We start from the raw sequence: 72,089 nt of genomic DNA on the forward strand, positions 1-72,089 counted from the left end.
GAAAAGAAAAGAAAAGAAAAGCAAAGAAAAAAAAGTTTTCCCTTCTTATCTTATTTTTAACATCTCCTCATTCTCTTTAATTTACCTTCCTTCCAAACATTTTTAAATTGGAAAGATACAAATTCTATTATTTCACTCATCATTTTCTCTCCCCCCCCTTCTTTTCTTTCTTTTAATGAAACTAGGGAACACAATTTTTTCCATCCCTCATTTTCCTTCCCTTTCCTTCTTTAAATGAAACTCGGGAACACAAATGAGACGTTGAAGATGGCGTACATGTAAAAGTAGTAAATAGTTTCAAATTGAATCCCCTAATTTTGGCCTAGTGGTATGAGGTTTGGATTTCCAATGAAGATTTAAGTTCAATTTCTACTTGTGTCACTTTTGATGGATATTGACAATGAAGGATTTGAATTAGGCCTTGTGTAAAGATTGTCAGTTGAACCCGAGTCCCTGTCCAAGAAATCACCGTTTAAAAAAATAGTTTTAAGTTAATGTTCTTTTCAATCATTTTCCAGTTCCAGGTACTGTTTTGATTTCCACTAGCCCTGTTTGGTTAATTAATTCATGTATTAGGTTTTCTTTTTGTTCCGTCCCTTGGATTTGTTGAGCAGCTTTTAATTTCTATTATTATACGAATTATATATTGGACTTCTTTCTTGCCTTTATTGGAAGAAATTGTAACTATTAAGTTTTCATAACCTTCTGGGCTAGCCACTTGGTTATGCCAATGAATATAAGAAGAACTAGCTTCCGAAAGGTCTCCGGTTTGAATTTGAACCAAAACGGAGATGTATCCTGCTTGATAGAGGGTTTCGACTCTTGTGGAGAAGGTTCCTCTGATGACGCGGGAACTGGGGTTATACCCTTCGGCTGCAAGCTGATCTGCGACTACCCGTTAAACCGTAGACTGTTGCCGTTCTAAAAAGGAAAAACTATTAAGTTTACATGCACACCAACTGTTTGTTTTAAGACGCTTCCTCTCTATATTTTTATTTTTATTTGTATGCGTAATTTAACTAGGGGATTTTGTTTATTTTCATTCATTGTTCTCCTTTTGGCTGTGAGCCATGCATAGATTGTTTGAGTTAACTGATCTTGCTTGATCATTAGATGCTGCATAACGAAGCTGATCAAATAGATTACATTGCAGAAGACGGGGACATACTGGATCTTGATGAAGAAGAAGACGACGACAATGGTGGAGATCAAAATCTTGATGATCATATGGTCAGTGTGATTTCACTTTTCTTTTCTGCTATTAAGTTACCAATATATAGGCCGGGCGGGAACTTGTTTGGTTTAAGTTTAGTTCACAATCTAACTTTAGATCTAGTACTGTTGTAAGCTAGATATTCAAGTTCTTTTTATGTTTAATAGCTTACAAAGGTGACAGATATGCCTTCTGCTCAAGCAAGAACTGGTAAGATATTCAGGCTTGCCCTGGGAAAGTTCGATTATAACATGACGTACGTACAAGGATCGAACAGTACAGAAACTATGATAACATTCCTTTATCGGGTGATGCTCCCATTATGGTACAATCCTGTTGCTTGTACATATGAATTCATGACTTATCAGTTCTTAAAGGCAAAAATGGTGCAGTTTGGGTAATTTTTTGGTGGTTACAAAACCTGCAGATTTTGTTCATGTCTATAACACCAACTTGAACTATGAAAAGGAAACAAAAAAAAGCAAAAACTGGTTTGTTTGATGTTCATAAATTGATGTCTAAAAATTTGATGCCACTGTTGAAGCGTTTGATGGGGGTTGACCATAAAAAGTTACCGAAAATGGTGGTATCGACTTGAACACTAAGGTGGGCTTGAAACTTTGGAAAAAATAACTAAAAAAATTATGTTAATAATAAATAACTAAATTTAATAATACAATAATATTATATCTTTACATTTACATTACGCCATATTACAGTACACTATATCATATTACATCATATTACGTTATATTATGATATTACCTTCCTTTATATTTCCTCGTTCTCACACAAACTAGAAGAAGAGATTGGCTGAGTTACAGCTCAAAATTTGTTGCAGAAAACCACAAAGAAAAAGATCTTCTTCACTTCAGTGATTTTCGCTCTAAAAAGTAATATGCATCTTCGTATAAGTTACATTTTTTTATTTCACGTGTTGCCTCTTTTTGGGTTTTATGTTTTTGTTATGCTAATTGATCAATTAGGGTTTCTTGACTCTTTTAGTTGAGGAAGTACTTTGCATTATTATACGTTGATTGGTCTTAATTTTTCCTTTTTTGAAAGAAATTGTAGCTATTTAGTTTTCATGTACACTAGAATTTTGTTTTGCAATTTTATATGTTTTGATTGGTCTTCTAAATGGATGAATTTATAGCAATTTAACAAATTAAACTTGTGAATTTTTGTTTCTTGTAAATACCTTAATATACATATCTGTTCCTGTGGGTGATTTTTTCATAAGGAAGTTAATCGTATCCCCTTTTGGCTGTCTACAGTTTGCATAGATTAAATAGATTACATGGCAGAAGACGGGGACAGGTCAGATTTTGTAGACGATTTGAATGAAGAAGAAAACGAAAATCAAAATCTTGTAAGTCTAGTTTAATTTGTTTTTCTGCTATTAAATTACCGACGTTATATATACCTTTTTAACTTAAGATTATTCCATATTTTTATGTTAGATGTAGTGTTCTATGCTTAGTATATCCAGTTTCAAAATTTTATTATTTTTACAAAGGTGACGGATACGACCTCTGCTCAAGCAAGAAGGGGAAAAGATATTCAGGGCATTCCCTGGAATAGATTCAATGTAACAAGGGAACAACTTAGGCGTACCAAGCTCAAACACTACAGAAATGAAAATGATCACTATGCTGTCGATAAAGTACAGTCCTGTTGCTTGCATATATAAAAAAAGTTACTTTTTCCGCTTTCGATATCATGACAGCCTTTTATGTCTGCAGAGATACAAACATATGCCAAAGGGTGGTAAATACTATGACTTCTGTCATAATTCAAGAGCAGTGAGGCCTACAGTCTTTCATTTTGAGGTTTGTACCAATTCATTTTGTTCCTTCAATCACGCGGTATCTATTCATCAGCCGTAAAAAAGTGTGTGTTGTTTTTATAAACATTGCGTATTGTGTACAGTTAAGGAACCTGGTTTGGGCTACCACGAAGCATGATGTGTATTTCTTGTCTAACCACTCGATTATGCACTGGTCGCCATTATCAAAAAAGTTAACAGAAATCGTTAATTTCTTTGGGCGCATAGCACCTACCGAGGTACTATAATATTGATCATAGAATCCTAACCTTTCTGTTATTATTGTTTAAATATTATTGATACTTAATTTGGGTTGACAGAAGCATGACGGAAGTTTGTTGGAGGGACTTACACAAACTCTGATTAGTACATTCGCAGTCGATGACGGTATTCTGGTTGCAGGAGGTTTTCGCGGAGAGCTTGTTTGCAAGGTAATTTGATCATATATTGAACTGCTTACCTGATTAGATGGAAATATCTTGAACCGCCATGAAATATCTTTAGATGGAATAAATCAATGAAATCCAAAATATCTAAATAGCGGGGCTCTGTATTCAACATCCAAACAGTATTAAATTTTATGCCATACGCATAGTTGACATTTCTTTATTTTACGTCTCGTTATCTATCTTGTAATCTGCGTGTGTTATTAAATGATGCAGAGACTGGATAAACAAGGTATTAGCTTTTGCACAAGAACAACTTATGAAGACATTAATGCCATAACAAATGCTAGAGATATACAATAGCTTGAGGTAATTAGTAAATTACGATGCAAATATATACTACAATACATATTATTGTCTGTGAGTCTGTGACTCTGTAATTGTGCTATTTTTCATACAACTCTTGTCACATTGTAGCGGTGGAAAGCATTTTATGGCGTCAAACAATGCTTGTGATGTGATGGAATATGAGATGGATGGATTTCAGCTTGTGAATAATTTCCGTTTTCCCTGGAAAGTGAATGTGAGTTTCTTGAAATGGGTGGGTGGACGGGTTTGGTCACGTGCCAAAACATCCAACTTTTTAGTAAAAATCAAAATGGGCCAGGTTGGGTTTGCGCTACCTGCAAACACTTTTACGGAAGATTTTATACATAAATGACACTCTATTTGAGTATGCCTCGTATGACGTTTAACCCATTTGAGATGATGCATAACCCAAATTGAACCATTTGTGTGCCTATTTGTTGCAGCACACATCCATGAGCCCAGATTGTAAACTAATGGCTGTAGTCGGTGATCATCACGACGGATTGATTGTTGACTCTACAACTGGAATGGCAAGAACTTGTGGATATAAAATTTTTATTTATTTTGTTTTGTTTTTAATATTGACATTTTTTTGCGCATTGCAACTCTTTTCTTTGGCAGACGGTTGGCACAATGAAAGGTCACCGGCACTACTCATTTGCATCTGCATGGCACCCAGATGGCAGGACCTTTGCTACAGGCAACCAAGACAAGACCTGTAGAGTATGGGATGTAAGAAATATTGCAAAGCCGGTCTCCATTCTTAAAGCAAATATGGTTGCTGTTCGATCACTTCACTTTTCAACTGACGGGCAGTTTCTGGTTGTTGCAGAAGCTGCAGATTTTGTTAATGTTTATAACACCAGCTTGAACTATGCAAAGAGGCATGAAATTGATTTATTTGGGGAAATAGCTGGTGTTTCTCTCAGTCCAGACGATGAAACGCTTTTCATTGGAGTGTCGGAACAGAACTATCCCAGCCTGCTACAGTTCAACAAACGACACAAATACGGGTATCTAGATTCGTTTGTTTGATAAATTAAGTTGAGTTACTTGTTTATGTTTTGTCTGGAAAATACATAGGCTTCCATGTATAAAAATGTATGGTGAAAATCTTTGAAGATAATGTATTGTTAAATTACGTTCGGCTTATATATGTTATATATTGATGGCTACTTTCTAATTTATGTGTTTGGTTAATAATCTTTTTTATGTCCCGGACCCAGACCAACATGACCAAACAAAACACTGGCTGGAAGCTGTATTTAGTTTGGTTCTGCTATTGGTCCTTGTTTGGCTGGAACAAACAAGGACATAAACAAAAACTACCTTGTCAGCAACCATGGACTTGCAATCAGATTAAAGATAATTTGCAAATGCGAAAAACAGACATGACGGTCAGAAATTTTAAGAATAACCTTGACAATACTACTAGTTAAATACGTACATAAAGCCCATTGGGCTATGTTTTAATAGAAATATATCTCATGTCATGCTTCCCTATAAATAGGAAATGCTTCCCTATAAATAGGAAGCATGTGCATGAAACACACAAGCTTTTGTCAAAATAGCTTTTGGCTTTTTAACAAACCAATCTACCCCACCTTTTACTTACATCTACTCGAAAAAATTTATGTCGTTTAGAATCTCCCCACATGCGATTGTTTTCTCCTAGACCGGCGCCTCCCCTGATCTTCGCTCCACATTTTGTTTTTTTAATGAATTATTTACAATTTGTATAAACAGAAAATCATTATGGTCTTATCAATAAATTATAAAAACTCTAAAAGAAATTGATATTATATATTTTGTAATACTTTTTTTTAATTATAATTCTTTAAAAAAATTGTTAAGGATATAATATTACATGTAAAAGTAGTACATAGTTTTAAATTGAATCCCCTAATTGTGGCCTAGTGGTATGAGGTTTGAGTTTTCCAACGGAGATTTAAGTTCGATTTCCACTTATCAAAAATTGTTAGTTTAAACCCCGAGCCCACCCAGTGTTTGTCTCACCGTATGTTACGCTAGAGCGTTTTGCTATTGTGTTGGCACTATGACTGAACTGGCATTTGGCGATATGGTTTCCACAACTCCACGCAACAAAATTTATGCGGCGACCGATGGCCAACATACGTACATCTTCCGGTTCCAGTTCCAGGTACTCGTTTGATTTCCACTAGCCTTGTTTGGTTAATTAATTCATGTATTAGGTTTTCTTTTTGTTCCGTCCGTTGGATTTCTTGAGCAGCTTTAATTTCTATTATTATACGATTATATATAATATATATTGGACTTCTTTCTTGCCTTTATTGGAAGAAATTGTAACTATTAAGTTTACATAACCTTCTGGGCTATGCCAATGAATATAAGAACTAGCTTCCGAAAGGTCTCCGGTTGGAATTCGAGCCAAAACGGAGATTTATCCTGCCTGCGTTACGCTAGTGGGTTTCGACTTTTGTGACGGCGCAACTGGTGTTGTGGCATCTGGGGACGGATTTATCCTCTGAGGACGTGGGGAGGACCCGGGAACCGGGGTTATGCCCTTCGGGTGGTCGGCTGCAAGCTGACCTGCGACCACACAGCCATACCATAGACTGTTGCCGTTCTAACAAAAGAAAAAACTATTAAGTTTACATGCACACTAACTGTTCGTTTTAAGACGCTTCCTCTCTTTATTTTTATTATTATTTGTATGCGCAATTTAACTTGGGAATTTTGTTTATTTTCATTCATTGTTCTCCTTTTGGCTGTGAGCCATGCATAGATTGTTTGAGTTAACTCTTGCTTGATCATTAGATGCCGCATAATGAAGCTGATCAAATAGATTACATGGCAGAAGGAGACATACTGGATCTTGCAAGAACAAGAAGAAGAAGAAGAAGAAGACGACAATGGCGGAGATCAAAATCTTGATGATCATGATACGGTCAGTGTGATTTCACTTTTCTTTTCTGCTATTAAGTTACCAATAGGCCGGGCGGGAACTTGTTTGGTCTAAGTTTAGTTCACAATCTAACTTTAGATCTAGTACTGTTGTAAGCGAGTTGTTTTAACAATTTAGGTTCAAATATGAAGAAATTTTATCAGTTTAATTCAGAAAATAAATTTGATGCCACTGTTGAAGTGTTTGATGGGGGTTGACCATAAAAAGTTACCGAAAATGGTGGTTTCGACTTGAACACTAAGGTGGGTTTGAAACTTTGGAAAAAATAACTTAAAAAATAATGTTAATAATAATAAATAATTTAATATAATAATACAATAATATTATATCTTTATACATTTACATTACATCGTACACCATATCATATCATATCATATCATGTCATATCATATCATCATATAACGTTATGTTATGATATTACCTTTGTAATTACATTTATCTTATTACATTTGTGGTGTTTTCCTTTATATTTCCTCGTTCACACGCAAACTATAAGAAGAGAATAGGCTGAGTGACAGCTCTAAATTTGTTGCAGAAAACCACAAAGAACAAGATCTTCTTCACTTTAGTGATTTTTGCTCTAAAAAGTAATATGCATCTTCGCATAAGGTACATTTTTTAGTTCATATGTTGCCTCTTTTTGGGTTTGTAATGGATCGTAAATTTCAGCAATTTGGGTTGGGTTTTCAGGTTATGTTTTTGTTATGCTAATTGATCAATTAGGGTTTCTTGACTCTTTTAGTTGAGGAAGTACTTTGCATTATTATACGTTGATTGGTCTTAATTTTTCCTTTTTTGAAAGAAATTGTAGCTATTTAGTTTTCATGTACACTAGAATTTTGTTTTGCAATTTTATATGTTTTGATTGGTCTTCTAAATGGATGAATTTATAGCAATTTAACAAATTAAACTTGTGAATTTTTGTTTCTTGTAAATACCTTAATATACATATCTGTTCCTGTGGGTGATTTTTTCATAAGGAAGTTAATTATATCCCCTTTTGGCTGTCTACAGTTTGCATAGATTAAATAGATTACATGGCAGAAGACGGGGACAGGTCAGATTTTGTAGACGATTTGAATGAAGAAGAAAACGAAGATCAAAATCTTGTAAGTCTAGTTTAATTTGTTTTTCTGCTATTAAATTACCGACGTTATATATACCTTTTTAACTTAAGATTATTCCATATTTTTATGTTAGATGTAGTGTTCTATGCTTAGTATATCCAGTTTCAAAATTTTATTATTTTTACAAAGGTGACGGATACGACCTCTGCTCAAGCAAGAAGGGGAAAAGATATTCAGGGCATTCCCTGGAATAGATTCAATGTAACAAGGGAACAACTTAGGCGTACCAAGCTCAAACACTACAGAAATGAAAATGATCACTATGCTGTCGATAAAGTACAGTCCTGTTGCTTGCATATATAAAAAAAGTTACTTTTTCCGCTTTCGATATCATGACAGCCTTTTATGTCTGCAGAGATACAAACATATGCCAAAGGGTGGTAAATACTATGACTTCTGTCATAATTCAAGAGCAGTGAGGCCTACAGTCTTTCATTTTGAGGTTTGTACCAATTCATTTTGTTCCTTCAATCACGCGGTATCTATTCATCAGCCGTAAAAAAGTGTGTGTTGTTTTTATAAACATTGCGTATTGTGTACAGTTAAGGAACCTGGTTTGGGCTACCACGAAGCATGATGTGTATTTCTTGTCTAACCACTCGATTATGCACTGGTCGCCATTATCAAAAAAGTTAACAGAAATCGTTAATTTCTTTGGGCGCATAGCACCTACCGAGGTACTATAATATTGATCATAGAATCCTAACCTTTCTGTTATTATTGTTTAAATATTATTGATACTTAATTTGGGTCGACAGAAGCATGACGGAAGTTTGTTGGAGGGACTTACACAAACTCTGATTAGTACATTCGCAGTCGATGACGGTATTCTGGTTGCAGGAGGTTTTCGCGGAGAGTTTGTTTGCAAGGTAATTTGATCATATATTGAACTGCTTACCTGATTAGATGGAAATATCTTGAACCGCCATGAAATATCATTAGACGGAATAAATCAATTAAATCCAAAATATCCAAATACCAGGCTCTGTATTCAACATCTAAACAATATTAAATTTTATGCCATACGCATAGTTGACATCTCTTTTTATATGTCTCGTTTTCTATCTTGTAATCTGTGTGTGTTATTAAATGATGCAGAGATTGGATAAACAAGGTGTTAGCTTTTGCACAAGAACAAGTTATGAAGACATTAATGCCATAACAAATAGTATTGAGATATACAATCGCACGAGGTAATTAATAAATTACGATGTAAATATATACTACAATGCATATTGACTCTGTAATTGTGTTATTTTTCATACAACTCTTGTCACATTGTAGCGGTGGAAAGCATTTTATGGCGTCAAACAACGCTTGTGGTGTGATGGAATATGAGATGGATGGATTTCAGCTTGTGAACAATTTCCGTTTTCCCTTGAGAGTGAATGTGAGTTTCTTGAAATGGGTGGGTGGACGGGTTGGGTCACGTGCCAAAACGTGCAATTTTTTTAGTAGAAAATCAAAATGGGCCGGGTTGTGTTTGCGCTGCCTGCAAACACTTTTACGGAAGATTTTTTACATAAATGACACTCTATTTGAGTATGCTTCTCATGACGCTTAACCTATTTGAGATAATGCATAACCCAAATTGAACCACTTGTGTGCCTATTTGTTGCAGCACACATCCATGAGCTCAGACCGTAAACTAATAGCTGTAGTTGGTGATCATCGCGATGGATTGGTTGTTGACTCTACAACTGGAATGGCAAGAACTTATGGATATAAAAATTATTATTTTTTGTTTTTTGTTTTTATTTTAATGTTAACATTCTTTTGCACATTGCAACTCTTTTCTTTGGCAGACGTTGGCACAGTGAAAGGTCACCGACATTACTCATGCATCTGCATGGCATCCAGATGGCAGAATCTTTGCTACAGGCAGCCAAGACAAGACCTGTAGAGTATGGGATGTAAGAAATATTGCAAACCCGGTCTCTGTTCTTAAAGCAAATATGGCTGTGGTTCGATCACTTCGCTTTTCAACAGATGGGCAGTTTTTGGTTGTTGCAGAAGGTGCAGATTTTGTTAATGTTTATAACACCAGCTTGAACTATGCAAGGAGGCATGAAATTGATTTATTTGGGGAAATAGCTGGTGTTTCTCTCAGTCCAGACGATGAAACGCTTTTCATTGGAGTGTCAGACCAGAACTTTCCCAGCCTGCTGCAGTTCAACAAACGACACATGTACGGATATCTAGATTCGTTTGTTTGATAAATTAAGTTGAGTTTCTTGCTTATGTTTTGTTTGGAAAATACATCGGCTTCCATGTATAAAAATGTATGGTGAAAATCTTTGAAGACAATGTATTGTTAAATTATGTTTGGCTTATATATGTTATATATTGATGGCAACTTTCTAATTTATGCGTTTGGTTAATAATCTGTTTTATGTCCCGAACCCGGACCAACAGAACCAAACACTGGCTGGAGCCAGCTGTATTTAGTTTGGTTCTCCTATTTGTCCTTGTTTGGCTTGAACAAACAAGGACATAAACAAAAACTACCTCTTATACACAACACTGATTTATGTCAAAAACTACCTTTTATACATAAACATCGTGTTAATTAATTTGTTCTGCTATCGTTGGCGAGGTTTGTTTATGCTTCTACCTCTTATATACATTGCATCGTTATGTCAAATTGATCATTTTAGAAATCTTCAAAAGTGTGTGTACGTGTTTAACTAAAATTTTTGCGATCTAAAACAATATATAACAAAATTATGGGTTAAACGGCTAGCAGGAAAAGCTAACCATACTTGTGTTGAATCCTAGATCTTCATTTTCAGCCCCCAGTTGTCATTCTTAATTGGTCAAATGATTATTCTTGTAGTACACATTCTGATTCTGATCCCTATAGTGAAGAAAATGAGAGCGGTGCAAAGATAATGTAGGTACAAAAGGTTATCAAACTGTAAGCTTGTGTGTCCAAGTGGGTCCCACAAGAATTTGATAAAAAAAATAAAAAGTATTTGAACAAATATATATAAAAGTAGCAACACGAAACTCTTCATCATCAGGCTCTGAAGGTCCTGTTGTTGGCGGCGAGAATCCCTTCAATTTTTTGTAGGTATGTGTTTTATTGAATATTTTGTTTGGTTATTCTCAATAGGTTGTTTTGTTTCATTTTTAGTATCCAAGCTTAATCTAGGGTTCTTTGTTCGTAAATTCAGGTATTGGATTCAACTACCAGGTTCAAATTTGTTTGATTATAAATTTTGTTACCAGTTCATAAATTAGGTTAATGGAAATTTGATTATAAACCGGGTATTGTTGCATAATTGATAATCTGGGTATTCAAGCTTTATATTATTCATATTCATTACTCTCTTGATTTCATTATACTTTGGAACATGTTAAGTAATTCACTTTTAAATTGTGTTATAATAGAGATAGGCGTCTTTTCATCTTTCTCTCTCCATAAACACCGTTAAATTAAATGTTCATTAGGTCTCCGGCGCTTCTGCAGCAAGCCTGCAATCTCCGGAGTATTAAGATCATCGGCCGATATAGAGCACTAACAGCATTGTCCGTTATTATACTTGTTGTATCGTCCGGCGAATTAACTTGTTGTAGTGTCCTTTAAACGCATCCTCATCGTTTCTTTCTCAAAACCACCACAAATCCTCCAAATCGTTAGGTTTTCGATTCCAAGATTAATCTAGGGTTCATCGTTAGCAAATTCAGGTATTCAATTCCTAGATTCAATTTTGTTTGATTATAACTATAAGTATAGGTTAATGGAAATTTTTTACCGGTTCATCAGTTTTTTTTCGTTTTGATACGCAGTCGTAAGCGAACTGATGTGTTCCTGTCTTCTGATATGGAAATTAGATGTTTTTGGCGTGTTATAATGTGCTCTCTTCTTTAGAGGCCGAGAGGTTGAGTCTCGTCATGTAAATGGCCATGATTGACGAATTTGCAACTGACATTAGGGAATTCTCTGCTTTTGTTTAAGGTTCAGATTCCCCTGCTGCTATATTAGTGTCATGTGTAAGTGTTTGCTCATGTTATTTGTGTATGTGGTAACACCAATAACATTTCTGATTATTGTTAACAGAAAGGTGTAATCAGTATTTAGCATATGAAGTCAAAAGGGTTGTAGATTCGTTTTGTTGTATGGGGTAATATCGGAACCATTTAGCCACAATGCATATCAATTAAATGATTAATTCAGCTTCGAGTAAAAGATATGTATTTTTTGTAGTTTAAGGACGTGTGGCAAATTTCATGAATGCTTGTTACAATTTCTTTGTTCTTTTTTTTTCCTTGCAACCCTTCATTGGATCACATAATTCTATTGTTGCTGAGATTACTAAACTTTAGTATTTACATAATGAAGGGTGCATCGAATATGTGATGCGCTCGCACCGTGCATCGGATTTTTTGACAAAACGCATCGGATTTTTTTAATTCATCATATTGAAAATTGGGCCATTTCAAAGTGGCCTGGTTGGCTTCATAAATTTGCCCATGTTTTATGAATAATTAACGTGTTGGTGGTCACAATCTTGTACCTGTCTGCTGCTGATTTGTAACAATCAAGAATATTTAAGGTTTAGCAGTTCTAATTGTTTTCTTGAATGTATGACTTCATGTTTGCAGATTTTCAAGAATATGAGTGTCATTTTTACTCTATGGTGACTTTGTACCAGGTATGCATTTTTACTCTATGGTGACAGATGGTTTTTAGGTTATATAGACCATATTGTTTTTGTACTCTACTAATGATGACCTGAGTCCCAACATGTGACACTTGCTAATGTTATCTGTCATACATAGCTACTTTGAACTTTCTGTTGTTGCTTTGATAAACAATCAAAACAATCTAAATATACACATATCAAATTTCAATATCTGGGTCTTAGCTATCATTTTAGCAAACGCGCAAAAATTAAAAATCAAAACATTATAAATATACACATATCAGATTTCAATAAATGGGTCTCGGCTATCATTTTAGCAAACGCGCAGAAATTTTTGATTTTAATTAACGAGACAAAACTGCCATTTTGGTAAACGGGTCAAAAACTCTCTATTTAGCAAGCACGTCAAAATTACTGTTTCGTGACTTACAAGATCATATTTTGAAAATAATCATGCTGATAATTAATGGGAATTTTGTTTAATTTCATTAGCAATTGCTAATTTCTTTTATAATACCAAAACTACCCTCACTTGTTGCCTTAATGATTTTAACCCGTTTGACTTTTGGAAGATTTTTCACTCATACTGTAAATGAACTAAGTTGTAAATTTTTTATTTCACATTTACTTTTTTAGTAAACAAGTCGATGATACCCTTTTTAGTAAATGAGTCACAAATATATACTTCAATAAACGGGCCAATATTATCATTTGCAGTGAACGGGGTTACCATTTTGTAAACCGGTCAAGATTATCATTTTTGTAAACGGGTCCAACTTTTCATCTAACTATACGGGTCAACATTATATAACGTTACGGGGCGAATGAGTTAAAAGCAATAGATATGAAAATTACAAATGTAGCAATTTTAAACCATCTATCTACACTTCCAAATACCTACATAACATTTAAAAAGTTAACTGGCAAAAAGGCAATTCATGACGAATGAAACGAATGCGTTGTTTGAATTTATATTACAGTAGTTCATATAAAACTAATATTTATTAATGTTTTAAAAACTAATTAGTGTCTTAAAATATGGAAATCAAATTAAGATTATTTTATTATTATAGTAATGTATACCTATATTTACATGCATTCATTATATTGTTGAATTTGGCTAAGAGGTCAAAAATGTTTGACTTTTACCAAAAAAAGTCAAAGTTAGTCTTGAAGTCAAAGTTGATCAAAATGTCAACCATACTCAAAAGGTCAATGCCTCTAAAAAAACATGCTTTCTCAAAAGACCAAAACTAGCCGTATAATTTTTCTCATATTACCAAAGTTTGCCCATTGTGTTTGAATCTCGCATTTTTGGTGGTGTTCAGTCTGTAACACTTTACCAACACTTTTGCTACATGTGGAACAAAAAATACACTTTACCAACACTTTTGCTACATGTGGAACAAAAAATAATAACTGACATGACCTGAACTTGAAGTGAAAAAAGACAGGTTTTCGTTCGGCTAACATGGCCAGTTTACAAAACGTCAAAACAGGTCAGGTTCAAGGTTGACTAGTTTTCAGTCTCCTATTACGTTAATCAAATTCTTTTATAAGATGGGACGTATCAAGGGCTGAAAATCTGTCTCAAAGATCTTTTCCACAACCCACTTCAGAACTGATATTTAGTCTTCGACGTGATTTTAAGTCCCCGATTATCAATATTCAACCATTTTAAGAAAATATATTATATATTGATTTGCAGTCTCTCGTACATCTTCGCCAATTCAACTATAATAAACTTTGAATGTATTTATCAAATTCTGTATTTTTGTCTAAATTTACGTTTACATTTTGAATTTTTACAAAAATCTATTAATAAACAATCTACGTAAATCCATTTCAAAATTCTAATATTAATTTTTTTATTAAGTTTCGTTAAGACATGCCATTTACAAAGAATTGTTTTACAACTACTAGCTTGGTATATTGACAAAAGTATATGGCATTTAATTGTTTTACAACTCTTGTTGGGCTAGATTGTAAGCTATGCTTGTTTAATTAACTAGCCCGAGCTAAAGACAACTCGCAGGCTAATATTATTTATATAACTTATATTTAAAAGAATAAGAATATACTTGTTTATACGATAATTATTATTATACTTAAAATTATGACAAAAAATAAACAACATGTACTTTATATATTGAAACTATAAGCTTATTATATAAAGTAATTATAACTGTAAATAAAATAAATAATAAAAAGTAAATGCTTTGAATCTGACTTTCAAATACAAAGTTTGAACCAATCTTATTTGGAGCTCGTGCTCTTTTAAGTTAAACAATGTTGAGCTCGAGCTCAAGCTCAAACTCTTTTAAGCTAAACAATATCATGCTTGATTCTGATTACAAGTATTTAAGTAGTAGTCTTCTTTGATCCGTCCATTAATATATCCTTAACCACTTTTCATCCATGCATGAGTTTTATTTTACTTTGGTATAGATTTATGTATTCGCCTACGGAACCAATAGCAATGAGTAACATGATTTGATAGTTAGGCAATTTATACGAGTTTTAATTTGAGTTGTAAAATAAGTATTAGTTTCATTTTTATTTTTACAAAGGTTTATTATTATTATTATTATTATTATTATTATTATTTGTTTAAAAGTTTGATAAATTTTATTTTTATTCCCCCTAACCAAAATCCCCAATTTAACCTAATTTCTAGGGGATTTCCTCCCTCTATCTGTTTTCAATTTCACCCTCCTTCTCTTTAATTTAAACTAATTCACACACACCAAAACCCGCCTGTTTCTAAAAGACCCTAATTCAGAACTATTCCTCGTCTACTCTCGATCCATCTGCTTCCACCACTATATGCAGACCCTGTACCATCGCCTGATGTTTTTGTTGCATTCGCGGCAGACCATGACTGTGTTATATAAGGTACTAATTGAACTCTGCTAGTTTCAAAATTAATTTAGTCAATATGCATAATTGTTGATCTTATTTCATTTTTATTCAAGAACTATCCCAAGGCTATATTAGTGTGATGGCAAAGATGAATATGGCGGTGATCCAAACTGGTTTATATATATATATATATATATATTATTTTTAAGGCTATTGAGAGACTCAACTGTTGATTTTGGACATTTATAAGTTTATAATCTGGCTTATGATTCAGGACTAATGTTTTTATGTTGTGTTGTTCGAAACTGAAAGGTTTGAAGATGCACGCCAACTGCTCGACAAAAGGCCTCAACCAAATTTTGAGCTGCGGATTGCTGGACTTCTTCAAATGATATGGTATTCCATTTTATAATATATTATGGGTGGTTTTGACCTTAATCTATGTTTAGTGAATTGAGCTAACTTGTTTCATGATATGCATGTTCTAAATAGGTACTTAATCCAACAGATTGCAAGATCTTTTTTAGGGGCTTTCAAGTTTCAACTGAATGTGGATTTTGAATGGGCATTATCTGCACTTGCGAAAATTGGACTAAATGGTTTGGATGGGTGAAACTGATAATGAGGACGCGATCTTATTCTTACAGATTGTAATTGATTCATCTGATATTGTTTTAAAATTCAGAATTGATCAATAGAGTATTGTTATTTTTTTAAAGTTGTTTTTATTGAAGTCTTATGACATGGTTGGTGGAATACATGTACATGTTTGGGTTTGAATACAGATGATATCGGAAACAACTTTTCCGTCTCTAAAAGTACTACAATAGAATTGAGACATAAAATTAGAACTATTTTTAATTTCAAAGACTGAGATGATGTATCATCAAAGACTAAAAGTTGGCTTTTAAAATATTTTATTTGTGGCAAAAAAAGTCATAAAATTGCGAGCCTAATGAAACGTTTAGGAAAAAAAATGGACTCGTTTTAAAGACTGATTTTCTGTCTCTAATGAAATGTATTCAAGACTTAAATATCACGGTATAAGAGACTGATTTTCAGTAACGAAATAAAAGTATAGGGGACTGAAATGACATGGTACTAGGGACAAATTGAGGACTGAACTTTTATGTATCGGAGACTAACTATTAGTCTTTGTTGGTGCCGTTCAACGGGGACTGGTTTTCAGTTCCTCAAATCAGTATTAAGGACTAAGCATCTGTTACTGGCCAGGGACTTCCCGGATAACTATTAGGTACTGATAGAAGAGTATCAGAGACTATTTTTTGATACTAATTTTTTTTGTAGTGCATTCTAAAAACAGGTTAAGCTCGACTTGACATGTATAAATACGGTTGACCTGATGACCGTGAATGATGGTCATGAAATACGTAGCAAGTCCATTTGTCCATATGTGTTCGTGAGCGTTTGTTCATTTAACTTCGTTCATGCTCATTTGTCTATTTACTTATGTTCGTTGAAGCCCTTTTATATACGTGTTTACATTTTTTAGGACCGTTAAAGTAAATGAACAAAAAGTTTTGTTTATGTTCATTCGTCTATTAAATAAAAGAACATGACAAACTTCAAACCGAAATATTTACATAACTCGTGGTTTTTTTTACAGGCATAATGACATTAACTGACAGAAACCAAAGGCAACTAATTTACAATTCATACAGAATCCAACCCGTTTGTCTTGTGTTACACAAGAAAAGATAACATAACAAGATCATGAGAGTATTAGACTGGTCACTATGGTGCTTTATAGTCCGAGGAAGACCCGAGCATGTTTTATGAAGGTAGAAGTTACATGAAACACGCGTATAAAAAACCGAGCCAGAAACACTACGACTGCAAGCTAAATATGTTGCGTTACTGAGTGAGGGTTTGCTCGTTTACAAATCAAACCGAGCCGATCATCTAATAATCGAACCGAGCCAAAATAAAGAAACTATTTTACAAGCTTTCTTCGAGCAGCATCGAGCAAGTTTGTAAGCATTACTTTTCCCTTTAAATTTTTTAATAACAATCATTATTGAAGTTGAATATATTGTACATGAAAATATATTAGTGGTTTTTAGAAAAAAGGATTAACAATGCTGTTTTTCAATTTTCAAACTACCATGCGTTTGCTTATGTTCATTTGTGTTCGTTGAGGAAGTTAACAAATGAACACGAATGAATTGGAACAACTTTATTATCTTAATGAACAAACACACACATGAAATTCCGTTCGGTTAGTGTTTGTGAACAAGTTCAAAGCTAAACAAACAAACACAAACAAGGCTCGGTACATTTACAACCCTAATCTTTTATAATTTTCAAATTCGACATATATTAAATAATAATTCCAATTTTATATCAAGTAACCATATATAAACAATTTGCATTGTTTATATATTATCTTAACTGTAATATGTGACAATGGCTTAATAACTTACAAATTTATATTGATGGATATGCAGACTGTTGTTCTTAAGGTTGCCATGTCATGTGACGGCTGTGTTGGGGTCGTGAACAAGGTTCTTGGCAAAATGGAAGGTTGGTTAATTATTGGTTTGCTCATTTTTGAAAATTAATCAAGATTCCTAACTTAAAATAGTTGATATAAGTTTATTAATCTATATATTCCATAGGGGTGGAAACTTTTGACATTGATCTGGAGCAACAAAAGGTGATTGTGAAGGGTAATGTGCAACCGGATGCAGTTTGCAGACGGTTTACTCGCCTTTTCTATCCAAGTGACAAGTTCAGGTTCAAGTTGAGCTTTGGCTGCTTGTTATTTTTTGTTATTAGTTATGTGACTTGTATGTACATTTTGTGTTTGTTTATGGATTTTGTTAATATTGTAAACTTCATTTCAGGTCATTTAGGTATTGTGACCGTTTGACTTTTTTGAAAGTCAAACCTGCATTTTAACATGAGTTAACGAGTCAACAAATTTGACTAAATTTTCCACCAGTCCACTTAGGATAAAACTGTAAAATTGTAGGGTAACGAGTAAGAAGCAATTGAAGGACCCAAAGATGCGAATACTCTTATCTTAGATTTTGTCTGGTTATTAAACAATTTTAGGATAATTATTACACGGAACACATGAATTGTCAAAGATTTGCCAATTTGATTTTGAAAAATGTTTATGTTTCAAGGCCACGTAACGGTTGGGAAAAGTTATTTATATCTTTTATTTCCAATCGAAACTGGGAAGGCCACTTCAAAGTATAACAAAGTATATGTGAGAAGCGGGTCTTTAAATGGACGAACCCCATAAGAGAAAATGCTGCAAACATCATTGTTATACTCAATATGTTATTTGACAAGCTATCATTTAGTAAAAGTGTAAAATACTAAACCCAAAACTAACATGGACATGTTTAACACCCGCATCAATACCGAATCCAAATTTTACTATAGCAAATGTCGGTACCAGAACGGGCTGTTATTGATCGAATCACAGTTGTGTTCCCGCCGCAACGAGCGGGCACTCTTACTAGTATATATATGTTTTAACAAAACTCAAAATGTTCTTTTCTAAACATGAAAAGAGAGTTGAGAAGAGAGTTGAATATTTCATGTTTGACTTGGGATTAACCTGGCCAAGCAATTTATGGGAAAATGATCAAATTGTCCATTGTGGCCAATCTGAGTTCAAAACTATCCAAGAAATCTCATTGTAGCCAAACGTCAGGTGTACAAAAGATTACAATAATGTTTTCCAACGGCCGCCCGGTTTTCCGACATACAGACAGAAATGTTCCTGGCGGACGCCTTGTTTTTTCATATCTCAGCGGCTGTCTAGTTTATTTACAAAATCTCGGTGCCGCCTTGATTTTTTTAAATGTCCCAGGCGCCTTGTTATAATGAAAAGAGCTACCTGGAAAAGATTCGAAATAGTCGAGCTAACAAGAGTTTATTTACAAAACTCTTTTGTAGTGATTACGGTGGCGTTGTGATGACTAGTATGGGGTGGCAACCGACAATGGCCATAGGAGCTAACAAGATTTAAGAGTTACATCAGCGTGTCACTGTGGTGGATACTTGTTACACGATTGATTATAAAGCATTTCACTCGCGTACTTGCAATGGTTTTAGGTGATCCTGGCCTTGTTCAAAAATTTATACCATATCCGTTTACCCTCATCAAATCGCATATAATTTTTGTTTAGAAACTTTCTTGTATTTGGTCTACAACATTCTCAAAATTTGGAGAGCTCCATTGCCTCGCTCTGACTAGATCATGATACTGGCTTAAGAGTTTGGCTTGGGGTTCCCAGGAAACCATACTGCCGGCTGCCACTTGACAGTCGTTGTGCCGCCACAAGAGCAGAACTTTCTGGTATAACACACGGTGAGCCGAAAGCCTGGATGGGCTTGAGATTCGAACCGACAACTTTGCACAAAATATACTACAAAATATAAACAATATATTATATAATATATGAGTTTGTAAAAGTTAGATTTTTAAAGGTATATTGTTTTTTTTTAAGTCCAAGTATCGTATTTTGGTCACTACCGGTCCTAACTAATGAATTGGCTACTAACGGTAACTTTTAACGTATTTGTTACTAATGGTCCGCAACTAACAGAATCCTAGTATCGTTAGTTTCAGGTCGTCGGATAAAGGTTTTTGGCCGGAATAGTCAAATTTGTTGAAGGAAAACTAATGGAATTGGTACCAGGTTTTGAACACGAACACAAACACAAAACCGAATACAAACCCATACATGTTTGTTATTATTGAAAAACTTCACCAAACTCAATTACTCATATTACAATCTCCTAACCCCAAAGCACAGATATTTATAATCTAACCTAGCACGTTTAGACTACAACTAGGATTGCTAAATAATAGGACATGATAACTATACTAACAATTAAATCTGAGCACATTTAATTGTTTATAATTATCCACTCCTTAAATCATGCAACTTAGCCTTGCACGCCAAATAACGTTCATGAACCGAAATTCCCAACAATTACCCCCGGAATTTCGAACTCGAAACCGACAAGTCTTCAACTCCAAGTAATTTCCGCATCTCCTTGAATTTGATTCTCCCAAGAGCTTTCATCAAGATATCGGCACATTGCTTAACACCACTAACATGCTAGACACTTACTTCTTCACGATCAACACATTCCCGAATGTAGTGATACTGAGATTTAATGTGTTTGGTCCTTCCATGGAAAACCGGATTCTTCACTAGAGCTATCGTTGATGTATTATCAATACGTAACACCACTGCTGGAATTTTCTTATCGAATAACTCACTTATCAATTCCCTTAGCCAAACTGCTTGACACACAGCTGCGCAAGCCGCCATGTACTCTGCTTCACACGATGAGAGTGCAACTGTATCTTGTTTCTGAGAACACAAGTAATTGGTGAAGACCCAAGATAAAATACATGCCCCGTAGTGCTTCTGCCATCGTCTTGGTCAATGTTATGGCTACTATCACTATAACCAACTAACACGTTTTTCCCATGAGTGTAAGAAATACCAAAACCGAGAGTACCTTGAATATAACGAATAATTTGCTTTATAAGAGTTGCATGAGATTGCTTCAGGTTTTGCATGTGCCGGCTTACGACTCCGACCGAATACGCCAAGTCAGGACGAGTTTGTAAAAGGTACTGGAGACACCCGGCAATCTTTCGATATCTCGTAGCATCAAAATCTTCTTCATCTTCAAATTTAGAAACTTTTATACTCTGATCCAATGGAATTTGAGTAGAATTGCAAATCTTCATTCCCGCTTTAACTAAAATTTTCTTCGCATACGCTTCTTGCTTGATTTTTATCCCATCCTTGCTTTGTGAAACTTCAATTCCGAGATAATAAGTTAGCTTTCCCAAATCCAATATCTCAAAGTTTAAAGTCATCTCGCGCTTAAACTCCATTATTAAGTTTAAACTGGAACCCATTACGATTAAGTCGTCAACGTACACACCGACTATTAAGAGACCGGCCCAATTTTCTTTCGATATACCGCTTGTTCTTGTATGCACCGGTGAAACTTCATATTTAACAAAATACCGTTCAACTTTGTATTCCACGCCCTAGGAGCTTGCCTTAAGCCATACAACGCTTTGGATAATTTGTATACTTTGTGCTCTTCACCCTTTTTAACAAAACCATGTGGTTGAGTAACAAATACTTCTTCATGTAACTCGCCATGTAGGAACGCAGATTTGACATCGAGGTGATGCAATTCCCAACCTTCATTCATTGCAAGAGATAATAATAAACGAACCGTTTTGAGTCTAGCCACAGGTGCAAAAACCTCGTCAAAATCGACTCCGGGTTGCTGAACATAACCCTTTGCCACGAGTCTCGCCTTGTGTTTATTAAGCGAGCCATCCGCGTTTCTTTTAACCTTGAAAACCCACTTTAAACCAATCGCCTTTGCACCACGTGGTAACTTGGTCAACGTCCACGTATTATTTTTATTTATTAAGTCAATTTCAATACGCATTGCTTTCACCCACTCCGGTTTTGATTTTGCATCATCAAAACAAACCGGTTCATCATCAGCAAGCAATAAAATACCTCCATCAATCATACTCGAATTCAAGACATAATCACTAAAACGTACCAGGGTAACCGTGGCTCGAGAAGATCTCCGAACAGCCGGCTCAGGTGTAACCGTGTTGCTTGTACCAGCCGGGCTTCTTGGAGCATTTTCGACTATCGGTTCGTCATCATCTTCTTCACCCTCGTCACCACTTGAACTCGTAGAGTTTGATACATGGCTCGACCCGATGTTTTCGGTATTAACGATTCTTCTCCGGTGTCAATTTCATCACCAAAGTTAACCCAAAACATACCTGGTGATCGATCCCGCTCGTCGATTATTTCGATACTTTTACCCCAATTCCAACCTTGTTTTTCATCAAACTCCGTATCACCCGCTCGACTCACAACAATTTTTCTAGTCGATGGATTATATAAACGATTCGCCGCCGAACCTTTCTCGCTTCCGAGATAAACTAAACAAGTCGAACGTTCGTCTAATTTCTTAATATTTCCACCAAGTATTTTTGAATATGCAACACATCCAAAAACTTTAAGAAATCTAAGATCCGGTTTCTTTCGCTTTAACATCTCATACGGTGTTTTGTCTATTAACGCTCGAGTTGAAATTTTATTAATCACGTCGTTCGAATGCCTCACCGCTTCTCCCCACATATAATTCGGAACTTGTCTCGCTTTTAATATACTCCGAGTCATATCCAATATCGTGCGGTTCCGCCTCTCCACAACACCATTTTGTTGTGGTGTATATGGAGCGGTTAAATGCCGAATAAAACCCTCGTTTTCAGAGAACCGATTGAAATCACGAGACGTAAATTCTCCCCCTCGATCGGTTCGAAACGTCTTAATTTTCTCACTATTTTCCGCTTCCACCATGACTTTAAATCGCTTGAAGGTATCAAACGCTTCACTTTTTTCCTTCAACAGAGAAGTCCACATGAAACGAGAAAAATCATCGATCAAGACGAACACGTACCTATTTCCGGCTATGTACTAGGAGTAATGGGCCCGCATAAATCTCCATGGATTAGTTCCAAGACTCGGGTTGCTCTGAAAGTCGCCGACTTGGGAAACGGTTTCCTCGTTTGCTTCCCGACTAAGCACGAGTCACAAATTTGATTTTCTTAATCAACTTTGGCATTCCAACAACCATATTCTTTTTCACCATTTGTTTCATAGACTCAAAATTTAGGTGTCTTAGTCTCGCGTGCCAAAGCCAATTCTCGTTATCAATTTGGGCTTGTAAACACATGGGTTTCCCCGTCTTTAATTTAATCATATAAAGACGATTCTTGGATCGAGTAACCCCATCAACAATTCTCCTTGATCATCATACATCAACAAATAATCGTCTTTCATACGAATATCACAACCACTTTCCGTTGCTTGCCCAAGACTAATAATATTAATTTGTAAACTAGGAATATAATAAATGTCGGTCAATAATTGTTGCTCCCCCGTTTTACCGACTAGCAATATCGACCCTTTCCCGCAAATATCAACATAAGACCCATCTCTAAATTTAACATTGCCACTAACACGCTTATTTAATTCATAGAAAAAAGATACATTACCCGTCATATGGTTGCTCGCCCCATTATCTAAATACCACAACTCTTGTTCGTCCGAACCACTCTCGTAATCTTTTGGTATAACCTTCTGTTCATTCAAGTACACTTCTTCTTGAACACACTGCACCATATAGAGGGACAGGTCTTTTTCTTTTGCGTCGGCCAAATTTGCTTGTTTATCTTTCCTCCTTTCCGGACACCTGAAGACGAAGTGACCAAATTCATCACAACAAAAGCATTGCACTTATGAGTAATCCTTTTTAACCTTTCGTATATCCCCTTCATTGGACCCTCCTTGTGAACCATGGTTCTGATTGCCACGTCCACTACCACGTCCTCGGTGTGAACCTTTCCCGCGACCCCTACTCGATTCGCGTGAAACCTGCCTCGAATTTGAAGAGGATTCATAATGATTAAACAAAAGTTTACCTTCTTCTGAACGCAACACGTATCCTTTGATACGCTCCTCATAAGTCTTTAACCTCCCGACAACATCCTCAAAACCGACTGTTTTAAGGTCTAATACTTGCTCGAGGGATGCTACAACTTGGATAAACCGGCTCGGCAGGCTTGTGAAGAATTTCTGAACTAGCTTCCTTTCTTCATATGGTTGTCCAAGTGTGGTTGCTTTAGAAGAGATCGCGGTAATTCTCGAGGCATACTCGTCAATTGTTTCGGTTTCCTTCATCATCAAACCGTCAAATTCACGTATTAGCGTATGAAGTCTAGCATCCTTCACACGTTCCGCGCCCATATTTCTTGACTTTATGGCATCTCACATCTCTTTTGCCAATTTAAAATTACTGATTTGAAGTATGTGTTCCTCAGGAATCGACTGAAACAGAAGCGCCTTTGCGATGTTATTTTTCTTCGCGTCATTAGAGCCCGATCAATTACATCCCAAACTGCATGAATCCCAAAAATAACCTCCATATGCATACTCCAACTCGTGTAGTTCGTTTTTGTCAAACGCAGACACTGAAACGATCCGAAGGTCGTCTCTTTTCCCGTTTGGTTCGTGTCACTCATCTTGTTTCTACGGCTATAAGATTTTGAAAAATCCTTTGGTGTAACTGGTTCAATTTTTCCAGCTACACGATTAAACCCGGTTCCGAATCTAAACCGAACACATTTTCCGGTTTTAAAGAAACACAACTAATTTTTTTTCTTTTTTATTATTATTATTATTATTATAACTTTGCAAGATCCAATTAATTATTAATTGGAAGCAATTCCCAAAACCAAATAGTAACTTCTGTTGACTTTTCGGGAGACTCTGGCCACCACCACACTTCTGCTTCCAATTAATGGAATTGGTGAGAGATTAACACAAGCTTACAACTGATGCGATGCACGGTTCTGCTGCTTCGATTGCCGATTATAATTGTTTGTCAAATCTGAATCGATCGCTGCCTAACCTCTGTTCTGATTGCGAAACCCTAAGCCGCGGTTCCTCAATCCACCGGTTGTAGCTGCAGGTTTCCGATTGAACTCTCCGAATCAGAACTCAGGTTATCACTGTTCTGATTAGTTGAACAAATCTTCGACAATTGCAGGTTTCTGATCACCGGACAAAGTTCCCTCACGTCGCAGGTTTTGATTCCGGTGGCAGGTGCACGTCGATCTTTGATTGCAGGCTCCGATGAACGCAGGTCCCCTCCTTTAATCGAAGCTCTGATACCAATTAATGGAATTGGTACCAGGTTTTGAACACGAACACAAACACAAAACCGAATACAAACCCATACATGTTTGTTATTATTGAAAAACTTCACAAAACTCAATTACTCAGATTACAATCTCCTAATCCCTAAAGTACGGGTATTTATAATCTAACATAGCACGTTTAGACTACAACTAGGATTGCTAAATAATAGGACATGATAACTATACTAACAACTAAATCTGAGCACATTTAATTGTTTATAAGTATCCACTCCTTAAATCAAGCTACTTAGCCTTGCACACCAAATAACGTTCATGAACCGAAATTCCCAACAAAAACACCACCTGAACACCGCAACCACCACCGATTGACTCACCGCCAACCAACTACCACCACTTGAGCACTATCAACCGATTCCGACGATGGTTTAAGGGTTTCCGGTGACCTCAATAGTTGGGGCTTTTACTAGAAAAATGTTCATAAATGTCCGATACAAAGTTACCAAGATGTTTGGGACAGACATGTTGAGTTTTTGGGGAAAAATTGAGTTTTCCAGCCAAAAACGTTTTTCCGGCGACCTGAAACTAACGACGTTCGGATTCTGTTTGTCACGAACCGTTAGGAACGAATACGTTAACAGTTAGGACTGTCAGTAGCTAATTCGTTAGTTGGAACCGATAGTGACCAATTGACGATAGTTGAGATTAATAAAAATGAATATACAATTTTTAAATTATCAAAAAGTAAAACTGAAAGGTCTTAGAATAAGATATGAGACAATGAAATGTTTGAATGTTGTGCGCTACTCTTCCCAAAAAAGCTAAATCATGATGAAGTCTCGAAACTGAAAGGTCGTTCCTATGCCATTATCAACACATGTACACCTTCCCAGGCACTGTTTTGATTTCCTCTTAATTGTTTGTTTGGTTGATTCATAAATTAGGATTTCTTCAACAGCCTTTAATTTCTATTATACGATTGTATATTGGTCTTCTTTCTTCCCTTTATTGGAAGAAGTTAATTGTAGCTATTAAGTTTACGTGCATGCCCGACTGTCTGTTTTAACGTTAAGACACTCCCTTTTGTTTCTTTATTTATTTGCTTTAGAGTTGAGTTTCTGAAATACTTTCATTCATTGTTCTCCTTTTGTCTATATATAAGCCACTTGCATAGATTGCTTGAGTTAACTCATGCTTGATCAATGAATGCCGCATAACGAAGTTGATCAAATAGATTACACGGCAGAATAAGGGGACATACTATATGTGGATGAAGAAGAAGATAGCGGTGGAGATCAAAATCTTAATGATCATGATATGGTCAGTATAAATCATTTAACTTTCTTTTCTGCTATTAAGTTACCAATAGGGAACTTATTTAGTTTAAGTTTATTCCATAATCTGATGTTAGATCTATTGTTATAAGCTAGATATTCAAGTTTTGATGTTCAATAGCTTACAAAGGTTTTTTTATTTCATTTTATTTGGGGGACAAATAACTCTCATTAATAAGTAGTGTTTACATCGAAACAGAAGGCGGCAACAAGCTAATCTGCACCTTTTCTGAATTGCAATACCAAGTCTTTTAAAAAACTACATTGATAGATCTTGGAGTCATAACATTACTATGTATGACCCGTTGGACTCGGCTAAGTAGCTCTGCAGCTTCAGATACGAGAAAACAAAGGTATGTCCTGTGCTCATGAAAGAGCGCCCTGGGAATTTTACGATAACATCGGAATGTTATAGACGTACAAGGGTCGAAGGAAACTATGAAAACATTCCCTTATTAGGTGATGCTCCCTATATGGTACGGTCCTGTTGCTTGTATATATAAAAATGATTTCCTTATCAGTTCTTATTCTTAAAGTGCAATTTGTTTTCATCAGGCGAGCAGTTTTTTGTGGTTGCAAAACCTGCGGATTTTGTTCATGCCTGTAGCACGAACTTGATCAATTTGGGTTTCTTGAGAGGGCGTTAAGTTGAGGAAGTACTTTGCATTATTATACGTTAATTGGTCTTAATTGTTTCTATTCAAATTGATCATTTAGGGTTTTCTCCTTTTTGTTTCATTATATATCCGTATGTGCTTTTGTTTTATATTGTTTCTAGGTTGTAAATGGATGAGTTTATAACACTTTACGAAGTTAAACCGGTGAATTTTTTTTCTTGTAATATCGGTCCCTTTGGGTTAGTTTTTCATTAGGAACTTAATCGCATCCTTTTTGCAAGTCTACAACTTGCATAGATTAAATAGATTACATGGCGGAAGACGAGGACATATCAATTTTCGCAGACAATTTGGATGAAGAAGAAAATGATGGAGGAGATCAAAATCTTGAAGATGTGAATATGGTCAGTCTAATTTCACTTGCTTTTATGCTTTTAAGTTACCAATATCGTACTTTTTAATTTAAAATTATTCCGTAATTTGACGTTAGATGTAGCGTTATATGCCTGTTATATCAAGTTTTTAATGTTTAATATCTTACAAAGGTGACGGATACGTCCTCTGCTCAAGCAAAAAGTGGGAAAGATATTCAGGGCATTCCCTGGAAAAGATTCAATGTAATAAGGGAACAACATAGGCGAATAGGGCTCAAACATTATAGAAACTTTGAAAACATTCGCTATGCTGTTGATAAAGTACAGTCCTGTTGCTTGTATGTATATTAAAAATTACTCTTTCCACTTTTGAAATCATGACAACATTTTATGTCTGCAGAGATATACAAACAAAGGCCAAAGGTTGGTAGCTACTATGAGTTCTTTCACAACTGAAGAGCAGCGAGGCCTACAGTCTTTCATTTTCAAGTTTGTACCAAGACTTTTGTTCCTTAATCACGTGGTTTCTATTAATCAGCCGTAATAAAAATGCGTGTTGTTTTTTTAAACATTATGTAGTTGTGTACAGTTAAGGAACCTGGTGTCACATGTTGACTAAGCAACATCAATGCACATCATCTGACAGTTTGAAGAATTAGTCTTGCTGCATGTTTTTTTTGTTTTATTAAATAAAGTTGTTGGTTCCTATTTTTATGTTTTGGTTAATCGTGTGTAGTGGGTCAAATAGTGGCAGTTGTTTTTTCCTATTATTTCTCTTTTCTAGTTGTTAGCTCATGTATTTATAGTACTAGAAGTTATGAAGTTATGATCCAGAAATTAAAAGTTCAGCTAAAAAGCCTTTGGTGAAAAGTGTGTGCTCTTGATTTCTTTTGATTCACTTGATATAAAGTTAACAAGTGGTATCAGAGCCACTCTCAAGATGTCGGAATTGCAGCTGGTAGGAGGAGTTAAGAAGTTAAACCATCAAAACTACAAGTCATGGTCTACCTATTTAAGTTCTTATTTACAGGGCCAAGATTTGGGGGATGTGGTTCAGGGAAACGACACCTTGCAACCTGCAAGAGAGACACAAGATGGAGCCTTGAGAAAGTGGAGAATAAAGGCTGGTAAAGCCTTGTTCATTCTGAAGACGACGGTGGAAGATGATTTGCTTGATCACATCAAGGATTCATCCAGTCCCAAGGAAGCTTGGGATACCTTGGAGTTGTTACTGTCAAAGAAGAATGATGCTCGACTACAACACTTAGAGAATGAGCTTTTGTCAATTAACCAGAAAGATATGTCCATTTCACAGTATTTTCACAAAGTGAAATCACTATGCCGTGAAATAGGAGATCTGGACTCTGAAGCAAAGATTGGTGATGCAAGGATGAAAAGAATAATCATCCATGGTCTCAAAACCGAGTACCATAGTTTCGTTGCAGGAGTTCAAGGCTGGCCTACTCAGCCGTCAATAGTGGAGTTCGAAAATCTTCTTGCAAGCCAAGAGTCTCTGGTCCAGCAAATTTGCTGGAGTTCAAGTGAAGAAAGAAGAAGGAGCCTTGTATGTTGAGAAGTCAAAACACAAGAACAAAACGAAGTATTCTTCTGGCCGTAATCACGACAAAGTCAAACGCTCAGTTAAACCATCTAAGTGTAGCTTTTTCGCATGGAACCTATTTCGCTTCGCATGTTTAAGCGAAGCGAAACAGGAAGCATTTCGCTTCGCATGTACAAGCGAAGCGAAACAGAATTCATTTCGCTTCGCATGTACAAGCGAAGCGAAACAGAATTCATTTCGCTTCGCATGTACAAGCGAAGCGAAACCTTTCTCAAGCGAAAAAATTTCCTTATTCCTTTTTCCCTTTCCTTAGTGTCGCTCATATCCGAATTAGGGTTCTGGAGAGTTTGAACATGAAACTCTTAGATTTACACGGTCAATTTTGAACTTTAGCACATGTGAATGAACTTAGATCTACAAACTTTACAATAAACCTAAAAACTAATTAATAATGATGATAATCGAGTTCTAAAGTCTTTAAAATCAGATATTGAACAAAATAAGAACACTAATTATGAAGATCTGTTCATAGATCAAGCCGACGGTTCATAAGAGCCGTCGCCTTGATCTTGAGAAACCCAGGAACGAGAAGATGAAGGATTTATGATGTAGTAGGGTTATACCGGAGGAGGATATTCTGGATTCAACGGCATGTTTGTGATAAGGAGGGTCGGATTCGTTGAAAATTTAAGAAGGTTTAGGGTTTGAAGGTTTGAAGATTGAGAGAGAAGAGAGAGAGTGAATAGTAATTTGTGTTTGGTGAATAGTGAAAGATATTTTGATTTCCCATATATATTGGGTCAGCCTATCTCGCGATAAGGTCAAAATATCGTGAGTATTCACCGAAAATACACTGTCGGTCCTCGGTCTTTAAAAACATTTGCATTTTCAAACCCGAAAAACATTTACCCACTGAATCTAAGCATTTGTTTATTTTTCTTAATTTTCTTTTGTCGGTCCGTAGCTTGTTCAACATTTGCAGAAATGATCTCTTACACAAAACAAAATAAGATAAAGTAAAATTTGGTTTAACTAAAATAAAAATAAAATATATAAAATATTAGACTATAGAGATAATAGTATTTTAGAAAAAAAACAAACAAACAAAATAAACTAAAATAGAGTAAAATTTATTTACAGTTAAGGTTAAACTAGAAGTAATTTACATGAGTTCTTTTCTTTGATATATTTACAAAGAACAATCTCGACATGGAATCATATTAGTTTGCAAAGTCCTAGATTGCGTTTCCATTTTGATATTATTGTGACACAACTTCATCATCGATTGTAAATATTGTCCACCTTTTGAACTTGACAAGTGTTTTGTTGTTAACGTGATACATTTAAGATTCGATTTGGCACGATACTTATGTGGTCCCCACTTAATCAGACATGTTACTAATTCCATCATATCTCGGGCTTAGTTTGTGTTAACATATCACCTCAACTTGACTTAAACCTTTCTTAGTTGATCACAGTAAACTTATTAACAAACTTGACTTATTGTATACTGTACACATGACACTATGTGCTTTGCACACTTGACTCGATCTAGAAAGATTAAAATAAAGCAGAAGTTCAGACCATAACAATCAGGTCGGATAATACCATATTATCGCGCAGAGAAAGTCCAAGGCTTGAACAAAAGAAAGAAAATAAAACAAAGCAGAAGACTCAGGGCCTTAACAATCAGATCTTGTATGACTACAAACATAGAAAGTCCAAGGCTTGAGTCAAAAATAAACAAAGAAATAAAGCAGAAGTTAAAATTCCTAGAACTGACTCCTTTTCTAACTCTTTTTCTTTCTTTTTCTTTTGCATTTCTTTTTCTTGCCTTTCTATGAGGCTTTTCTTGACTCAATGAAAATTAAAAATCTTTTTCTTGCCTTTCTATGAGGCTTTTCTTGACTCAATGAAAATTAAAAATTGACATAGATTTTCATAAGACTACTTTGATCAGGTAAAGAGAGACTTGGGTATGACATGTATAATTGCATTTCATCCTTCATAGATATGACTTTAACGGAATCATGCAACCGCTTCTTAAATGTATAGCCACTAGCATCTGCAAGAGTTTAGGTTTATATCACTTAACAAGTACTTGTTTGTCAAGTCTATCTACACATCGATGAGTGACTTTGTAGCCTTTTGATCCAATCTTTTAACGTGCTAAAATCATTACATACCAATGTACTATCACTTTCCATAAAAACGGATCAAATTCTTGATTGAAAATTTTAAATATCCGACTCCCCCTAAACAGGAGCTCCCTCTAAACGGGATAATCCTTTTTGAATTTTTATAAGTTTTACTTAAATAGGAGTAAAGATGAAATTAACATTATATACAAAATTAAAATCTTTTTGTTAAGTCAAGTGACTCAATTTTTGGTTTTCTTAAAGTAAATTTGAAAATCTTTTTGGTGAGTTAAAGTTAACTCATTTTCTCCCTCTAAAATTTTGACATATTTTAAAAAGATATTTACAATTTTAAGATAAAAGATAAAATTTACTGAAAAGAAATCATGCCCAACGACTCAACGAGAAATAAAAATCGGGCACGACTGAAAGCTTTTGTAAAGAGATCTGCAAAGTTAAAATCAGTATGGACCCGTTTTATGTCGACAAGCTTACGATCATAACAGTCACGAATAAAATGTATCCGGATGTCAATGTGCTTAGTCTTTGAGTGCTGGACCGGGTTTTTGACAATAGCAATGGCCGCCTCATTATCACATTTGATCGTTGATCCATAGAAATTCAAACCGTAATCCAGCAGCTGATGCTGGATCCATATCACTTGAGAGCAGCAGCTAGATGCGACGATGTACTCGGCTTCGGCTGTGGATGTAAACACAGTGACTTGTTTCTTGCACTACCATGCGATCAACCGATCTCCCAGGAATTGACAACCACCAGATGTGGATTTTCTATCCAAGTTGCACCCCCCATAATCACTGTCGATGTAAGCATGAAGTTCCAAGATTGAGTCTTTTGGATACCAAAGACCCAAATTTGGTCTCCCCTTTAAGTATCTGAAGATATGCTTGACAGCAATCATGTGGGACTCTCTTGGGTCAGACTGATATCTGGCACATTGACAAACAGGGAACATGATGTCCGGTCTGCTTGCAGTGAGATACATCAGGGAGCCAATCATTGACCTATAAAGGTGTTGATCGACTGGTTTTCCTGATGGATCAGGAGCGAGAACAGGACGTGTAGCGATTGGTGTCATGAAAGCTGTTGAGTCCTTGAATCCAAATTTCTGAACAAGAAAAACAAAAAAAGGAAAGAAAAAAAAAAGAAAAAAAAAGAAAAAAAAGAAAAAGTGTTAACTTAGGGTGGAGAAAAACGTCTACCTAGGTCTGAATCAAATTGTAGGCCTAACAAGCTAATGGATTGGATGACTTCAAGACACCGATCTCTAAAGATGATACGACTAAGGATCGCTCGGGCTCACTGGATCACCTCTCGGTCTCACTCAACAAGCCTAAACTACTCAAAATCGCCTAAAACGACCAAACCGGGAAACAATTGCTAACGTGTTCTAATGCTAGATCACTTCTCGGTCTCACCAACACTCGACCCTAATGGCAATGAATACTACACAACCAAGGATAGAGGAACGATTCAACTTAAACTAAAATAGATCAACTAGTCACTCAGAACACCTAAACCTAACAAGAAACGAACTCGCTCTCGCGCAATCCTTATTCTAGCATGTAAAGGCATTGAGATGACCCTAACTTCCTATCACCTCTCGGTCTCAAAGAAGGTGCCTAACTGCTGTACTTTAATCAAATAATCATGCAACAATACCCTACGGTTGTTCCTACCGCAAACAAACCCTAAACACCAAGTCTAGAATCAAACAATGCACCGATCAATCAATACAAAACTAATCAATCAACACACGGGGTTTATGCAATGAATCACCAAAATTTCCAGCCCTTAAACACAACCTATTTCATGTCTAAATCAAACTTTACAATAGCAGTTAAGGTCTATCAATCAAACAATCCATAAAACCTATCAAACACTAACAATAATCATCTTTCCTAGGTAGAACTAACAAGATTAGCCGAGAATCATAATTGGACAGCCATGAACATTTAATAAACACATCATTAAACTCATCTCAAACATCTTAACAAACATCCAATGATCAACAATAATCAATAACAAATCAATCTTTCAAGTAATTGCAAAACTACTAATCAATTCAACAAGTATATTAAAGTGTATGATCAATGAAAAATAGGTAAGGATATGGATGATTCCGGGGCTGCTCCTTGCTGTAAAAATCGATGGTGAATGCTCCTGAGGCTTGCACTTGCTTCCTTCTTCCTTCCCTAGCCGCCAAGAACACCAAACCCTAGCTTGCAAAAACTTTTTTCTTTTTTTTCTTCTGCCCAGAATTCCGATCGCAGGTAAGCTTAGCTGCTAGGGTTTTTTTTTTATTTTTTATATATTATATTATAATGTAAGATTTGGGCCTCCATGATGCATACGGGCCGGGCCTTGAGCTTTGTCTTGAACTTGTATGCGTAAAAGGCTCGTAGAATGCTCGAAAAGCTCGGTTTCTTCTTCCTTGTAACCCATAACCTACAATATGAACAAACTTATGTAAAGCCTAAATAAAACAAGTTAAAACACATAAAATATAATATATTACGTAGATAAAAGGTGCGGAAAATACGAGTGTTTTACAACACATCAAATATCACCACACTTAAGACTTTTTCGTCCCTGAAAAAGAGTTCTACACAGGATCATATCCGAGTTCAACCGACAACTCTTGGTTTTATTTATTTATTAATATATTTTTTTCTCTTTTTTAAATTATTAGAACAAGTGACCCGTTACCCAAATATTTCTTCCAACTTTCACCTAATAAGCTAGATCAGGTCGATTGTCGGTATTGTTGTCCACTTTAAACCCATGCCCCTAATACTTACCGAGGCAAATAAGGCGTGACAATTTCATTAATTTGTATGACTAAGTGGAACCCACACCTAAAAGCCCTGCTGCCACTTCACCAATTCCATTATGGTTTTACCGGGCCGAGCCACCCCAACTTGACTTAAACCTATTGCCATATGATTAAAACATTTTGACTCATATACAAACTATAAACTCTAGCTCTCTTTCAAGTGCACGTAATTACAAATGCATCTCTTTTATATATATATATATATATATATATATATATATATATATATATATACACACACACCATGTTGGACGAAACTACAGAAATGCATCAAGGCTCAGATCTGCGCCACTGCGCAACAGAGGGCCGAGCAAAACTGTCTTCTGCTAGCATCAACGTTCAGGTATGCGCCACCGCGCAACAAAGTACGGAGCTTCACAGGAATAAACACATATACAAAAGATTATACAAATAATATACAGACGATCATGTGACTCGAGGCTTGAGTATGACCCGGCTTTTCATTCCAGTCCTGTCACGAGCTTAGTTAAACAAACAAAACCCCTAAGATGTTTCCCACTAAAGTCAGGCCATTTAAAAGGTTCAATTAGGTCAACAACCAAACCGCCCTTTCATTCTTAAAGGCTGAGCCTACCGACACACGATTACTGAGTCTAACCGTTTGGTTACCATACATTACGTGCGGGTCTAATAAACCCCATCCCCACACTTAGAACGAAATCGTCCTCGATGAGTACAAGGAAAAGAAATAAAATAAAAATAAAACAGAAAATAAAAAGATAATATATAAGAGTAAAAACAAAGAACGAGTTACTCCCCTGGTTTGTGTGCAAAATCTTCAACAGCTGAGTAGTGTCCAAATGACCGTATAGCATTTCATTCACGGCCGCAACCTCGGGAGAACCTGTTCTAACACGCCACCATAGCTACCATGCGCATAATATAACCTGCAAAAACTCAAAATCGCTCGCATGTAGCGGCATACAACACGGAAAACAAAAACATAAAGAAATAAACATATTTTTGTGTTTTTGGTTTTTATACTTTTTTTTAAAACATCCTAAAATAGACAAAACAGATAGCACACACAAATACAGAAATACAAACTCTACAACTCGGGCAGGATCCCGAGTGATGCATCCACATGTCTACGTCTCGGAGAGTGGGTCAAGGTAGAATACCTCGACTGTCTGATCAGTCATCGGCTCGCTAGTGTAGTGCATCAGTCTATCACCGTTCACCATAAACGTCCCGCCTTTGTCCTTTATCTCAACAGTGCCATCCGGGAAAACCTCAGTAATAATAAACGGACCTGACCAACGGGACCTCAACTTTCCCGGGAATAACCTCAATCGGGAATTATGCCATAAGACCATATCCCCACACTTAAGCTGCTCAATACACTCTAACTTACGATCCTGCAGTTCCTTCACCTGCTGCTTATAACAATCTGAATGGGCGTAAGTATGGTCCTGTAACTCCTCCAACTCAAGCAACTGATGAACACGATGATCTCCGGTAGATAACATAGAATCAAAGGAAGATGACTCAATGTCAGCATCAGGGGGGTGTTCAGTTAAGGCAACCATCTCAACCTCCAGGTTTTCCCTATCTAGGATATGTGTGGCTGAGGCGGGGCCTCCACCGGGGTTACTGGAAAACTCCCCCACATGAGTCATGATCGTATCAATGAAGCATAGGGAGTCATCAGTCGATTTGGGATGCTTAGGTGACTATCGAACGTCAAACGTGACGTTCTCATCCCCGACTCGAAGGATCAGTTTGCCATCACGAACGTCGATCAACGCATGTGCGGTGGCAAGAAAAGGTCTGCCCAAAATGAGTGGAACATTATCATCCTCATTCATGTCAAGAATAGTCCACCGGGAAAATGAACTTACCAATGCGAATGAGCATGTTCTCACCAATCCCACGCGGATACTTCACGAAACGATTAGCAAGCTGGATACTCATCCTGGTAGGCCTCGGTTCGCCTAAACCCAGCTTGCGATACACAGAATACGGCATGAGATTAATACTGGCACCAAGATTAGCCAGCGCATGAACCAACGTATCATCACTCAAGGTGCAGGGAATTGTGAAACTCCCTAGATCGGTTCTCTTCTCTGGTAACTTCCTCTGTAAGATAGCAGAAAAATTAGCACTCAAAGGGGTGGAAGCTACCTCAGCGTACTTCTCCTTATTCGAAAGAATATCCTTAAGGAACTTCGCGTGTTTAGGCATCTGAGTGAGTGCCTCAAGGAATGGGATATTAAGGTAAAGCTGCTTCAAAAGATCAAGGAATTTGGAGTTCTGCTCCTCGTCTCTATCTCTACGAACTCTCCCGGGGTATGGCAATCAGGGTTTGTAAACTCTCAGTGGCTCGCTCGGTGACTGCTGTCTCTCGGCCTATGCTGAACTCCCTGGGCTGCTCCTCTGATGCACCTGGGCCGGCGGAGACTCCATCTAAATCTCCTCATCCACCTGCTCCTCTCCATCGACTGCAGGCTCCTCGACAACTCCTCTTTTAGATCTCTGATGAATCACGGGCTCATCTCGTGCCCCTGCACCGCTCCTCGTTGTCACAGCCTTCACGAATCCTCTCGGGTTTTGCTCGGTATTACTCGGTAGCGTACCCTGCGGCCTCTCATTTAATCTACTGGCTATCTCTCCCATCTGCCGCTCGAGATCCTGAATCGACGCTGCCTAATTCCTCATGAATTGCTCGTGCTCGCGGAACTTCTCTTGCGTCTTTTTGTGTCAGGAATCCCCTCGTGCCATGAGCTGTGACAACATCTGTGTCTGTTGCGCCATCATCTCCTCCAAAGTAGGCTTCTTCTCCCCACTGCTCGCTCCTTCGCCCGCATCCTGAAATAAACTCTAGCGCTGCTGAAAACCGGACTGGCTGCCGCTCCTCTAATTGGAGTTCTGATTGCCTCTCCATCCGAATTATAAGAATTGAAAGAATTTGGGTTTCGGTTTGGATTTCCTATGAAGTCTACGGCCTCCTCCTGCGAACTGACTGGGTACTGAACGGTATCATGCCCACCTCTGCAGATCTCACACAACTTGCTCTTCGTCTGCATATCCTTCACCATCTTTGCTAACGCCTCGACCTGTGCCGTCAGTGCGGTGGTCGTGTCCACCGAATGCATGCCTCGTGAGATGGAATCGACGGTCTTACCTCCTCTGGCGGGTGGTCTCTGGTATCCACTCATAGCTAGCCCATTGAATAAAGCGATACACTCATCAGGGTCCTTAGTCGTCAACAGATTTCCTCCCGCCGCCGTGTCGAGCATACTTTGCGTCGCGTACGTCACTCCATTATAAAATTTCTCGACGACCGCCCAATCTTGCAAGCCGTGGTTCGGGCACAACGCTAATAGATTCTTGAATCGCTCCCAGGTCTCGTAAAAACTCTCGGTGTCCTCCATCTGAAAAGAATGTATCTGGTTACGCAAACGAGCGGCCTTAGCTGGAGGATCGTATTTTTCAAGAAATTGGGTCTGCATGGCAGCCCAAGTAGCTATAGAGCCCTGTGGGAGGGACTCGAGCCACAGACTCGCTTGATCAGCGAGTGAAAACGGAAAGATGCGGAGCTTAACGGCGTCTTCGGAAACGCCCGCAAGATGGAAAGTGTCGCAGATACGCACGATGTGGGTGAGATGAGAGTGCGGGTTCTCATGAAGCAACCCGTGAAACTGAGCAGAATAAGCAATGGTATTTAGAATGTTCGACGGGATCTGCCAGTTCGTAGCAACTCCAATGGCGGGTGGTGTGATGCTGGATCTCGCGCCAGCATTAGCCGGTCGGGCCCGGTCCGCAACAGTCCTCCTCGGTGGAATGTCGCCCATGATCCTATCCCTATTGTCGGGTTTAACGGATGAAGAAGTGGAGGAGGGTGAAACGGGACGATGTCTCTCACGAAACTCTCTCTCTGGCTCGGGAAATGCTTCAGTGTCGGGTGGTCCACGAGAGCGAGTCTGTCGCATAAAAACTATATTAGAAATAAGATTATCTAAACTATTATAACAAATAAGTCAAATAAAATAAACAATAATTACAAGTAGCACAAAAGGTAACTCCTAACTCGGATTGCTCTCAAAACGCCTAAAATCGTGTCCCCGGCAACGGCACCAAAAACTTGATGTGTGTCTAATAACCCTATAATAATGACCCTCACAACTAAGCTTTAATATTAAAACGAAAATCCTAAGACCACACACAACCGGCAAGTGTAACGATCGCAAGTAGTATAGACCTAGGAAGTCCAAGTATCGAACACGTGGACACGTAAGACGCTAACGATTACTGACCCTAGACAAGACCTACCTTAGAATAATAATTAATTGATTTTTTGATTTTTAATTACTTAACTGAACTAACCAGACTAACTAACAAAAGTTACCTAAAATAGAAAACTTAACGGGGAACTAACTGTGTTAACTTAGGGTGGAGAAAAACGTCTACCTAGGTCTGAATCAAATTGTAGGCCTAACAAGCTAATGGATTGGATGACTTCAAGACACCGGTCTCTAAAGATGATACGACTAAGGATCGCTCGGGCTCACTGGATCACCTCTCGGTCTCACTCAACAATCCTAAACTACTCAAAATCGCCTAAAACGACCTTACCGGGAAACAATTGCTAACGTGTTCTAATGCTAGATCACCTCTCGGTCTCACCAACACTCGACCCTAATGGCAAGGAATACTACACAAACAAGGATAGAGGAACAATTCAACTTAAACTAAAATAGATCAACTAGTCACTCAGAACACCTAAACCTGACAAGAAACGAACTCGCTCTCACGCAATCCTTATTCTAGCATGTAAAGGCAATGAGATGACCCTAACTTCCTATCACCTCTCGGTCTCAAAGAAGGTGCCTAACTACTGTACTTTAATCAAATAATCATGCAACAAAACCCTACGGTTGAATGAGAATCAAATTATCCTTCACTTTCTTGACAAAGAGAGTTTGATCAACAATGCCTCTCTTGTATCCATTCTTCACTAAATGATCAGCCAGTGTGGCATACCAAGCACGAGGAGCTTGGTGAAGACCATAAAGTGCTTTGTCAAGTCGGTAAACGTGGTTAGGAAAATTTGGGTCTTCAAAACCTGGAGGTTGGCTCACATAAATTTCTTCTTTTACTTTCCCGTACAAGAAAGCAGTCTTCACATCCATCTGATATACTTTGAAATTCATGTATGAGGCGTAGGCCAAAAAGATACGAATTGCTTCCAATCTGGCCACCAGTGCATAAACTTCATCGTAATCAAGTCCTTCTCGTTGCTAAAAACCTTGCACAACTAACCGGGCTTTATTTCTAATAATCACTCCCTTGTCATCTTTCTTATTCCGGAACACCCATTTTGTTCGGTGTTCCGATCGGCTTCTTGTGATCTGGTTTCTTCACTAGCCTCCAAACGTTCAGCTTCTTGAACTGAAACATCTCTTCTTGCATTACTTCAACCCAAGAGTTCTCTTTCAACGCAACTTTGTTGTCCTTGGGCTCTACCTGTGAAATAAAACAAGCAAAATGACATCTGTTAATATTACCAGAGGTGCTGCGTGTTTGAATGCCAGCGGACGGATCTCCAATGATGTTCTCAGTCGGATGTCGGCGATGGATTGGTAAATGTGAAATTTGTTTGACATTCTCGACTGGTGTTGCCTCAAGCTCAATGGTCAAGCTCTCTATGGGATGAAAGACTGTGGTCACATCAACAGTAGCATTTGGTTGGGGATCATATGCACCTTTTTCTTGATCAACCAAATGTTCCTGAGCGATGGGGCCTTCCCATAGGTTGTCGTAGAAAGGTACGACGATTTCAGGAACCGATGATGAGTCAGTGCTGTGAGAAGTTCCAATTTGAACGGTGTCATTCTGCACATTCTCTTGAATAGTTTCCTCAGCAGATCCATGAATGTCTTCTTCAGAGGGAAGTGTAGGAACTGATTCAACTATACTTGGATCATCAGCTGGGGAAGTTTCCATTTGGTGGGTTTGTTGATCCACCGCCTGATTGGTCTGGTTGTTTTCCACCTTGTCAGCTGACATAAATGAGTCGGTGCATGAATCATCTGTGTCTTCGAGAGCGGGTATTTCAGTAGAGTCTGCAGATGGTTGCATATTGACTACTGGGACTGGTTGATTAGCCACGGGTGGAGCATTAAATGCAGGTGCAGGTGCAGCAATCTAAATATTTGTCAGACCTTTCACAGCGGCGTGCATCAAGATTGACTGATCAACATTTGTCGTAGTTGGTGCAGAAACAACAGGGGATATCACTGGCCCAGAAGGTGGTACATACATTCCTCGAAACTGCCTGAACAAGCCTTCATAATCAAACATCCAATCAGGACCATTGTGTGTATCAGTGGGGTTTAGTTCTTGCCAATCAATGTTGTAGGACTCCAAAGTCACTCGGGATTTCTTGTTGAACACACGATAAGCACTTTTTTCAGCAGAATAACCAACAAAGTAGCACTCATCCGCCTTTTCAGCAAACTTTGAAGTTGTAGCAACATTTGACTGAAGTACTGTGCAAGGACATCCGAATGTCTTGAAGAAGTTAACCCTTGGCTTGTTTCCATAAAAGACTTCATAAGGTGTCTTATTCAGTCTTTTGTTCAGCAACACACGATTCTGAGTGTAGCAAGCAGTATTAATAGCTTCCCCCTTGAATAATAAAGGAAGTTTGGAGTATGACAGCATGGTTCTTGCGGCTTCAACCAGTGTACGATTTCTTCGTTCAGCCACCCCGTTTTGTTCAGGAGTGTAGGGTGCACTAAATTGACGAAGAATCCCCTTGTTGTTACAGAATTCATTGATTACTTTGTTGCAGAATTCTGTTTCATTGTCACTTCTAATGCACTTGACTCTTTTGTTCGTCTGATTCTCAACCAACACAACAAATCTGATAAGAAACTGAGATGTCTCATCCTTGTGTCCTAGAAGAAAAGTCCAACTGAAACGCGAGTAATCATCAGTAATAACCAGACAATAGGCTTTTCGACCTATTGCCATTGGTTGGACGGGACCAAAAAGATCCATATGTAACAGTTGAAGAGTGGAGTTTATGGAATTGACAGTCTTAGGGCAGTGAGGGAGTTTATGCTGTTTGCATATAGAGCAAGATAAACATTTTTCAGCACAATGAAAAGATTTTACAGGCAAGCTCCTCACATGGTCACCTTTAACTAACTTATTCAAGTTCTTAAAGTTGACATGCCCTAGATGACGATGCCATAAGGATGAGTCGTTCTCCGAGGCCTTGGACATTAAACAAGAAACAGTCTGCATGGAATAATTGCTTCTCATGTCTAGAATGTAAGCGTCATTGTGCCTCGGAGTACGCAACATAATCCACTCTTCAGGGACTTTGAAGCCTGGTTTAAGAATAAGACATTCATTTTCAGTGAAAAGAGTTGAAAATTTCTTATCACAGATTTGAGAGACACTGAGTAAGTTGTGGTTGAGTTGTTCCACAAGATTGACTTCGTCGAAGGTCAATGTGCCATTTGAGACCTTGCCTTGTTTCGTGATTTCTCCTCCTATGTCACTAGCAAAGGAAACATGTCCACCATCGAATGGTTTAATGTCAAACAATAGGGACTCATCTCCTGTCATATGTCGGGTAAAGCCACTGTCCAAGTACCAAATACTGTTGACAGGCCTTCCAGGCTGACCCTACATACATGAGCAGCTAGTTAGTAGAAGGGCCCCGAGACTAACTTGTCTTGGGAAAAGCAAACAGAAATCACCCAATTTTATTTTATGATTCTTAAAAATGTAATCTTTTGGAGAATCTGAATCTGAAGTGCAATCACTCAAGGAACTTGAGTTAAGAATTCCTCGGTTCTAAAAAGGTTTTCTTGATTGCCTTCGTTTTGGTTTGGGTTTAACTATCAAATCTTCTTTGTTTGCTTTGGTGAACGGGTTAGAAGGGTTTTTAGGGTTTTCAGCTTCTGACCCCTTGGCTAACCGCTTCCTTTCTCTTTGGGTTAGCCAGAAGGGTTTCTTGGGTTTGTTGGTTCTTTTAATTCTTGAATCCGTCTTACTGGCTGAGGTACAAGTTTGATAAGACATTATCTTGGGTTGAACATTAAGCTTAGTAAATGTCTGACCAAACTTGCTTTTAACGTCTCTTTGTTGCTTACGCCAGTTCTTACAATGTCTCGTGTAAGTCCCGAATCTGGATCACTACAATTATGATATCAACAATCTAGGTGTTGGTGCGGAATTCCAACACTAGATGATTCAAGAACACAAGTAAACACAAACACGTAGAACACACGAATGGCTTCAAAACACACGTATTATTATACGTCGGGTGCTTAAGCACTATTAATACAAAACTCGTCTAGAACAACCCCTAGACGGCCAAGACACCAGTGAATGAACAAACCCCTAACCCTATACAATGCATTTTATATATATAGGGAACTAACCACTCAAGCCCAATACTAACCAAAAGCCCATCGAGATCCATTTGGATCTCGGTTTACATAAGCAACCCAAGTTAAACAAACAGACTAAGTACAAACCACATAAATGGGCTCAACAATCTCCCCCTTGGTTTGTAGCTTGGTTCTCAATCATTCTCCATATAATCAATGTCAGCGTCTTTCAAAGCACTTGCCCAAAATTTGCACCTGATAATAGAGGCCACCATGCTTGTATATTCTTTTGCGGCCGATTCAAAAATCGGGTCGACAATTATCTAAAATGTACTGAGTGTCTTGATGTCTTTCTCTCCAAACTTCAGCAGATCTCGTGGGTCAACAAATCTATACTGCCCTTTGCCCTTCTGCAGACGTACAACCACGGTAGCAGTTTCACTGTCATACATCCAGAATCTCATATTATCCAGAGTACCATCTGGAATAGCTTTAGGCACATGAATATGAGTGACTTTCTTTGTAGCAGGCCACATGACATTGACCATTGTCTTTCCTGTTTTTGGATCCACGACCCCCTTCGCTTTCTTCAAGAACGATTCTGCATTGGCATCTTTGGAAAGCCTTGATCAACTTGATTTCTCAGAAAGTTCCAGAAATCCCTACCACGTTTATCATTTGTTGGATTGTGGAAGGGGAGTTTATCAAATCACTAAGATCCACCTTAGTCCAAGAACCAAAGTCTTTCATATTATTATAGTACTCAGTGGTACCGGACTTCCATTTAACCCACCACATGTTCTTTTCAGCATCAAAACCCCATGACACAATTCCAGAACGATCTCCATATTTATCCGAAAAACCTTTTTGAAAGGTGACAACGAACGTGTCTGGGTGATCGGATGATTCAACATTTTGATTGGAGTTTTTCATTACCAGTAGCTTCCTCTAAACTCTGTCTGACTTTTCTTTGGTGACTGGAGGTGCAGACATGTACTGCTTCAGCGTCTCTGATTCATCTATGTTTTCAAATGAACGAACAGTAGAGCTACCACCTTGATCAACGTTTGGCATCTCTGAAGTCACATCACTACTGCTCTTGAATTCATCTCCAAACTTCTAAACGAGTTTTTGTTGGAGGTCTAGATAAACAGTAGTTAACTCTCCCATAAGCTCTTTGATCTTGGAGTCTTTATCAGAGTTGTTGGCTTCCAGTTCTTGAATACGCACATCTTTCATGACAGAATCTTGTTCAAGTTCAAAGACTCTACATTGAAGAGCCTGCACATCAACGGGAGCATCATCAATCACCACTCCCTTGCCTTTATCTTGCAAATATCTTTCTTGCATGGCCAGAATCTGAGCAACCTTTTCGGAAACACTTGAGCTTAACTGACCCAGATTGGACGGACCTAAAGATCCAGAAGCAACATCAGTGAATGGTATAGTAGCCTCATCAGTGGATGGCATATCTGACTTAAAATCAAATTCACGAGCAATGTCATCAAGCATCTGATCTTGAGTCAATGGCTCTGCAGTGGATGAACATGGTTCAACTTGAGTGTCTGGAGCTTGTGACTCAGGTTGTGATTGTTGCTGTAGGCTAGTGGTTGTGATTGTTGCTGGTGTTGTGGTTGATGTTTCAATTTCACGAACCAGCATGCCCAATCTCGGATCTTTCTTTCTGCGCTTTCGTGGAATGAGATCAGCGGCTGGTTCCTCAGGGATATCAACTTCTTCAGTTACAACAATTGCCTGAGGAGGCTTCAGAGCGGTTGACTGTAATAATTCTTTAAAGGCTTCAAAATCTCTTAATTGCTCATCAGTCAGAGCAGTATCCTTATCACGGTGTTCTGTCTCTTCTTCTTCATCTGAACTGATCTCGAATGCAGCAGACTGCCTTTGAACAGGTGTCACATGTTCATTGACAATTTGAGCTGTAACTGGTACAGCTTCAGTCTCAGCAAATTTACCAAACTTTTCCAGAGCTTTGAGGCCCTGATAGACAATCTTGGAGCCTTTCCTGGACTGCTTCATTAACCCAAAGGTGTTGGGTCCCATTGACTTCATATCTAATGTATCAAAAGATTTGAAAAGGTCGGTGTAGTGAGAGTCAAAAATCATTTGCAGAAATCTGGGATACATGAGGAACATCTCTTTCTTCTTCCCTTTCAGATTGCTCATCATTTCATTAAAAACAAACTTGGAATAGTTGTAATTCCAATCCATGATCAGAGCAACAATAGCAGACATCTGAGTATGACTGATCTCGTCAAATCCCCCCTTTCTTCCTGACACGCATGTGAAGAACGTGTGTATCAAAAACCTCCAGTATGGGTGAAATAGTTTCTTGATTGCTGGAGGATAAGCACCCTCATAACCCATCCTGGTAATAATCTCAGAGACAGCAGTAGCAGAGAGTATTCTGTCGGGTGATCAAGTTGATCACCAAACAAAAGCACATCCCTTATAGTAGTCTCTATGATGACGACCGGCTTATTCTGCACTTTGGAGTCTATCGACACAATTCCATTTGCTCCTCGTGGATTGATTGAGGCATTATTCCAAAAATCAGTGATCATCTTTCTGCAAATGACAGGGTTTTCTCGTAATGCGTGAGAAATCCTGCAAGTGTTGAGGCCGACAATCATAGACTTGAATTCCTTGTGGGCCAGTGGTGGATCAAACAAATGTCCAACTATGTTATGTGTGTCCACAAACTTTAACGGAGCCTGATCAGCCATTACTGCACCAAATGAATCAAGTTAGTAAATACAAACTTGACTATAGTTATATTTTAAAGCAAATTAGTCTTTTTTAAGACATGAGGGGTCAATGATGACAACATCACATTTGGTGGACCAAAAAGAAAATAAATAATAGTATCACAATTGATCTCGGTCCACAAACAGTTTTCTGTCAACAAGACAAGTGTTTTATGTCCAAATTAACCGAGAACATGAGTTCTCGGTTAATTCCAACGTTTTCGGTCAACGAAAGTCAACCCGAGAACATGAGTTCTCGGTCAAGGCCTGGAGATCTCGGTCAACGAAAGTCAACCGAGAACTCCTTGACAGCTGGGGACAGAGAACCCTTTGGGTTTTTTCTTGGAATGTGTGTCGTCTTCTCCAAGTCACCGAAATCTTCATTATTCCTGCAACAAAACTCCTTAAACTTCCAACAATTTACCATAAAACAACTCAATACCTGTAACACGATCAAAAGAACACCAAATACAATGGAGTGTGATTAGCTTATGTTTGTGAGATTTTCGGCTGAATGGTTTGAGATATGAAAGTGTTTTTTAAAATGAATGAGAACAAAATCTGGGATAAATATCATTTATACCCAAAAGAGATGGGCCGAGAACCCACAAACAAGCCCAACCCTTTGTTTCAGCCCAAATACTTTTAATCTCATACCTGACAATCCAGTCTAAAGCCCAAAGAAATATAAACACATTGAAAACGACCCAGTTAAATCACATGTTTCGAGGAGAGTGATTGCGAGATAAAACAAAAAACATAAAGAAAACAAGAATAGTAAAAAAATAAAAATACAAGAATAATCTTTTTGAGATTTTTGCAGATTGGGATCAAATTTCAGTTTGTAAAATCGCTGTCTTTTACGAAAAGATCCGAACATGAAATCATATTGTTTAAGATACTGTCACAAGGATTCATGTTCAGCGTTATTATGACATAAAGAGACAGGTTGATAGCAGGTAAAACAAACTTAGCATGACTTTCATTGCATCAGTGATATGAATTAGGTTCAGTTCGGCATAAAGCTTAGATGGACATCACTCATGGATTTGTGACGCCTCCTATCTCTTCTCAAAACGTATTTGGCTTTCTCCAGATCACCCCAATTTGACTTCAACCCCCTAGTATTTGATCAAAAGGTTTTTATTTGAAAATTAAACAAAAATTTGTGCTTTAAGGTTGAACGTTGGACTTACAAGCCATTCGGACTTACAGGCCTTTCATTCGAGACATGACAGGACTTACTTTTATGCCCCCATCTCTGTAGTTCTAGTTTGATCCTTTAAGCTTTTTGAAAAACGAATTTTTAAATACCACAATAATAATTTTTTTTTAAACAATAACTTAGAAACATAACATTTTTGGTGATCAAGACACTAACGGGCTCGTGTATGTCTGGGTAATTGCTTTTCTGTCTATCATTCAGAGAGATGTATGTGGAGACATGCACATTTCTTCAAAATGACTCTCCACAGTAAGTTTAGCAAATTTAGTTTATATCACTTCAACTTTTACGCATCATGGAAAGCTACCATACAAATCAATGACTTTTCTAGAGCCTTTTAAGCTTAATAACTTCACCCGTTAGGCACACAGAAACAATATATCTATCATTGTCCAAAGGTTGAATCAATTTTCGTTTGAAAATATTTGAAGCTTCCCAAAAGCTGTTAACTGAATAGTAATATCATTTCCCAGAAGACAGTTTGAACTCGATCACCCCGGTCACTCTTAGGTTTCAAATAAATGGCTACCCCGTATGTCCACAAGTGATTAACAGGACCAAACACATATGAAAATACATGTCCTTCCAACTTAGAGTTACCGACATAATTTTAAGTGAAAGAATTCAAAACACAACATATCACAATCGCCCTAGATGCTTTCAGTCTTTAGACAAATGGCTATCCTCTGTGACTCTACAAGTAAATCACCGGACCAAACATATACAAGTATATGTTCTTCAAACTTAAGCAACCGACATAATTTTAAGCGAAAATGAAACTTACACACACAATATTTTTTTTATTTAATTATTCATGCACACACACTATTTTTGGCTTTTTGATCATCTCCTCTAAAATTGTACAAATTAAGAAGATATGTACGAGTTTACACTCAAAAGGACTCAATCCTCGAAACGAAGCATTTTAAGAAAACTCACAAGCACATTAAATTTGGCTGTTCCGACCGGTTTTGTAAATAAGTCCGCCACATTATTATCAGTGTGAACTTGTTCAAGGTGAATCAATTTTCGATCATAATAGTCACGAATAAAATGAATTTTAATATCGATGTGCTTGGTTTTAGAATGTTGAACTGGATTCTTAACAATTGCAATGGCAGCATCATTATCACAAAAGATGGGAGTATCAAGAAATTTCAAACCGTAATCCAGCAGTTGATTTTGCATCCAGATAACCTGAGAGCAGCAGGCTGATGCAGCAACATACTCCGCTTCAGCAGTCGAGGTGGACACCGTCTGTTGTTTCTTACACTGCCATGAAATGAGACGATCTCCTAAGAACTGGCATCCGGCAGATGTAGATTTCCTATCAATGTCATCTCCACCATAATTGCTATCAGCAAAAGTATAGAGATCAAATTCTGATTGTTTGGGATACCAAAGACCTAACTTCGGTTGTCCCTTCAGATATCTGAAAATACGTTTGACAGCAATTAAATGAGAGAGTTTAGGATTAGCCTGGAAACGAGCACATTGACAGACTGCAAACATGATATCGGGTCGGATGGCGGTGAGGTACATTAGAGACCCGATCATTGATCGATAGTGTGTTTGATCTACGGGACTTCCTTCCAGATCAGATGACAGTAAAGGCCTTTCCGCCATGGGAGTGTTAGCACTCTTGGAGTCTTGAAACTCAAACTTTGCAAGCATATCCTCAACATACTTCCCTTGATGCAGTAAAATTCCTGCCGAGCTTTGGCGAACCTGTAATCCCAGAAATGTTGTCATTTCACCCGGCGAACTCATCTCAAATCGTTTCTTCATTACTTCTTCAAACTCCGCACACAACTCAGCACTGATGGATCCGAAGATAATGTCGTCTACATAGATTTGGACTAAGATCAAATCCTTTCCGAAAGTTTTGCGGAACAGGGTTTGATCAATGGTTCTTCGCTTATAGCCATGATCTAGAAGATGTGCTGTCAATGTAGCATACCATGCTCGAGGAGCCTGATGAAGCCCATACAATGCCTTGTCTAACTTGTAAACATGATTTGGCTTCTTGGAATCAGTAAAACCCGGTGGTTGTTCCACATATATCTCTTCCTTGACCTCGCCATACAGAAATGCAGTCTTAACGTCCATTTGATACACTGTGAACCCCATAAATGAAGCGTAGGCCAAAAAAATTCTGATGGCTTCAAGTCTAGCCACTGGAGCATAAACCTCAGTGTAATCCAACCCTTCAACTTGACGAAACCCATGAACTACCAATCGAGCCTTGTTTCAAACAATAACCCCGGTGTCATCTTGCTTGTTTCAGAACACCCATCTCGTATCAAGTGCTTTCTTTCCCTCTGGTAACTCAACCAATCTCCAAACTTTCAACTTATCAAACTGATTTAACTCTTCATGCATAGCATCTACCCAAGTGGGTTCCTGGAGGGCCATGTCTACAGTCTTTGGCTCTATCTGAGATATGAAACAGGAAAACAAACAACTGTTTATATTTCCAGTCTGACTTCTGGTGGACACGCCCGTTTCAAGAGGACCTATGACGTTCTCAATTGGATGATCTTTCTGAATTCTTGAAGGAAGTAATTGATCGGAAACATCACTGGTGGAATTCAAGTTTGACAAATTCACGTCAATGTCAGCAAGGGGGTTCTTCCATCCGGAGGTCGCTGTACTATGTGAGTACGAAGTGCTTGCGACATATTCATTTGGAATGACATCGGGAAATAGTGTGCTCCCGAAAATCTGACGAATAGTACTCTCCCCCTCAACTGTCGTGGTATCTTCAGACGGACTTTGCGAATATTCATTTTCTGGAACTGCTTTCGGCGGAGAGACGGATGCGGGTTTGTCGTCATTAACTGAATCTGGGACATCATCATCCAGAAGTGGAGAGATGTGAGATACTACATGTGAGTCATCTTTCTCCGCATCTACTGTAGTGCTGCCTGAAGGTTCTGTGTTAATGACCAGAAGCACATTGAACGATTTGAAGAGTTCATTATAATCGAATAACTAGTCCGGACCAACACAGGCATCAGTCTCGTTTTCTTCCAACCAACGATCATCATAAGATTCTAGAATCTGTTTGGTAGACTTGTTGTAGACCCTGTAAGCAGTATGGCCCGCATAACCAACAAAGTAGCAATCATCAGCTTTGGCCCCAAATTTCGGAGTAGACTCGAGGTTCAGTAGAGTGCATGGGCAACCAAAAGCCTTGAAGTGCGCGACAGAGGCTTATGTCCATAGAAAATCTCATAAGGAGTCTTCATTTGTGATTTGTTGATTATCACCTGATTCTGAACAAAACAGGCCGTATTAATAGCTTCTACCCAGAAAAATAATGGCAGCTTAGAATCACACAACATCGTCCTTGCCGCTTCAATAAGAGTTCTGTTTCTTCTTTCAGCCACACCATTTTGTTGTGGTGTCCGTGCTGAACTATATTGACGAAGCACTCCCCTCTCTGAGCATAAATAATTTAATGATGCATTCTTGAATTCTGTACCATTATCACAGTGTATTCCCTTCAGTTTCAAGTTCAGTTGGTTCTCCATGAGCACTATAAACCTTTTGATCAAATCTGCAGCTTCACTCTTATTCAACAAGAAAAACACCCAAGTAAAACGTGAGTAGTCATCAGTAATAATAAGACAATAAGAGCTACATGAAAGACTCAAAACATGCACTGGACCAAAGAGATCCATATGTAGCAATTGAAAAAATGATGAGATGGTGTTGATCAATTTTGGTTTATGAGTTTTTCGATGATGTTTACCCAAGGCACAAGCCACGCATTTTTCAATAGTAACAAAATCTTTAATGGGTAAGCCACAGACCAAATCATTTTTAGCAAGACGATTTAAATTTTTTGTATCAGCATGACCAAGACGACGATGCCAAAGCATATCATTGTGCTCCGACACTTCTAAAACAAGCATGTTATTTCATCAGGAACATTTTTGTTCATGTCGATCACATAAGCATTATCCTTTCGTTGTGATCGAACAAGAATCCAGTCTTCTGGTATAATGATACCAGGTTTCAAAATCAAACATTCTTTCTTAGTAAAGTGAGTTGAAAACCCTTTGTCACAGATTTGTGACACGCTTTCAGGAACGAAATTAACATTTACAAATTTTAGAACACCGTTACTTACAGTACCCTTCTGTGTGATCTTTCCCTTTTCTCCTCCCACGAAGGACGCATATCCACCGTTAAAAGTTTGAATGTCGTGTAGTTGGGAAATGTCTCCTGTCATGTGCCTGGAACAACCACTATCAACATACCAAGGTCTGATGATATTCCTCCATAGTTGTCCCTGCACAAAGCGTGGGATTAGTTAGATTTTGGTACCCAGTCCATAGTTACACTGGGTGACCTTGATGCATTTAAAGCTGTCACGGGTTGCCATGACATGTCCCTTTTATCATCAAACATGGATTATTCAGATTCCTTTGCTGTAGATTTAAGCAACCATTTGTGTCTACCATTGTATGATTTGGCATTATATGTACGAATGGTTGCCGTAACCTCCGATGTTTTGGGGTTGGAAGAAGACGAGGTTGCCTTTTCCACCCGTTTTGGCTTAGAATTTGTGTTCGCTTTTGAAACCGAAGCACTTTTTCTAACTTTTTTTCGAAACATGTTAGGCTTAGTCTGATGAAAACTAAACCTGCTAGATTTGTTTCGGTTCCAATCATCGTCAGAGGAATTAACCTGACCATGCCTGAATCTTTGCCTGTACGAATTATGATGCATATAGGGCATATTCCTCTGATAATATCCATAATAAGGAACATATGGACGATGTGGACAATTTCTGGCAATATGACCAGGAGTGCCACAATTAAAACAAATTTAACGTTTTATGTAGAAATCATTTTGGGCAACTCCTCGTCTGGACTGGTTGCGAGGACCAGTTTGCTGAAAATTGCGATGGCCCTTTTTTACATTATTCAGCTTATCACCGTGTTTGTCATTAGAGCATTCCTCTTTAACAAATTTAGGTGGCAAATATTTGTTGGATTTTGAATTTTTAATTTTATTTGAAATCACATTGTCAGAATTCAAAATATTAGCTGAATTAATCACACAAAAATCCTTGCTCTTTGAAACAGAGCCCACACAAACAGTCGGAATAACAGAATTTAAAACAGGCAGTTTTAAAAGAAAACATCAGAAATAATGTCATTATTAAATTCAAAATAAGGGTCGTCGTCCTCATCAGTCCATTCCCTCACAGTTACTTTTTCTGCACATGAAGCAAACACGTTAGAATCGTTCACTCTTGAAGTGGATGCACTTGCATTCACGGAATTAGCTTCATCATTTGTATCTAGTTTGCCGTACTGCAAGCCTTTTACCTTTTCTTCCTGTTCTTTGGTAACAGGAGTGCTAACATAATTGTGATGATAAGGTGGTGGAACATTACTAGAACCTATGCCTTCACCTTTGTTTTCTTTCCACCACAATTGATTTTCAATCATTGAGTCAACTATTCTACTGGAACCCTCGAATTTTTTAAAATCTAGTTCAGCTCTTTCAAATTTACTAGTTAGATTTAAAATTTCCAATTTAGAGGCTTCCAGCTTAGCAGTTAATTCAACAATTTCATGTTTGGCATATAGGTAATGACAGCATTTTAGACTAAATTCAGACTTTAGCTTAGAAAAATCCTTTTTATTTGCTTCTATTTTATCTAGAAAACCTTTTTCGTTTTTCTTGAGTTTAAAGTTTTCAGATTTAACTCTTTACATGTCTCTAATTAAGTTATCATTGTGGAGTCTATATAATTCTATCTCATCAACACAATCTTGAGAACATGGTTGAAAACTTACCTCAGATGAGTCAGGAGAAGTGAACGCCATATATGCAAACTGAAGTTCCTTGATTTGCTCCTCAGCAACGCTTTCCTCTTCAATGTCTTCAACATTGGCAAAATTTGCGGTCTGATTTCCAATGTTGAGAGCTGCCATCTGATCCTCCCAAGAAAACTGTTGAGCAACCAATCCCCTTTCACCATTTCCCGAACTATCACCAACATTTCCCCTAGCATTACCCAATGTGTTTCCTTCCTTCGCTGGGTTAGTACATTCACGAGCAAAATGACCCGGCTCGTGACAGTTATAGCATCTCAGAGTGTTCTTGTTAAAACCCACCTTCTGATTATTAGGCATGTTCCAATTATTTCTACCAATCCTCTTAGTGAATTTCTTGGCACGAAATATTGCCATGGCGATTTGCCAAGAGATATCCATTTCTTCAACATCATCAGGGTGAATCTGATCAAGTTTAGCAGTCACAACAGGTTGAACCAAATCTCCAGCTAGGAAAGCATTATAGTAGTTCATGATCCTGCCATTAGAGCTATGTTCTCCTAAGTCTTTTTCAGAATGGAGGGAATCTGACTTGAATTCTGACCATGAGCAGCATCAGCAAATGAAGGTTGAGCTGATGAAGATTGAGCAGACTTAGTGAAGAAAACTGGAGCTGGTTGAGGCGGGGTAGAGGATGACTGGCCTTGAGTGGACTTAAACATCTGAAAGTTTCCTTGGGTTGGAGGTTGCTGAGTGGCCTTGAACATAAAGAAACTATCTTGAGAAATAAGAGCATTGTTGGAGGCAACGTTGTAACCAGCTGCACTGTAAGAATTCGCATGGTTTATTTCACGTTGCTTGTCGTCCATATCACATGCCTTGATAGTAGCCATCGTCTCAGAAATAGACATTCTGTTGAGATCTTTAGTCTTCTTGATAACAGCAACATTCATATCCCAATTCTTTGGCAATGAGTTTACCAGTTTGTTGTTTATCTCTGAAGTTGCTAGATAAATACTCGCAGATCTCATTTCAGTCACTAAAGATATGAACCTTTAGAGTTGAGTTTCCAACGACTCCCCCAGAACATGGTTAAACATGTTGAACTTTTGTCGCAGCAAGTCTTGGCGACTCCTTTTCATGTCTTCGTTTCCCTCATACACCTCGATTAATGACTCCCATAGTTCCTTAGCATATTGAAGTTCTCTAAAACCAAGGGCAATCTCAGGTGAAAGTGCCATGGTTAGAGTTGAAAGTGCCTTTTCATCTTCCTCAATTTTATCAAAATCATCATCATCATACAAGGCAACAGGCTTCACAAGAATTTCAGTCGAGTTTTCATGTTGATAGGTAATTCTTTGAGGCCCCAAAAGAATACTTCTCCAAACTTTGGGATCCTTCATCTTAACGTACTTTTCAAAACGAAATTTCCATTCACTAAACCCTTCATGAGACAAGAGACGGGGTATTCGAGTGGCGGTCCCCATTATGGAGTCAAGTTCTTGATGGAGTGAAGTATTGGTTGAAACATTGCTGTTTGTTAACTGATCCATTAGTTTAAGATTAATAATTGTAAGTCCAGAAAGTTTTAAAGTCCAAGAACCAGGCCCAAATCAAATTAATCAGGCCCAAAAGAGAACAGAGAACACCAATGTTGACCGAGAACAATATTGACTGAGAACTACTGGCAGCCAAAAGAAGATGCCGAGAACTACAAAAGTTGACCGAAAACCCAAAGTCAACCGAGAATAACCTGTGACCGAGGACAAGGATTCTTGAACAGATTGTGGCCGAGAACAAGTTTTCTCACCAAAGGTCAATCTGTAGCGTAACAAACTTCCGAGAAAGTTGGGATTTTGAGTTGTTTCCAAACTAAAACCAATCTTTTCCCAAAATTGAATCTCCTTCTTCTCCAATCACCTATTCACCGAAAATACAAGCAAACCACCAATAAATCAAGATCTTGAATCCTTGATATCACAATAACGAGCCTGAATAGGTCGAAGGCTCTGATACCAATTGTAAGTCCCGAATCTGGATCACTACAATTATGATATCAAAATCTAGGTGTTGGTGCAGAATTCCAACACTAGATGATTCAAGAACACAAGTAAACACAAACACGTAGAACACACGAATGGCTTCAAAACACATGTATTATTATACGTCGGGTGCTTAAGCACTATTAATACAAAACTCGTCTAGAACAACCCCTAGACGGCCAAGACACCAGTGAATGAACGAACCCCTAACCCTATACAATGCATTCTATATATATAGGGAACTAACCATTCAAGCCCAATACTAACCAAAAGCCCATCGAGATCCAAATGGATCTCGGTTTACATAAGCAACCCAAGTTAAACAAACAGACTAAGTACAAACCACATAAATGGGCCCAACATCTCGCAAGATGAGACGGATTTCCACACACAAAACAACGTTTTCTTTTGTTACAATCATAGACAGGTTGTTCACTGAAATATGTGGGATAAGATGATGTGGTAGGGTTAACAAACTGATAACCTCTATCTGAGTGATAGTTGAACACATTTGAATGATTAGATGCAAAGTAATTTGTTCGCCTAGGTTTTTGACCAGAGTAGTAATAGGTACTATCAAATTGATCATAAAATCGAGAGCTATTATTATAATTAGAATTTTGTGAAAATGAAGTTTTCTTTGAAGGCACATATTTACAAGAAGTGCTTGGTTTTTCATTTTCAAAGACAGTTTCTTGTTTTCTCAAGTTCTCAAAATTATGATCAGTTGACGAGCAACTAGGACTTGTCTGTACATCAACTTTAGCCTCTTTTGTTTCATCAAAAACTGTTTCACACTCAGAGTCAGACGAATAACATTCACTTTCATTACATACGTCATTACATCTGTCTTCACTAGTGGTTTCAAAAAATACAGTTTTCGATCTTGACATCAAACATCCTAACATGGATTCACAAACTTTATTACAGACATGGTTGTTAATTGTTTTTGTTAGACCCACACAAGACTCAAAACATGGTTCTAATCCTCCATTTTGCTTAAAACCCTGATTAACCTTCCCACATTCACCATTGTCTATATCACCTGCTCCACAAGACACATTGACGTTAGATTTTTCAAATGATTGAATTGGAGCAACAGTTTGAGATACTGCAGGAACAAATGTCACAGGTTTTGGTATCCTACCAACCCCGTATGCCATTTCTTCATCAGGAGAAATATTATAACTAAAGTGGGGCAAACTGGTGTAGTTATCATTGAATGGTGGTGGTACAGCAGTGTAGTTGTACCCAACCCCGCTTTAACTTTAGCGCTTCTCTGGCCCCAATAAGATCATCTAATTTTTCAGATGATGCCTCAAATCTTTCGACTTGTTTTTTCTTTTCTTTCTTATCAGAAACTTTGATTTTTAATTTCTTAATTTCTTCTTTTAAATCATTAATTATGTCTTTATAATAAATAACATTATGCTTTTCTCAAAAAATTTCAAGTCTAAGATTAGCTACATCATCGTGATGAGTTTTGATCTTTTCAATGTAGATCTTGTCAGCTTTAACATATTCAGTGTTCAACTGACGAAGTTTTGCATTTTCTTTCAAAACTTCGTCTTGTAAGTATCTATAGTATGTAACCTTATTAACACAAGCTTCCGTGCAAAGATTTTGTTTTACCTCATCAAGGTGTGATGCACTTGAACCAGCAGCAGAAGATGAAGAGGCTTCATTATTTGAAGTGAAAACCATGCCAGCCATATTGAGAGGATTCTGCAGCTCTTGAAACTGTTCATCCCAATCCATACCAGTGTGGAACTCTGTTTGAGAGACAAGGGCTCTTGAGTTTGAGCTTGAGCTGCCCTTGTGTGGACGATTCCCGATTCTTGGAGCTGAGTTGTTTGGCTTATGTTCCTCAGGCCTCTTTCCAGCAGCTTTCGCATTCTCTTCATCAGTTACTTCTGTCATATGAATATCGTTTGCTGGTTTGGGAGGATTTGTGCACTCCCTGGCAAAGTGACCCATTTCTGCACAATTGTAGCATCGAAGCTTGCTCTTGTCGAAACCAATTCGCTTTCGATCAGAATCATTGAAGCTGTCTTTTCCATATGTTTTGATGAAGTTGGTGGCCCTTTGCACAGCCATGGCCATCTGGTACTTGATGTCCATTTTCTCAAGATCCTTTTGATTGATGTCTTTCAAATCACCCATCTCAAACTGAGCCGGTAACAGATTCCCTTGCAATAGCTCTTCATGACAAGACAGAAAAGCTTTAACAAGTGTCACATTTGAATCATTCAGCATGAGAATGGCTTCATAATAGCTGGAGGGCTTGTTTGCTTGAGGTTTTGTTGTAGAAATTCCATGTGCCTTCAGAGCTTGAGCAACTGCACTGTCAACTGCCTTTTGAAACGAACTTGCACCGGATGGAGTTGATGGGTTGCTGGTAGAGATGAATGCTGTTGATTGTGAAGGAACACTTGGTGAGTACTTAGGATTGGTCACAGGATACACATTCTGTTGAGTTTTGCTGACAAAAGCAGTTGGCACACTTGAAGATGCAGTACTTACTCCTGCTTGATTCAGAGAATTCATGAGATTGTTCATTCTCATCTGTTCATCCATTTCAAATGATTTGATAGTGGATATCAATTCACTGTTTGTCATCCCATTCAGATTGGTGGTTCTCTTGATCGTTATTGAGTTTACACTTCAACTGTAAGGCAAAGAGTTCATCAACTTGTGATTGACCTCAGAGTTGGGAATGTTAACACCTGCAGCTCTTACTTTAACCATGAGCTTCTCAAACCTCTTTACCAAGTCTAATACAGCTTCACCTTGACGGTGGTTGAACATGTTGAACTCTTCCTTCAATAGTGCTTTCTTGTTTTCTCTAATTTCAGCATTTCTTTCAACCATCTCAACAAGAGCTTCCCATAATCCCTTGGCACTTCTGTGTTCACATAGAGTCTCAGTGATCTCATTTGAAAGACAAGCTGTCAACAGCAGAAACGCTTTCTTGTCTTGTGCTAACTTATCGATGTCATCTTGCTCATAATTTTCAGGTGCCTTTGGTTGTTCCCCAGCATCAGTGCGAGTTACTGGAACATGAGGACCCTCTTCAAAACATCTCATCAAATCAGTTTCGGTTAATGAGATAAAGTTCATGAACCTCCATTTAAAATCAATAAAATTATCATCTAAGGACATAAACTTAGGAGGTTTTTGAGGTGTCCCACTTGGTTCTCCAACAACAAGTAACCCATAAGAATCAGTGCTTGCCATGACTTTAGTAGTGAACAGTTCAAGAAAGAAAAAAAACAGTTAACCTTTTTCGCAAGAAACAGCTTATGCGAAGCGAAAAGATTTCAAGCGAAGCGAAACAGCAGTAAGCGAAGCGAAATTGCTTGAAGCGAAGCGAAACAGTCTTGTGCGAAGCGAAAGAGATTCAAGCGAAGCGAAAAAATCCAAGCAAAGAGAAAAAAAATCCAAGCGAAGCGAAAAAATCCAATCGAAGCAATAAAATCCAAGCGAAGCGAAGAGATCCAAGCGAAGCGAAAGGATCCAAGCGAAGCGAAACAGTTTTAACTTTCTAAAAGAAATCTTCCTCGGGATCTGTTTTCACCTAACCTTATCTGTACTAGGTCAAAAGTTGTTGCACAAACTTTCATGCCATGAGAAGCAAAATCTTTTCTTATCAATTTCTAACAACCTTTTGAAACCTAAGTAACCACTTTAACACTTTTCAACCCAAAACTTTTGGATCTAGAGCTTGTAAACTTGAAGTTTTCACCAAGAACACTTTCTAACACATTTTAACCACTTGAACCCTATTGTTTTTGTATTTTTGAGATTTTTGTTGTTTTTGAAGATTTTCTTGAATGAACTTTTGTCTTCAACTTTTTCTCAAGATCAAAACCCAAGGTTGTGATCCAAAAACCCTCAACTAGTGAGCCGAAGCTCTGATACCAATTGTAGGTCCCGTATCGGGTGGATCTAACAACGTCTTTGGATCAACCTAACTTAGTGCTAGCGGAAATCACACTAAGCAACCAAGAGGTCTCGGATCTAGAGGTTATTTTCGGGTGAGTAAAAGAAAGAGAAAGAGAGAGAGCCGAGGGAGTTTTAGAGTGTAACAAGTATTTGGTTAAAAGTTTTTTTTCCTCTCATTGCATGCTCCCTATTTATAGGGAGACTTGCATGAGAAGCATGAATTATTTTCATTAAGGCCCAATGGGCTTCTTTACAATGGACCGTGGCCCGATACATACAAAATGACCAATCGGTCCTAAATACATAACCGAATCAATACAAAAGACTAATCATACAAAACGGGGCCTAGCAAGAACAATAAATGATCAGGTATTTATGAATTGAAAATCCAACTGTAAAAACAAAAATCCCAGGTTCAATTGCAACAAAAGCATCCGTTTACAAGAAACGATATTCTATAGAAAATTAGAGCATATACAAACAGATATTAATGAAAGAAAAGTGAATATCTTACATGAGGCATAAAAACAAACAGTTGGTGTGCATGCCAATGAAAGGAAGAAATTTAAAGAGTACGTACCTCGAACTGGAACCACCAATCTTCTATTTTGGCCATCATCCCGAGTAATTTATTGTCTTAATTGCTTCTACATCTCCTATTTTACGTTCAAAGATTAGATTTTGTTGGCTTTTCAACACCTGATGATTGATGAGAGTGTTTCCAAGTAAATATAGAGTTCGTGTAATATTTGGCGAGAAATCTTTTTTACTAATGGAGTTCGTGTAACATTCGTTTAATTTTTGTTAAACGACTTTTCCAATTACATCATGCAACTTCATATTTTATTTATAGTATAGGTTTTAACATGATAAATTAGCATTTTATTTTTTTATATCATATTGAAAATCAGTTTATCTTTATTTTTAGAAAAAAATCCCAAAATAAGCATTTATGAAAACAAAATTCTAGTTTTAGGTAACATTTGTAAAAAATTCTAAAAATAGGTATTATAAACTAGTCGTGACGAGTAGTTTGTAGAAATCAATTCAAACTTGCCACGTGTCCTTAAACTAACTGTAACGAGCACGTTCACTAATCAATTACTCGTCACGACTAAATAAGTTTCGTGCCTCGTAATTAACGCCCACGAGTAATTCATAAGTCCTTTAGTCGCGACGAGTAAATTATAAGGTTAAACTAGTCGCGACGAGTTAACTACTAATAAACTACTCGAGTAGGGAATGTAAACCAGGTAAACTAGTCGTCGCGACTAAAGGATAACTCGTGGGCGTTGATTACGTGGCATAAAACTTATTTAGTCGTGACGAGTAAATGATTAGTGAACATGCTCGTTATGGTTAGTTTAAGGACACGTGGGAACTTTTAATTGGTCATACAAACTACTCGTTACGACTAGTTTATAATACCTATTTCTGAAATATTTTACAAATGATACCTAAAACTAGAACTTTATTTTCATAAATACCTATTTTTGGAATTTTCCTTATTTTTATTTATGTTGGCGTGGAGCGATGACATGGGTTTTATTTCTAATTTTTAATACAATAAACGTTTTCGTTTTTTAATTTTTAAAATATAACTATATGCGTTGCAAAATCGGTGAGGCTTGATATGAAGATCTAGTGACCCAATTTGGGAAAAGTTTTCATGAGTGACCTAATTGGAAAACTTTTGAAACTTGGTTACTATTCTATGATAAGAGAAGGTGGATGTGTGGGCAGATACGATTGGACCGAATAAGAAATGATTTTTTTCGAGAGAGATTAGGGGTTGCTAACATTTCAGATAAGATAAGAGAATGGAGATTGATATGGTTTGGACATGTGAAGAGAAGAGAGACAACGGCCCCTATCTGATCTATAGAAACTATTAGTACTGAGGGGAGGAGGGATAAAGGACGTCCCAAATTAACTTGGGCCGAGAGGATTAAGCATGATTTGCTAGATTTGCACCTCTCCGAGGACATGGTTGAGGATAGAAATTCTTGGAGACGTATGATTAAGGCTAATGAATTTTAGGAGAAACGTAGAGTTTTTTTATTACAAATCTACCATAGGGGGTGTTTCCTTACCTTATCTCGAGTGTAAAATGATATATTACTATAATACCCTATCCTCAAATTAGTATTTATAATACATATTTAGTATTCATTACTAATATCACTATTATTATTGATATATTTACATGTTTAGTACAACTATTATTACTATAACACATATTTAGTGTTCATTACTAATATCACTATTATTATTATAACACATATTTAGTACTGATCTACTCAATATAATATCACTATTATTGATCTATTCATTACTAATATTACTATTATTACTATAACACATATTTAGTATTCATTACTAATATCACTATTATTATTGATCCCATGCATATGGTTTTCGAGCCGGGGGTCTCTCTAGAAGCAGTCTCTCTATCCTTTGGGACGGAGGTACGGTTTGCCTACATCCCACCCTCCCCAGACCCTGCTAACAGCTTTGCTATTGGTGGGATATATACTAGGTATGGTTGTTGTTACTATTCTATGAGATACTCATTTAGGGTATGAACACATGTCTAGTTCGTTCTTTTATGTTCGCAAGCGTTTGTTTATTTACGTTCATTACTTTTTATTTGTTAAGTTCATTAACATGATTTTTGGCGCATTACAAGCTAACAGAGTTCTTTTTAGGCTCAGCGCATTGTTTTTCACATTTAATTTTAACTAGTTGTTGGTCACTAATGTTCATCCATATATGTTCGGTTATATTCGTTCTTTTACGTTTGTGAACCGTATGATTAAAATGTTAACAAACACGAATATATTCATTGTTTTAATAAATGAACGTGTTCGTATAATTGTCCGTGTTTAATTGTTGTTCATTTAATGTTAAATGAGCAAGCATGAACATGCTCCGTTCGGTTTGTTTACAAGCCATCCAAAACTTGTAACCGTTGTAGAATAAAAGATGGTAGAGCCGAGCTTGAGTTTGACGAATTACTCGTTAGTCAAACTCAAACTTTTGAAATAGAACTTGAATTATGTCACACCCCAACTAAGGTGGAAATGCCGGGGCGTGATCCGATTACTCACAACTCGAATATACTATCATAATATAAAAGTAACAATATATAATTAATTATTTTATTTCAATTATACACACAATATCCAAATACAACAAACAATTCAAATATATAAATATAAGCTCAAATAAAGACTAACTTGATTATATCCTAAGGTCTTGTCTACATGTCCAAACTTCAATCTTCACTACAAGCAACCTGCATATGCGTAGAAAAATGGATATTTGTCAACATAAAGTTGAGTGAGAATATCACCAGTTTTGACACAACAATATAAATAAGCATAACGTGATAAGTGCGGTAAATATAATCAAACCACAAACAAGTATATAGACCGTTGCCAAGCGAATCAGGCATTGGTCACCAGCAGGAACACCCGCTATGCGATTGATTGAATAGTAATCCCAATATACGATTGATTGAATGGTAACACAAGTAAGCAAGTAGCACGTACGTTTGATTAAGTCATTCACAACTACACGTATGCATTTGTTTGAGTATATATATATATATACATATATATATATATTATGAAATACGGATAGGTACGCATATGACCCCAAAACATTTAGAAAAGTTTTAAAATAGGGGAATGATAAACTCACCTTAGATTAACGTCAAAGGAATATAAATACAAATAAGCGAGCTAACGAATAAGCGAGTCGTCCACTACACGTCTAACGTGTGAACAAATCAGAATCTGGAATTTTTAGATATGATAATACAAGTAAAAACGAACTCGTTGCCGCTGGAATCAATCCAAACGGACGTTTAGAATTCAAGTTATGTTTGTTTTAAGATTTAAGCGAGCTGGTACTGACCAGAATCCGAACAGCGAGTCGGAAGTCGGGTTTTGGTCAGTAGCCTTAAAATTTTGCTACGAGAATAAAAGTCTTCTGGACCGAACGTTGAATCTGACCAGAAGTATGAGAAAACGGATAGTCAAACTTGTTGACTATTTTGCTCTTTAATGAGTTTTAGACGAATTGATCAATCAACACCCTTCGGTCACCGAAATTGATTGAATTTTATTGACTAGGGAATGTATATGAATGATTTTATAGTTTAAAACTTACCCGGAAAGTGAAAGAATCAAGAGATACGATGAGTCAAAGGTCCATACGCATGCAAAGTCAAACAAACAAGCTTGTATCTTCAACGAATAAGCAAAAACCGAGAAGAATGATGATGAACAGAGGTAGGTGACGGTTAGGGTTAGTATATTAGGGTATGAGGAAGTTAGTGGTAGGAGAATTATGATGTGTTTATATAGAGATTACAAAAACGAATCATATTTGGAAGATTTGCTCGTTTAAGTAACAAAATACGGTTTTAATGAGAAAACCGATATAATATCATTGAAAATTCGTTCTTGATCAGTAATATAAGAGTATGGACTTGTATTTTGGTTATAATCCTTTTCTTGAACCTTAATTTACTCGATTTATGCCAAAAATAAGCGATTTGGATGCTAAAAACAAATTAGAAAACAAAATAAGCTATTTAATGAGAAAATCTAGTACAATAACTAACAAAATTTGGCTTGGACACCAAGAAAAGTAAATTGGACCAGCTATAACATTTCTTGGAGTTTAATTTTCGTTAATTTAATCGAAAATAGGAAAGAATTGGCAAAACTAGTCCCTGTAGTTCCCGAAAATGCGATTTTAGCCGTTTTAAGCGATTTTTTTAAAGGTTTTTAATGGCTATTCGGCATAATTGAAAGTTATGAAATTATAAAATAAGTTTATTACCAGTAAATATAAGTTTTAAATAGTTCGGAATATCCAAATTATGTTCCCGGGTCGGGTTAAACGAATATGGGTTCGAAAAATCCTAGATGTTACAGTCTCCCCTACTTTAGGAAATTTCGTCCCGAAATTAAGGAAAACCAAAACATCATCGTTTTGAAAACACTTTAAAATTTTAAGGAAAATATCATAACATAGAACTTCTAATAACCGAAGCAACGCTTCAAATGACAATCCGATAAGGGCACTTATATATAGGATGTACCAGCAGTGTATCCACCATGTCCTTATCATCTAATCATTCGTACCGTTACCCAAGCTACCTTAGGTTTTAAATCATGACACACAATTGTACGTATTATGATTTCCATGCGAGGACTTGAATAATTATGTTCCAAACCATAATTACTCTTATCGTCGGATGGTCCGCATAACTCGTTCCATCATGTGGGTTTAAAACATTTAAAATCGTCATTTTGAATGAAGTAAACATTTTGCTAACTTTAAATATAGATTCAAGAAATAATAAATGTTCGAGTTTGATTAATAAAACGGGTAATTTCTATTATATCTTTTGATTAGGAAAGTTACAAATTTTGGAGATTGAAATGGATTTCTTGAAGCAGACATTTGAAATTAATTATGATGATCGAGAAAAAACTAAGATTAGAATATGAAGTTAACCGTGATAGATAAAGGAATTTGATTCATGAGATGGTATGCGCAAAGGTTTAATTTATAACAAATATTAAAATAGTTAATAACATGTGAAATCCTTAGAGATCGTATTCATTAGGAACGAAATTCTTAAGATCGAGAGTATAAATTTATTTGGTGAGTCGAGTTTAGTTAGTTGAGAACTTATGAGATGTAAAGAGAAGTTAATATAAAGTTATAGCTTTTCAAATTATGATTTAAGATATTCTAAAATATTATAAAAATTAGTAACTAATAATTTAATTATTAATATACGTATTTGAATAAATCGTTAATAGATTAAATTGAGAAGCAGATATTCTCGAATCACCGAGATAGTCCTATTCCAATTAAACCTTTAAAATTATTTAACTTTGATTAAATTGGAAGTTCGTGGATTTTTCCTTTTTCGCAAAATCGTTATAAATATTAGGAAATAAGTAAATTGAGTTATCGATGATTTATGGAAATTCAAGTAAATAACAAATTTTTAAATTAATTGTGATACCAAAAATAATATATGAATCAACATAATAAAATAAGATAAACGCAAGGCTAGAAATGCATGAACCACCATGACTATTCTAACACTACGGATTTATAATTTAAAACGTTAAAATTTTCAAGGTGTATTAAAATCAAAGTGGGGAGTTGAAATACTTATGAACCAACTTTCAGTTTCAACTAAATAACGATCTTAATCAATAAATAAAGCGAGTGTTGGGTTTTAACGGAGATTAAACCAAAAAGTCAATTTTTAATGGTAAAAGTTTAATTAATGGAAGTTTTAATTAAATAATGAAAATTAAATTTTTAATAATTAAAAATTCAGTTTTAATAATAATAGTTACAATAATAAATTTTTAATAATAAAGACTTATAAAATGGGAAATAAGTTGTGAAAACTAACATGAAGTTGAGGAAAGACAGGAAGTAATAAAATATTTATAGTTAAAATTGAGGGTAAGGATTTAAGTGCACTTAGAAATTTATAGTTTGAGAATATGGATTTAAATAAGAAAAGGTGATTTAAATAATATTTTAACGGATATGAGTTAGTATAAGATTTCTTGTTCGGTGTATTTTAGTTTTGTTGAGATTGGCGGTTGTTTGGTTAACGAAATACAGCAGCAAACTCCTTCTCGATTCTAGTAGTCGAATGGCAATCACGGGAAACAGGTGAACGACGTTGATTACGATGATTGATTCTTAGGAAAGACATTCTGTGAGGATCAACAACGAAAATGTTTAAGATGACAGGTGAGTTGTGGGAATGAGTTGATGTGAAATAATAGGGATGCATATGTATATGTATATGTATATGTATGTATATCAATTAGTGCTAGTGAAGAGTCGAGGATGAGTCGGGATTTAAAATAATATGTATAAGTTTGAAGTATTTAAGTAAATGAACAATGTTTATAAAATTTTTCCAAGAATAAAATAACCAAGCATATCAAACGAGTTGACCTCCCATGAGCTTTCCACAGCAATTTGAATGGCCCAACTAAATAAAGCAACATAAAGTTTGTGAATTGGCCTCCCATGAGCGTTCCATGGCATTTTGATGGCCCAATTCAAATAACGAGTAATAAACAATTGAGTTGGTCAGCCCATGAGTGTGTACAAGGCATTTAACTGACCCAACTAATTAACGAATTATCAAATCAATGGAGTTGTTCGGACCATGAGCGTTACATGGCATTTAACCGACCCAACTTAATATCGAATCAACGAATCAAATATGAGCAGTTGGTGTATCTCGGGAACCACCCCGGACGATACGTTCCAACCCAAAAATCAAATCAAAAATGGTTTAAGAAATGGATAGTTGGAGTGCCCGTGGATTTCCATGGATTTTTCACCCAACTAAGCATTTAAAATAATTTAAAAATTGGAAGTATAACCGTTTAGCCAGATATGTTTACCACGCAACGGTTTAGCCGATTACGGGTACAACTTAAAGTTATGGTTGCACGACATTTGTCATACCCCCATGCTTCAAGGTGAAGGAGCAAAACAAAACACGAGAATTCTTAAGGAATTTCCCATAATAAAAGATAATCTGTCAAAATAAAAGATTTAGAAAAATATTTTGAATGTGAGGCATAGCCTCGGAATTTTTGTGTGTGTGTGTGCAATAAATAGATAAGATACAATACAATAAAATAATTAATCTAATTAAGCTGTAAACAATTTAAATAGCGCATAAGGTAGTTTAAAAAGCACGTATAGGGTCCTATGCATATGTCTAGGACAATTTCTAACGACCTATCTTATAACATTCGGCTCTGATATCAATCTGTCACACCCCAACCTAAGGCGGAAATGCCGGGGCGTGATCCGATTGCTTACAGCTCGAAGATACTATCATAATATAAAAGTGACAATATCTAATTAATTATTTTATTTCAATTATACACACAATATCCAAATACAACAAACAATTCAAATATATAAATATAAGCTCAAATAAAGATTAACTTGATTATATCCTAAGGTCTTGTCTACATGTCCAAACTTCAATCTTCACTACAAGCAACCTGCATATGAGTAGAAAAATGGATTTTTGTCAACATAAAGTTGAGTGAGAATATCACCAGTTTTGACACAACAATATAAATAAGCATAACGTGATAAGTGCGGTAAATATAATCAAACCATAAACAAGTATATTGACCGTTGCCAAGCGAATCGGGCATTGGTCACCAGCAGGAACACCCGCTATGAGATTGATTGAATAGTAATCACAATATACGATTGATTGAATGGTAACACAAGTAAGCAAGTAGCACGTATGTTTGATTAAGTCACTCACAACTACACGTATGCATTTGTTTGAATATATATATATATATATAGTATGAAATACGGATAGGTACGCATATGTCCCCAAAACATTTAGAAAAGTTTTAAAATAGGGGAATGATAAACTCACCTTAGATTAACGTCAAACGAATATAAATACAAATAAGCGAGTCGTCCACTACACGTCAAACGATGTGAACAAATCAGAATCTGGAATTTTTAGATATGATAATACAAGTAAAAAAGAACTCGTTTCCGCTGGAATCAATCCAAACGGACGTTTAGAATTCAAGTTATGTTTGTTTTAAGATTTAAGCGAGCTGGTACTGACCAGAATCCGAACAGCGAGCTGGAAGTCGGGTTTTTTTCAGTAGACTTAAAATTTCGCTACGAGAATAAAAGTCTTCTGAACCGAACGTTGAATCCGACCAGAAGTATGAGAAAACGGATAGTCAAACTTGTTGACTATTTTGCTCTTTAATGAGTTTTAGACGAATTGACCGGTCAACACCCTTCAGCCACCGAAATTGATTGAATTTTATTGACTAGGGAATGTATATGAATGATTTTATAGTTTACAACTTACCCGGAAAGTGAAAGAATCAAGAGATACGATGAGTCAAAGGTCCATACGCATGCAAAGTTAAACGAACAAGCTTGTATCTTCAACGAATAAGCAAAAACCGAGAAGAATGATGATGAACAGAGGTAGGTGATGGCTAGGGTTAGTATATTAGGGTATGAGGAAGTTTGTGGTAGGAGAATTATGATGTGTTTATATAGAGATTACAAAAACGAACCATATTTGGAAGATTTGCTCGTTTAAGTAACAAAATACGGTTTTAATGAGAAAACCGATATAATATCATTGAAAATTCGTTCTTGATCAGTAATATAAGAGTATGGACTTGTATTTTGGTTATAATCCTTTTCTTGAACCTTAATTTACTCGATTTATGCCAAAAATAAGCGATTTGGATGCTAAAAACAAATTAGGAAACAAAATAAACTACTTAATGAGAAAATCTAGTACAATAACTAACATTTTTTGGCTTGGACACCAAGAAAAGGAAATTGGACCAGCTATAACATTTCTTGGAGTTTAATTTTCGTTAAATTAATCGAAAATAGGAAAGAATTGGCAAAACTAGTCCCTATAGTTCCCGAAAATGCGATTTTTAGCTGTTTTAAGCGATTTTAAAGGTTTTTAGTGGCTATTCGGCATAATTGAAAGTTATGAAATTATAAAATAAGTTAAATACCAGTAAATATAAGTTTTAAATAGTTCAGAATATCCAAATTACGTTCCCGGGTCGGGTTAAACGAATACGGGTTCGAAAAATCCTAGATGTTACAAAATAGCCTAGCTCATGTTCTTAAGTTAAATATTGGGCTTGGGGATTTTTTTTTCAAAATAGGAAGTTTTAGAAGGGTGAAATGGTTTTTAGGAGAGAGAAATAGTGGTAATGGTTTCCAGGAGATTCACCATTTGAAATAGCCGGATCTCAGATTATATATAGAGTCTGTCAGCTTTTGTCGGGTGAGTTGGCCAATTAGCTGGTGTTCCATCATTTGAAATGGCAGATCTGATACATTTTTTATGTGTTCCACCATTTCAAATGACGGATGTCAGTTTTTCTGATCCGCCACTTTAACTGGAAGTTCACGATACTCAAAATAGCTTGCCCCTATATATCAAAATGCCTTTTGGCAAACATCTGCCATTTGAAATGGCAAGTGTTATTTGGGCATCCGCCATTTCAAATGGTAAGTGTGAAAAGTAACCGTACTACCAGATTTGATCTTTGATTAACAACTCCAATGTCTCATTTTTCTTTTTATATTTAATATTTTTTTACTTTTATTTTTTTAAAAAATACGTGATTTATAAAAAATAATATAATTAATTATTAAAAATAATTTGTGTTATCAAAAAATTTATGGCTGAATTAATTTTTATATTTATTAATAAAAGTAATATTAATTACTAATTAATATTAATTAATAATGCTAATTATTAGTCTTTTTAATAATACTAATTAATTATTAATATTTAATAAATAAAAGTAAAAAACAGATTAGTTTTTTTAATAATACAAATTATTTTTTAATAATTAATTACGTTATTTATAAATAATAGTAATTATTATTCTTTTTAAAAGATACAATAAAAGTATTATAAAACAGAAAACGAGACATTGGAGTTATCAATCAAAGGTCAAATATGGCAGATATTGTTCATACTTACCATTTGAAATGACGGATGTCCAGACGACACTTGTCATTTCAAATGAAAGAACTCAATTTAAAAAAAAACAAACAAATACATACCTAAAAAATTATGGCCGAACTAAATTTTTATATTTAACTTAATATGTACATTCTAATTATTAGTCTTTTTAATAATACTAATTAATTATTAATAATTAAAGATATAAAGTAAAATAAATAAAGTAAAAACAGATTAGTCTTTTTAATAACACAAATTATTTTTAATAATTAGTTAAATTATTTTTATAAATAATGTATTTTTCAAAAATAAAATTAAAAAGCATATTAAATATAAAAAGAAAAATAAGACATTGGAGTTGTCAATCAAATGTCAAATCTGACAGTACGATTACTATTCACATTTGTCATTTGAAATGATGGATGTCTGGCCATTTCAAATGACAGATGTTTGTCAAAAGGCATTTTGACATGTAAGGGCAAGCTACTTTGGGTATGGTGAACCGCCAGTTAAAGTTGCGGATCATAAAACGTGGCATCCACCATTTTAAATCGCGGAACATACAAAAAATGTACAAGATCCGTCATTTCAAATGGCGGAACACCAGCTAAGTGCCAACTCACCCGGAAAAAACTAACATGCCTTATATATAAGCTGAGATCCGCCATTTCGAATGACGGATCTTCTAGAAACCATTACCACTATTTCTCTCCCCTATAACCTATTTCACCTTTCTAAAATTTCCTATTCTAAAAAAAAATCTAGGCTTAGACGAACTCTTGTTCAACTCGCTTACACCCCTAGCATTAACATATACAGCTTTGGGTTGGTTTAGAAAAATATCATATTTGGTTCTAACAATTATATTTTGTATTGTATGGCGACTAGTAATAATGAGCAGAGGCAATGTAGTTGTCAGACATGGTGAAGGCAACGACAATGATGATAGTGGATTCGGTGATGACGGTTGTTGACAATATCATTGTTACATGTAGGGGTGTTCAAAATACCCGAACCCGATTAACCCGACCCGACCCGAACCCTAATAAGCTTATTAGGGTCGGGTTAAACATGGTCAAAAAGTATTAATCGGGTTATTCGGGTTGACCCGAATAACCCAAATTGTTAATAGGGTCGGGTTTCGGCTTCGTTTTCGGAAAAAATCGGGTTTCGGGTTAACCCGAATAACCCGATTAGTGGTGTTTGTTTGTGTTCATTTAAGTATGTTAATTTGTGTTCGTTTATGTTTGTTTGTGTTCATTTACGCATGTACATATATGTTCATTTACGTTCGTTTATGTTCGTGAACTGTTCATTTAGATTTTAAATGAATGAATATAAACGAACATGAACATGTTCATTTTTTAAACGAACGAACATGAGCACAAATATTTGTTCGATTAAGTGTTCGTGTTCGTTTAAAGTTAAATGAACGAAGACAAACATGCCCTTGTACGTGATCGTTTGTAAGGGTGTTCACGGTCCGGTTTTAACGGTTTTTAGGACAAACCGTGAGCCAAACGTTAATAAAAACAAAAAGTGAACCATTAAGATAGGAACCAAACCAAACTGAACCGTTACTAACCGTTTGGTTTCACGGTTTGGGTATATATATAAAAAAGGTACGGAACAAATTATATTAGTTACAAAAATTCCTTTATTGCATACCATCATGCTACAAAGGATCTGCTCAAGTTTTGAGGTATTGTCTAAGGTGAACATGTGTAAGGTTCTTAAAAATTAACAATAATCAACTAGATCTACTGATAATAGATATGCAACAAATCAGTTTCAATCTTAATCTGAAATGAAATAACAAATAGAATTGGAAATTTTAATACCATAAACACGCCTCATTATAGTAGTACAGTTTAAGCAAGTTAATAGTCATAGCCAAGTTTTACTTTTATTAAGCCTAACACAAAATATAAATAATTAACTACATGTAGTATAATATATATATATATATATATATATATATATTTAAAAAAATAAAGTATATTCATCTTACGGTCTGATCTGGTTATACGGTTTGAAAATTTTAAAACCGTAAACCAAACCGTTCTTTACGGTTTGGAATTTTTGAAACCGACCGACCGAAAGTTAATAAGAAAGCCCGACCATGAAACTAAACAAATGATCGGTTTAAACGGTTTCAAACCGAAGTATCGAACCATGAACATCCCTAATCGTTTGGTTTGTCTATAGTCCTATATGCAATAATAAGATAAATATTGTAGTCCACTGGTTACCAACACAAAAATCAACTTAAAAATATATAGCAACCCGATTAACTCGACTAACTCGACCCGACTAACCCGACCCGAATAACCCGAAACCCGATTAACCCGAACCCGACAAACCCAAACCTTAATAGGGTCGGGTCGCGGGTTAGATTTTTTTTTCACAACCCGACTAACCCGACCCGATTAACCCGAAACCCGATTTACATGTATGTTAGGATATTTGATTGAGTCGTTGATCGAGATAATAACATCGTGAGGTGAATCCAAATATTAGTTGGGCCTTATTATTGGACTTACACTTGGGTTTAAGTTTAATATCAAGGGGTCTTGTTTAATGTATTGGGCTGACTCGTACGGGTATGGATAACCCGGCACCCAAAGCTAGGGCCTTACGTACCGACGTACGTATATCACATACAAGTTTGAATGTTGATGATTCAACATGCACCTTCATTCCAGGTAGTCTTTTGTTTCCACTCTTTCTTTCTGGATTCGAATTATTGTATGGTTTTGTTTGGTTAACTGATGATTCAGTTGATCTGTAGGATTTCGATCTATAGCAGGCTTTTAATTATTATTATTATTATTATACGTTAATTTATTAGAAGAAATTGTGGCTATTAAGTTTACTTGCACACCAACTGTTTGTTTATTGGTCTTCTTTCTTGCTTTTACTGCAAGTAATTATGCTGTTCTTTATTTGGATGGATACTGTTTAACTTGGGAATTTTGTTTTATAATTGGATGTTCACTTTTCTTGGTCAGTTAAGTGAGTTTCAAAAATGTGTTTTGTTTTTTAGGCATGAATTAAAATGGTTTCTGTTGGGTGTGACCGGCCTGCAGACACTTTGTAATTTACATGAAGGAAAATTGTAATGTACACTTTCTTTATAAATCAATACATAATGTACGTTTTACGTACTTGAATATTTTCCGTATGACTTTTAACTCGTTTTATACCGTTTAAGTTGAATCTTTTGGTTGCAGCATACATCTTTGAGCCCAAATCGCAAACTCATAGCTGTAGTTGGTGATCATCTTGCTCTTGATGGATTGCTTGTAGACTCTGCAAGTGGA

General features: G+C 36.6%; 1 protein-coding gene and 2 pseudogenes across 1 annotated transcript; 2 read left to right on the plus strand and 1 right to left on the minus strand.

Annotated features, from left to right (window-relative positions):
• Window positions 1–1,107: 1,107 nt before the first annotated feature.
• Window positions 1,108–4,950, plus strand: LOC143576420 (putative WD repeat-containing protein C2A9.03; annotated as a pseudogene).
• A 1,645-nt stretch (window positions 4,951–6,595) lies between these two features.
• LOC143576429 (putative WD repeat-containing protein C2A9.03) lies at window positions 6,596–10,086 on the plus strand (annotated as a pseudogene).
• Window positions 10,087–23,192: 13,106 nt separating this feature from the next.
• LOC143578130 (uncharacterized) lies at window positions 23,193–24,242 on the minus strand. The gene is made up of 3 exons (XM_077061795.1): window positions 23,918–24,242; window positions 23,754–23,874; window positions 23,193–23,688 (listed from the first exon to the last, which is right to left on the minus strand). The coding sequence occupies exons 1-3, from the start codon at window positions 24,240–24,242 to the stop codon at window positions 23,193–23,195; spliced, it is 942 nt and encodes a 313-aa protein (XP_076917910.1).
• Window positions 24,243–72,089: the final 47,847 nt, after the last annotated feature.

This window comes from Bidens hawaiensis, unplaced genomic scaffold (genome assembly GCF_021521415.1).
Source record: "Bidens hawaiensis isolate Kalapana, Puna unplaced genomic scaffold, B.hawaiensis_p1.1 tig00001461_1, whole genome shotgun sequence".
Classification (NCBI taxonomy): domain Eukaryota; kingdom Viridiplantae; phylum Streptophyta; class Magnoliopsida; order Asterales; family Asteraceae; genus Bidens; species Bidens hawaiensis.

Bases quoted from the DNA above. Each gene is read 5' to 3' on its own strand.
- LOC143578130 (XM_077061795.1), bottom strand. From the start codon at position 24,242: ATGGGCGCGGAACGTGTGAAGGATGCTAGACTTCATACGCTAATACGT. The intron at 23,875-23,917 runs GTAAACTTTTGT...TTCAAATTCGAG, and splicing joins CGTGTTGCGTTCAGAAGAAG to GCAGGTTTCACGCGAATCGA. The intron at 23,689-23,753 runs GTTAAAAAGGAT...CTTCGTCTTCAG, and splicing joins ATGAAGGGGATATACGAAAG to GTGTCCGGAAAGGAGGAAAG.